General features: G+C 40.8%; 1 protein-coding gene and 1 pseudogene across 1 annotated transcript; both read left to right on the top strand.

Annotated features, from left to right (window-relative positions):
• Window positions 1-13,020: 13,020 nt before the first annotated feature.
• LOC148022111 (uncharacterized) lies at window positions 13,021-13,746 on the top strand (annotated as a pseudogene).
• A 34,604-nt stretch (window positions 13,747-48,350) lies between these two features.
• On the top strand, window positions 48,351-49,561 carry LOC148022112 (uncharacterized). The gene is made up of 3 exons (XM_087696796.1): window positions 48,351-48,565; window positions 48,654-48,904; window positions 49,455-49,561. Exons 1-3 carry the CDS (start codon window positions 48,351-48,353, stop codon window positions 49,559-49,561), a joined length of 573 nt encoding a protein of 190 aa, XP_087552922.1.
• Window positions 49,562-72,089: the final 22,528 nt, after the last annotated feature.

Below are 72,089 nucleotides of genomic sequence, written 5' to 3' on the forward strand. Positions count from 1 at the left end.
GCTTCTGTTGTGGAGTTTCAGCTATATATGTGATAATAGAAATAATAATTCAATCTCAAAAAGTGAGTTAAGTAAGCTATGAGAGGTGTGACATCTTGTCCAGCAATGTCATGCTATAAAAGAACTTTCATATCAACAGACTCTTCATATGTAATGTGATCAAGCTTATCTAAGTTGAATTGATGTATTGAGATTCTTTACTCCAAGATTTAGCCTCAAGTTGAGTGTTCTACTCCCATCTCAAAGCGTCCCTACAGCGGCGAGTGACATTCATGAGCTCTCCATGCGGAAAACCGTGCGACACTTGGTGAACTTGATGTGAAAAGCAGCTGATTGCCGAGATGGGAGATACTTCAAATACTCCACCCACTTCATCATTAAGTGCTTCTTCCTTTTCAACTGATGAAATGAAGAATTTGTTGCAAACTTTATCCTCGGCTATTATGATGCAGAATCAAGAGATGCAGTTGTCTATGCAACAATAGCAGCAGCTACATCAGCATCAATTGGATCAACAACGAAGGCTACATCGAGAACAAGATCACACACATGGAGCAACCAAAGAAATTGAGGTTGTGGTAAGTGAACGTAAATTATTTGATGGCCAGAATGTTTTAGCTTATCTTAAAACATTTGAAAGCCAGATGTGCTTCTTTGGAGTTCCTAACAATTGGAGCAATTATTTTTTGCGGCTTGTCACATCTGCTTTGCAGGTTAGAGTGATTGATTTATTTGTGCAAGATTTAAATTGGAATGTCTTCAAGAAGGCACTCCAAGATGAATATTTCCTGGAGGATTATGGAATTGCTACTCAGAAGACATTCAGAGAGTGGGTCTATTAGTCCAACAAAGGACTTATTGCTTCTGAGTTAGTGTGCGAGTTTGAAGAGCGCTACAATCAGTTGGATACACTTGAGAAAAGAGCCCTAAACTCGGATAAAGTGGAGTTATTTTTGCAGGCAATTGATCTTACACTTCAGGATGAGTTGAGAGAGCTTCTTGAAGACCGAACGCAGCCTATGGGATTGAAGACAGATTGGCAAGATGGTGTTGATATGTTGTTTCCACATTGACGAAGAGGCGGAGATGGAAGGCACACTTACAAAACGGTATGCAAACACCTCTAACAATGTCTTCTCCTATCTCCACTTCTCCCATTTCTCCTCCTGCTCCTTCCACTTCTTCAACCTCCCATCCCATGTCTATGCCTACTTCTATGCCTATGCCTATGCCTATTCTTGTGGCAGTTGTCAGGCCATCTTCCAAACCAATTGCCGAAGACATGGTGGAAGAAATTTTAAAGAACTTGAAGGATCTTCAGATAAAGATGTCCAGAAGAGATCAACATCCACTTAACCCTACTCCAATTTCTGTTCCCATTTCTTCTACTCCTATGAACTCTTCCAAAAATGATCGTGTTTGCCAATGCATATGGTGCGGTATGATAGTCCAAACCATGAGCACAAGGAATGTCAAGACTTCAAAGAGGGAAAAATATTGAAGTTAGTGGTGTGGAAGGATAGGATGATATGTTTCGGAGACTTAGAGAAACCACTCAAAATGAATTTCGGCAAGGGAGGTATGAAGAAATTATTGGAAGAAACTCTTTTACGTTCCTCTTATGTAAAGCAAGAGGCAACAAGAGAAGCTGCAGCCTATGGTCTTCAATTGGAGCAGCTACCGAAAGGTAAGTTTCCTTTATGGTCCTATGCACTGCATGTGGAAAAGAAAGGTAAAGCTTCTTCATCTGAACTTCCATTCATAGGAGATGCAATTAGAAAAGGAATAGATGGAATGATCACATAGATGGCTTCTCTATCTATGCTTATATTGCAAAATCTCAAGAATTTGAAGCACTTGTTGAGGAAAAGCGCAAAAGAGATAATGATCAAGTTGAAGGATCAAAGAAAGCAACTAGGAGGAGTGAGCCAGTTCTTTAGCCTTCTTCTTCAGGACTGGAGTAGAGCATAGCTGATGTGCAGAAGCCAAAGATGCAAGAAGACCAAAGGGCCCCAAAGTTAAAGGATTCGAAGGGGCGAATAAGCAACCTGGATTCAAACTACTATTTGACATCGAGTCTTCCACAGATTTGAAAAATGTACTTGAAGATCAAATTCTTAATTGTAAGATTGAATTTACACTTGGAGAAGTTTTAGGGATTGCCAAGAGAGATTTCCGTGATGTTATTATTGACATCATAAAAGGAAAGTGCCAAATAATTGAAGAACCATTGCAAGATATGATCCATCGAGAGGTTTTAGCTGTTGCAAAGACTATTCGCTATGGATTACAGATTGAGGAGGTTGATTCTAAAGAAGAGATCAATGAGGAATCTACAAAAGGATCTCTATGTATGCAGTCCACAAGAACTCTCTTCATCCTTTACTTCAGCTCGTGCAGTATGATGAAAGCGAAGATGCGCCTAGATTGGTACCTTCGTAGCCATTTTTCTCGAAGTCATTGGGCTCGTGCGACTACGTAAACTGTCGTCAAGCTTAGTGAGACTGAAAATCCTTGCGTTGCACTTTTGGATCATGGTTTTGAGATTAATGTAACTGTGTGAGGTTTATATGAGATTGGTAGATGGCCAGTTGATGTTGATCATGGTTGGTGCATGCGTGTAGCCAACAACAGTGTAAGGGATTTATATGCTGCTTGCCCAAATCTGAAGATTTCCATTCGAGATGTGGGTGAGTCCTATCATTTATTTGTACAAAACTCTTGTTCTTATCCTATTATTTTGGGACAGCCATTTATTGCTGAGTCCCGGATGGAGACTAAGGTTCTGGATGATGGATCTGCCTATGCACGGATCCAAAGCAAGAACAGGAGAAGAGCTATTCAGTTCATGAATATTTATATTAATCATTAGCAGAATAAATATTCCTTGAGGGATTCCCCTCTTCTAGCAAGAGAGTTGGATTTTTTCTAGGTACCATTGTCTTGCAAGACGATGGTGGTACGAGTCAGGAAAAGCTCTTGCCTCCTGACAGCTGGCAGTTTTTCCTCATGTCTTTATGGTGTATCCATTGAAAGTACTTTGTGTTTTCAGTATATTTCTAATATGCCTAGAGGTGCCAGGCAGTATGTAAAAAGAAATGAAAAAGAAAGAATGAATGCAGGTGTTTTACAGGAAGAAAACCGGATAGATAGTCTCTATGATGGACTTTCATGCTCAGATACCATGGAAGAACTTTTGGTTTTGCTAAATGCTAACAATCAAGAGATGTCATATGTCTTATAGGTTCATTCTCAGGTGATGTATTGTGAGATTGCTGATTTCATGTTTCAAAAGAAATTGAATACTGAGGATTCTCAGCAAAAAGAATTCCTTGTTGACATATTTTAGCAAAAAGATTTGGGTGTTTCTATTTATACACATCAAAATTTGTGCTTACTAGGGTTTTCTCATCATGAGATGAAATCTACAGGTTGTAGCAATGAAGCCAGAGTTTAGACAAAATATAAGATAGTTGACAAGAAGGACTGCTACCTTTGGATAGTGATGAGATGATTAGAAGAGCTGCTAAGCAACCTCCTTTGCGAGATCCTGTAGGTATTGGACATAAGATTTCAGCTGAGACATTGAAAGAGATGAAGATTGGAACTGAAGGTTTTCTACTTCCTAAAGAGGTAAGATATTTTGAAGAGATGCTATGTAGAAATGAAAAAGCTTTTGCTTTCTTTCCACATGAGATTGGATGCATTGATCCTAGGGTTGTGACACTTATGGTTATTTTTACCATTTCGTATGTCCCTTGGAATCTACATCCTATTATTGTGTCGAGGGCTCACTTGCCCAAACTGGTAGAGCCCTTAAATGAGCAAATCAAGATGGGAATTCTAGAGCCATCTTCAGCTCCATATTCCAACAGGTGGTTCACATTTCCAAAGAAGAATGGGATACTCAGATTCATACAGGACCTACAACTAGTAAACAAGGTCACTATTCGAAATGTTGGTGCTAGACCTATTGTAGATAAGTTCGCTGAAGCTTTTGCTGGATGTGCTATTTATTCACTTGGCAATCTTTATTCCGGATATGATCAGTTCCACCTTGCCCTTGAGAGCAGAGATTTGACTACGATGAAGACACCTCTAGGCCTTTTCCGAATGTGTACACTTCCACAAGGAGCTACTAATTTAGTTGCTTATATGATGAATGGGATGAACAAGGTTCTACGAGATTTTATTCTTGAGCTTACTATGCCTTACATTGATGACTTACCTATCAAGGAATGTATGGAAGAGGGTAAAGATGATTCTTTAGATAATCACGAATGCATATTCTTTGTGATTTCACGTATTAGAGATGTTGAGAAGATTCTTTGCAGATTGAAAGAAGTGAATTTGACCTTGTCACGGTTGAAGTCTAGTATTTTTGGTGGTAGAGAAGTTTTGATTGTTGGTCATATGTGTGGATATTATGACAATAAGCCTTCTCTTGCAAAGGTTGATGCCATAGAAAAGATTGTGGAAACTTGTTCCTCTACTTCAGAGGTTTGCAGGTTTCTTGGAGCTTGTGTGTTTTATCTTATTTGGATTCCTCACTTTGCCCATATTGCAGATGATCTTTATCAGCTCTTGAGAAAAGGGCAATGTTTTTCTTGGGAGATGAAACATACTAAAGCCATGCAGAAATTGAAGAAATTATTAAGAGCTGTTCTGAATCCGCTGATGATGGGGCTGATATTTCAACCATGCATGTTGATCATACTTGTCATGTGTCTGCTTTGGAAAACTTTGATGAGTCTTTGTATATAGGAGAGTATTTGCAGATTGGTCGTTATTTGAGAACAATGTCTAAACATGATGGATGGACTGATGCAGATTTAAAGAAAATTTGAAGAAAAGCTCAAGGCTTCTTCTTGCAAAGTGGGTTACTTTGGAAGCATCCACGAAAGCGAGGAGGACAGCCATTGAGAGTTGTTTGTGATAGAGCTTCATAGGTGCGTATCATGAAAGAATTCCATGAAAGTCTTTGGGCTGGAGATCGAGCTGTTTGGGCGACCTATGAGAAGATCAAAGAGCGTTATTGATGGAAAGGAATGTATAAAGATATCTCAAAGTTTGTTGAGACATGCTCTGATTGTCAGTTGTTCTCTTCAGTGAGGCATAGAGATGAGCTTCATCCTACATACCTGCTATGTATTTATTACAAGTGGGTTCTTGATTTGATTACTATGCCTGTTGGTTTATGGTAGATGCGCTATATTGTTTTGGCACGAGAATATCTCACAAATCAAGTGGAAGGAAGAGCATTACAAAAAAATTCTACTTGAGTGGTTTGTAAGTTCCTATTGGAGGATTTTTTTTGTAGGTATGGATGTATTGGGAAAGTTACTACAGATAGAGGTGAGTTGGATGCTGATGAGGCTAGAGAGTTCTCTCCTGCCTTGGCATTAAACTTGCTTTGACTTCGACATATAATCCAAAAGGCAACGGGAAGAGTGAAAGAGGCCATCTGCCAATTGTGAAAGCCTTGGCTAAATCATGCGGTGGACATTTGAGAGTGGCCTAAGTTGTTGCCTTATGATTTATGGGCTGATCATACTACTCACAGTGTGACTACAGGTTATATGCAAGCTAAGTTAATGTATGGACAAAAGCCAGTCATGCTTATAGAGACTTGCACACTTACTTGGAGTGCTTTACCATGGCAACAAGAAGAGTTGACTAGGGAAGATCTTTTGGCTCTTCATATTCGTCAGTTGGAAAGAAGACCTGAAGATATTGAGAAAGCAATTCAAAAGCTCAAAGAGGCTAGAACTCACAACAAAGATCACTTTGATAGCAGACACAGATTGAGGCCTAAAGAGATAAAAGAGGGAGATTTGGTGTTGGTCTATGATAGCAGTCTAAACAATCAGTATAGTGCTATCCGCAAGGTTTCTAGACGATGGTTTGGGCGGCCCTACTTAGTGCATCATGTCCATGACAATGCTACATATTCTTTAGCAGAGCTTGACGGTACGGCCTTGCGGATTCCAATTGTAGGGAAGAGAATCAAACTATTCAAGAGAAGAGAAGATGCAACCTGTGCATTTGAGGAGTCGGATGATGCGATTTATGATGGACTTGAGCCAAGAGATGATGGAAAATGTGGACATTGCACATGCTTTATCAAAAGATGAAGAGATTGCATTGACCATCGAGCTTGGCGGTAATGAGGATGGGTAGTTGTGGCACATCTGGAGGATGTGTAGGTTTGGAGGGGGTGGATATCGTGATGTTGCGCATCTACCACTGCAAACCTGAGGGCGGAATTTTCTGGCAAGTTTTTGAACTCTTAAGTCAGCATCTTTATGAGTTTGATTTCCGTTGTGTGTATCTTTTGTCTTTGCATCTGCATGACACACGAGCACATATAGTTAGGATAGGCATGATTTCTTCAATGCATTCATAAATTTTGCATGGAAGCAACACTTGATTGATTGCATAGTATGGATTTTAATTTTTAAACTGCATGAGTGTTTGGGCACGAAGTTCTTTTCTAAAGCACGTTCTTGATAGGGCACAATGTATGGAAAAATAGGTTCATAAGAAGATAAACATTTTGGAAGCTCAAAGACATGAAATTTGTTTGCTAAGAAGATTATACATCCTGGTATTATTTTCTTGGGAAAGTTTTATACAGTCTCAAGAAGGCCATGTAAACTGGGAAGCTATAGAAAATGCTCGTAAGTCAAAATTACTGCTACAATTTATCAACATCAAGATTGAATGATATCTCCAACTATTGAGGAAGCATGAACGTGATGACAAGTCACGACTTGTGCTGTAGCCCCGAAGTTGACCAATTGATTCATCATTAACTCTTGTTGCACTTAGAAATGATAATCTTCCAAAGGCAAAGGAGACTAAAGACCCTTCTTCCAAACCACGAAAAGTGAAATTTTCTGGCAAAGTAAAGCCGTAGGAAAAGATACTAGAGAAGAAAAGGAAAGGATTGGAGGAAGCTTGATGTATATTTAGAATCAAAATCTCTTGACAGGATGGAAAGCAAAGAAGAATTATCTCTCAAATATGGAATAGAGGTTTTGCAAGCAGAGTTGAAGGTTTACGATGGTAGCCTAATAGGGGAGCTATTCAACGGTCCTCAAAATGGCCTAAACATGATGACAATCGGTAGCATGATGATGTAATCTTTGATGTCATTCGAAGATGCTTTTCATAAGCTTTTTGGAGATAAATTGATTGATGGCGCTCTATACAAAAAGCAGTAAGACATCATGGAATGAAGCTTTTTAGAAGCTTTCCTAAAGTTATGAAGATGGTTATAAAAGTGAATGGAAGAGAGGTCGAGAAGAAGAAAGGGATGGTAATGAAGAATCGAATAGTAAAGATTTACGCAAGAACGTGTTTCATAACCATGACATGTAGAAGGTGAAGCTCGAAGCATCGGCGAGGACTGCGACTGCAATTGAAGAGTGCCAAGGATGAATTATGACGTTGGTTCTTAGAAGCTGCGACGAAGGAAATGGTGGCGGCTCTTCAAGGACGGAACGAAAGTCTTAGCTGAAGAAGACGTTGAAGACCATGTTGTAGAAAAGAGTGCTGCTGTGACACAAGGAACTTTAAACACTTTTCCATGTAGTAAAAAAAGAGAGATTTTCTAGATACTTATCAAAGTATCTAGAAAAAGTCTAAACTAGTAAAAGTGGAACACTTTACAAGTTAGTGATCTAGTAAAATATTTCTATATAGAAAATTTTTAAAATTCCTAGTTGATGATCTAGTAAAATATTCTTAGATAAGAAAACTAGTTGAAACTATAGATATAGTAAAATTTTCCTATACAAGAAAGCCAGTTGGAATCATTAATACAAGACATTATCACACTAATATATCGTGTTAAGAAAACTAATCACGATTTGTTCACAATGTTGTATTATTAGCAATAGAATTGTGATTGAATTCACTAAAAAAGTTGTCTTAAACACTACATTCTCTCTGTAATGAAGGTGGGAAAGAATAGATTTTATTTGGAAAATAGAGGGGAAAATAGTAGGGGAAATGTGGGAAATGTGGGGGACTATATAAGTCAACCCCAAAAGGATTCTAAGGTACCTATTTGATTTGACATCTAATCTCCAACTCAATCGGCTTCCTTCCTCACCTGTGCTCTCTCTCAATTCACGCTACTCCTATCTCCCCTTCCTTCTCTATCTTCCCTTGCCTTCCGTGGCTTTCCTCCATCTCCCAATTCCCCTTCATTGCATTGGTATCAAAGCCTAAAATTCTGGCACCTACAGAGCAGCTTTGCATCGATGGACAGAACTACTGTTATCTAGGTGAACCAAGCAGAATCCAGCACATGAAAGAGAGTGCAGGTCGATTGGAATCAAGGCACTCAGGGCGGCCAAACTCGCTCACGCACCGATTCCACTAGTGAGCCATTCCGTTTGCTTCCGCCAATCACGAACTCAACATTTCGTTTGGAGAAACCAACAGCCTCGCTTCAACCGTCACTTCTCTGCCTCACGTCGCCCTCACTGTTTTGTCCATTCGCTACAGTTCCATGCGTCTTTTTTTTCTGTTCACGTCACCGTTACTACCTGCCACCATCTTTGCCAGTGTTGCTCGACCAGGAGGTAGTAATACGCCATCTCCTCTGGAATACGCTATCTCCACCGGCTTGCAATCTCCACCGCCCCGCCATCGCGCCATCTCCACCAAAATACGCCATCTCCACTGGGTTCCATCTCCACCGGACTGACAATCTCTTCGCGCATGTTCGGTGCACCCCTCGTTGTCATACACTGCCGCGATTCCGTCGTTCCTCCACCACTGTTTCCGTCACCTGCCCGCGCCTTCCGCTGGCCACCGTTTCCACCACCGTTTTCATACCTTAGACTAATTTTCTAATCTATTTCCTAATGTTAGTAAGGTTAATTAACCTGAGGGGTAATTAACTCGTTAATTGTGAGTTAGTTTAGTTAGTCTAGTCCTAACAATCCTAGTTAGGCTAGGACAGTCCTAACGGTCCTAGATAGGCTAGGACAGTCCTAGCAGTCTTAGCTAGGCTAGGACAGTCCTAGGACTTCCCAAAAAAAAAAAACCCTCTTTTAGGGCACTTCTACAGCCGTGTTCTGGGCCCTTGTCAGCCACCTTTGTGGCTCATTTCGAGCATTCTCTCCATCCTCTTCACCAAGTTTTCTTCAAGCCTCTTCATCAACTCCATCGCGCACTTATGGCCCCCAAGCGTGCACCCTGATCAGATGAGACGTTTCAACATGGAGATGGTATTGCTCAGCAGGAGCAGATGCCAGTTACAGAGGGTGTACCTCCCTCACAGCTAGTTCCTACTATGCCTACAGACACATAGTTTTTGGATGCATTGGCCTTGATGCTTCAGGGGGCTTTTCAACAGATGGGTCAGTAGTTGGGACAGCAACTCACCATTGCTATGGCTATGCACGATACAGCTATCACCCAGATGGGTCAGAACATTAGGCAGCAGATCACTACTGCCATCAGTATGCATGATAAGGGTAAGCAGGACGCACCCCAGCACGCGGATCAAATCGGATAGCCAGGGTGATTTTCTTGACCCACATAGGGGATTTAGGGCTGATGGCCGTCGCACTTATGATGTTGGTTCTATGCATGCACCCCAGCATGGGGATTATGTTGATATAGGTGATGCCTTGCCTGTGCCATTGAGCACTTCTTTTTTTGATTCCAGGCCGCCATTTGGCTCGCAGATTTCATTGGCTGAGCCGTCCATTTTGGGCCGGCCTACTGGCATATTTTCGCCCACGGCAAGCATGCTTCGATTGGGTGTTGGGTTTCAGGGCAGTTGGAAGAGAGGCCAGTCCTCTTCTCAGCCTTTTTCTATGCCACCCACTCACCGAGATTGTTTAGGGTATTCCACCCACACAGATTTAGACAAGCACTCAAGTGGAGGGGCAAACAGATGGAGCAACACCCATTTCAACTGAAGACAAGAATCAGACACAGCAAGAAATGGACTGCTATGAGAATGATGGAGAGAAAGCTTAAAGACAATTTGTAAATACCATATATCAGATTCAGCAACCAGTTTCGTACATTGCTTTCGTCTACCAAACAGACGGCTACAAGAACTTAATATAGAGTACGAGACTACAGTTATGAAGACTAACTTCCATTTCACAAGACATCTTGGGTAAAATCTGATTCATCAACTTTCTAATAGAATCCGACCGAGTAGAAATATGGCTAAGCGAGATCCAACTAAGCAGCTATTTACTAGATCTAGACTGATCTTCAACACATGGCACAGCGCGGTGGTGGATTTCGAAGAAATCTGACTTGGATCCACACATCCCTTGATCAGGCAAAATGCTGGCCATAACAAAAAACTGCTGCTGCATCAGTTCTTAGGAGGAAGATCAGAAACCTGCTCAGCTTGCATAGTGGAAGTGACATCACTTTTAGGAACATCCACCCTTGCAAACTCCTCCACCTCTGCTAGATCTGTAGTTACTGGAATAGAAGCTAGCTCTACAACATCCTCATCAGGAATCTCTGGTTCTGGTGCTAATACATCCACCACTACTGTCTTCATAGTCAACTGATGCTTTAACTCCTACACCTGCTACATCCAATGCCCTGAAAATATATTCATATCTGAAGTAATACACATAAAAAAACTCTTGGTTGCATCATTTGTTCCTGCTGTAACAGTTTCAAGAACATCAGGCTATATTAGGGCTAAAGTAGGAAGATCCAAATGAGGTGGTCTCCCCTGAAATTTTTTTAACCTGAACCCATTAATAGGTTTTTCAACTCGTGTGCCAAACACATCAGCAACCACAAAGGTTCCCTGACCTAAATCTTCAATAATCTGATACGGCCCTTTATACCTCAAAGTAAGTTTACCTGGATGAGATCCCAACCTAGAATTGTACACCATCACCCAATCACCAACTTTGAAAACCTTGAACTTAACATTCATGCTGACCCAAGCTTGTCTTCTTCTTTGAATGACTTCAGTGATATAAGAACTGATAAACCTATCCTCTTCCAATTGCATCAGATGTTTGCATCTATGTTGGATAGACAACTTTGGACTCATCTTTTCAGCTGTTACCCTCAAACTAGGTACCACATATTCCATTGGTACAATAGCCTCTAACCCGTAAACCAAATGAAACAGAGTCATACCTGTTGTCACCTTAAAGGTTGTTCTAAAAGACCATAAAGCTGAATCCAATTTCTCATCCCAGTCCTTCTGATTTTCCACCACAATTCTTTTGAGGATTCTTATCAGTGTCTTATTAGTACTCTCTCCCTGACCATTCGCCTGAGGATGGTAGGCTGTAGACTTCTTGTGCATAATCATATGAGTACTAGTCAAATCAACAATCACAGCATTAAGGAAATGAGAACCTCTATCACTTACCAACTCCACCGGACATCCAAATCGTGTCATTATATTGTGGTAAAGAAATCTGGCTACACTGGCAGCCTTATTATCCTTAAGTGCTACTGCTTCAACCCATTTTGTGCAGTAATCAATAGCAACAAGAATATACATGTTCCCTCTTGGAGTGGTTGGCTTAACTGGTCCAACAAAATCCATGCCCCACTTTTGGAATGGTTCTAAGGGAAAAAACGAATGATTAGGTATTATGTCTGCATTATCTGGCTGACCACTCTTCTGACGAATTACACAACTTTTGGCAAAATCAAATGTATCCTTCAATATAGTCGACTACCATAATCCAGCGTGCAAAATTTTCTTCCCTGTAATCTCACCAGAAAAATGCCCACCTGCTGCACCATAATGTGCTTCTTGCAATATAGTTTTCTGTACAAAATCTGGCACACATCTTCTTATTACCTGATCTATGCCTTTCTTATAAAGTGCTCTAGCAATCACCAAAAAAGGCCTAGACTTCAAAGCAAACTTTCTTCTTTGATCTGGGGTGAACTTAGTTGGTATAGTTCCATCAAGCAAAAATGATAACAATTGATCATACCAAGAATCTGATTCAACAACCTAAACCTCAAAAAAAGATGCATCAGGCAATTCATCATCCACACCAATGGGTGGTTCACCTATTTCCAACCTACCAAAGTAATCTGCAATAGCATGTTGTTTCCCTAGGATATGAACTATCATAAAATCAAACTCTTGTAATAACAGCATCCACTTGGCCAACCTTCCTGTCAGCAGAGGTTTTTTAATCAAATATAACAGAGCCTGATGGTCCACATGAAAAATGACCCTGTTCCGTAGTAAATAATGTCTGAATTTATTCAGAGAATAGATCATGCCTAAAGCTTCCCGTTCAGTCACAGCATAATTCCTTTCTGTAGATGACAAAACCCTGCTAGCATAGTAAACTGGCCTATACCAGCCCTTCACCTTCTCCTGCATCAGAACTGCCCCAATTGCCATATCCGAGGCATCAACAAAAATATGACAAGGTAAAGACCATTCTGGTGATTGCAAAATAGGTGCAACAAAAACCATATTCTTCAATAACTGAAAGGACTTTTCCTGAGGCTCAGCCCACACAAAAGATACATCCTTTTTAGTTAATTGTGTCAATGGTACAGGATATTTCCTGAGGCTTTCCTTATTTGTACAGGACATTTCGGAGAAGGGGAAGTTGTTGCATTTTACACAAGGCTTAAATCCCTCTCTGGCTACTGATGTGAGAGCTCATAATCCTCAAACCATTGAGCGAGCAGCCCAACTTGCTGAGGTGTTTGAGCCAAAATATGTTGGCAAGTATAAGCATTTGTCAGGTAGCTCCTACGGTACTGTTTATGAGGCTGACAGGAAGATAAATTTTGCTGATTAGATCAATAAGAAATCAGCAGCTGCCCCCTTTCCATGATATCCAATGGTTATTGGGAGTAAAATGCCATATGCAAAGCCATAAAGGCCCATGGATGCAAAGTCAGGTGTCAAACCCAGTTCTGGTTTTGACAAATCAGAAGTTAAACAACATTGTGCAAAATGAAGAATGTCAGCTCAACCAAACTCAGCTCATGTTTCCAAAATGAAGAATGTCAGCTCATGATGCATATGAATCTCCTGACACAGAAGCCACAAAGGGGACTGCATTTCCCTTTGATCTGAGTGGGGCTATTGAGCAAACCACTTGTGTGATGCATGAGATTGATATTCAACCTACATGTGGCAGGAAAGGCCGTAAGCCAACACTCTCTGTGTTGGAGCATCAACCTACAATGCCTTTTCATGTCAGAGGTGATGCTAATGGTAATGTCCCTGTGGATGATGAGCAGATTTATTGGGATGCCCAGTCTACACTGTATACCATCTCACTTCATGCCTTGATGGGTGCCAAAAGTGCTGAAACAATCAGGTTGAAATGAATGATTAATGGCAGATCTGTTCATGTATTGGTAGACAGTGGTAGCACTCACAGTTTCATTAATTGCAGAACATTGAAAAGAGTGGGATTGGTTGCTATAGAGATAGACCATGGTCTGAAAGTGGAGATATCAAATGGACAACATATGATCAGCAGACATTGTTGCCAGGATGCTAGGATCAAGTTCTCTGATGATTATGAGTTTACAGGTGATCTTCTGGCATTGGATATGGGGCCAATAGATGTTGTCTTGGGTTGTGATTGGCTGTAATCATTGGGGAAAATCAGTATAGATTTGAATGCCTTATCTCTTGAGTTTTGCCACAAGGGTAGAATTGTTACATTGCAGGGCATTGTGAATCAAAAATTGCAGGTCATTTCAGCAAGGCAGATTATGATGATGAGATAATGATCATTGTAAGAGCAAATCATGCAGATTGTGATGATGATGATAATGAGATAATGATCATTGTCAGGTAAAATCATGCAGAGTGTGCAGAAGATTGATCATTATGGGCCAGTACCTTAAATGGGCTTGAATTTAATGATGATCTAGCAGGTGCTTGATGGGGGTGATGATCACATGCAGTACTAGCTATGGGAGGTCATTTCAGCTGCTGGGTGTATACTGCAGTGTTGCTCAGCCACATGATGATGATGATGATGAGTACTCTCATCAAAATTAGTCATAGCTGTTGTTGTGGTGATATGAGTGTTACTCTTAGCCTAATGATCCTAAAGATCTGATGCTACAACCTATACAACAGTTCACCATCACAAGGCCTCTAATATTTTCCCATGTGGGAAAAGGGGCTCTTTTCCCTTGTTTTTCCTTATAGTGTTCAATATCATGAGCTTTTTCTCAGGAGGCACCACACACCTAGCTAGGTGTTTTTGGGGGCAGGGGATTGCTGGCTTTCACCTCAGAGGCTGACTTGTGGTCCCTCCCTTGTAGAAGCTTATGATGTTGTAGTAATTCACAATGTGGGAATTATAGTGGGACTTTTTCTAAAACTCCATGTGCATCAGATAGTGTATACAATATAGAAATCCTTACTCAAAGCCAATTATTTCCATCATATATATAAACTACTACACATAGAACTAACCTTATGAGAGTTAAGGTGATGCATCGAGCCAGCAGTGATGACAGATGATCGAGAGGAGTACATGATTGTTGCTTGTGGCCTCTAGATTGCATCAATTGCACGATTTGATGTTTCCTTATCATCTGAGCTTGCTTCAAATTGTTGTTAATTGAACTTATCTGATCAACCAGCTACTGCAACTGCCTTAATGTGGCAGCAGCTAGTCCACATTGTGATGCTGATGCTGATTATGGTAGGACAATGATGCATGGAAATTCATGATACATAGATTCTACATGTGTTGCCCAACTGGCAAAGCTCCTTGATGTAAATAATTAGTAGATAAACTATTTGTCACAGCTTGCATAGAGCTCTGGTTTGAATTAATCTGGTTTTGACAGGCTAGTACACATAGCGTACGTTAGATGAGAAAACCTCACACCATCCTAGTCCTTGAAATATTATCACAAATTTTGAACATTGAGAGTGAGAAAACCTGAACACTAACTTACTCCCAGCTAGTGTTGTCCCTTTTCAGAGATAATTAATTCATATTGTGACTAACTAGGTGGTGTGCTCCTATTAATAATAGAGAGCATTGATGTTAATATGGGCTGGTAGAGGATGTTGGCTTGGTACTGCTGGCAGCTGAAGGGCTATAACCGAGCTTGGAGACGGAGTCGGAGATGAGTGTGTGTTCAAGAGTCAAGACCATTACATTAAAGCTGGCAGATTATTAGAGACAAGACTATCCTGAGCAGCTGAGCTTCTGCTGTTGCTACTGAGCCCATTAAAGCTGGCAGACTATCAGAGACAGGAGTCGAGACTATCCTGAGCTTCTGTTGTTGCTGAGCCCATATTTATTATATGTTGAGCCTTTCGCTTCTCCAAGAGTTGGCCGCACAGCACATCCAGGATCTCCCTCATTGATGGACGATCTTTTGGGATGTGGTTCACGCAGAGCAAAGCTATTTTCAGGACTCCATAAACTTCATCTAGACGTTCTGTTGATGAATGATTTTGATATCCATTGGGATGGAGCAATAAAGCTGGATCTATCACTCTCTGCCAATCTTTTGCATTATATGCCGACTGAACCCATCCTCCTAGATTCTCACTCTCATCATCATCAATCATCTTTTGCATTATATACAATTTACTGTTGTATATGGGATTCATCCCTACTAGAATTGATGTTATCCCATTGGCAATGTCATTGATTGTATTTATCTTCCTTTCATCATATGGCAGATTAGTCATGAGAACACCAAATTGCTAAAATTTGTCTAGCTATGACAGAAATTTGGTAAAATACAAGTTTCGGATCATACCTCGCCGATGCCAGATTAATCCCCGGTTATGATGACGATCTTCCCGTGCACATTATCCTTGAGGACCTCATGGAAGAAGTGCAGCAGCACACTGTGGAAGATGAGCGGGAGCCACAGGACAAAGACCCTGGAGAGGCCGCCAATGACAGGAAAGAAAAGGTTGAGGAAGCCCCACATTAAACCCTACTGCACCGCTCAAAGCCGGGAGCTTGTGTCGATTCACAATCTGTGTCTCCCCACCATCGCGCTCATAAACATCAGGCCTCTGCATTTGGGTATTGCACGCAAGTTCTTTGAAGTAGTCGAAGCTGCTTTGGCTGTGATTCGCTATCTGGGCAACATTACAATTCGTTAGTCAATAAGCTCCTCTAGTTCACTTTGCCATTTCCATTGGTGGATGCCATTTCTGTTCACTTTGCCATTTCCATTGGTGGGTGCTACAGTCCAATCCAGTCGCTACAGTCGTCTGCTACCATTTGGTGCCCTCTCCCCTTTGCCGTCTGCAGCCCAACTAGCTTCTGCCCTCATCCCTTTGCCATCTACGGCTTAGTCTGCTGTAGTCATCCCTTCCCTATCTACCGGTCGATCCAACGTAATTTGCATCTATGGCCTGTCGGAGTTGAAGCCTGAGCTATGGAGTCGCTTGCCCTCAGAGATCCTCCCGCACTCTGTCTTCCCCTGTTTGCCCTTCTTCTTCCTCTTCAAGCTGCGCATCCTGTCCCGAGCTGTCTGCGCCCATCTCTCCTCTCGCGCCTTCTGGCTACGTTTTAAATCTTAAATTAAATTAATAATTTTTCTAATCAGTTTTAACTGTACCCATTCCTATTTCACCCATTCTTATGCATAAGTGCAAAACTTGTGTTGGAATTCTATTGGCATAAGTGCATAAGTGACATGTAGTATGTACATTTCTTTGTGCAAGCTATAAGTTGTGTTGTACGACCATCTTTCAACTCACACCATAGTTTCTTGGAATCATTGTGTAGTCCACATGATACCCTTGATCTTAATGAGTTAGAAGATGAAATAGTGTTGGAATCCCAACTTGTTATGCCTAGTCCATTTCAATCTCTAGCTACGTCAACCCCACAAGCATCAAGTAATGTTCCAAGTCCTCAACCCTCTTCCAACATCCCAAACCCTCTACCCTCTTCAAATGTACATGTCAAAAACCCATCACTTGTAAGCTCTCATTGGACAGTCCTCTTCACAAAGAAATACTCCATCCTTGCAAAAAGTCTCTCCAACACCAACCCAAGCGGTGGAAGGGCCAACTGCTTGTACAAAGAAGAATGAGATTTGGTATTCTTTCCAAATTTTCACTCTTCTTGACTATTATTAGGATAAATGGATTTCTTTGAATTGAGGGAATTTGAAGACTAAGCATTGGGTTGAAATTGCTCGAGATGTGAATGCAAGTTGTGGAATGGAATTCATGAAGCCTCAATGCTAAAATAAGTGAAATAACTTAAAGAAGGCATACATGAAAGAGCATGCCAAGAGGCCATATCACGTGCAAAATAATCAAGATGGGAGTTTTATGAAAGAATGGGTGATATGCTATCAACCACCCTAAAGGTCAATGGGCTTCAAGGTGCTTTTGGTGGAAATGATTTTGCTCTCGTCTCAACATTTTATCTCTAGATGATGAGGAGGATTCCAATGTGCCAGTAGCTAAAAGTCAAGACCCAGAACAACCCTTGGAAGCACATGAGGAGGACATAGAAATGGAGGGGCATCCATTATAAAGAGGGCTATGCACAAGTGTGATGAGAACAAGACTAAAGAAAGCAATGTGGGCCCATCTATTGGAAGAGAAATCTGAGGCCAATGCAACAAAAAGTAGAAAAGAATGTCAATGGACAATGTTGGTGCAACACTCAAGTAAGGCATGAGCAACTGGGCACAAGCACTAAAAGAAGTGGAGCTTAGGCACATTCTGTTAGAAGAGAAGAGGCTAGAAACTCAATTGCAAATTGCCCAACTCCTTGCCAATACAAGGTATACAACCCCCCCATGAAATTACATTTGTATTCTATTCTTTTGATCTTAATGCAGGGTGTCATCTCATTTACAAAGTTGTGTCACTTTTGAACTAGTTTGAAAATGCCCAAAAGTACTTAGTACCTAATGTATCTAAAGAAGAAAAGTAACCAAGTATGTGCTAACAGAGATTCGTATTTGAGAGAGACAACTTGTTCTAATTGCATCAAAGTATCTAACTAAGAGCCCAAGCCATTAAAGTATCTAACAAAGTACCAAATTGATTAAGTACCAAAGTAACTAACTATCAAAGTATCTAAGTAACTAAGCATCTAACTAAGTATCTAAGTATCTAAGTATCTAAGTATCTAAGTATCTAAGTAACTAAGCATCTAACTAAGTATCTAAGTATCTAAGTCACTAACTACCAAAGTAACTAAGTAACTAAGTATCTAAGTAACTAGGCATCAATCTAAGTATTTAAATATGCACACTAACTGACCATACTAAGTATTTAACTAAGCATCTAACTACTATCTAATAAAGTACCAAACCAACTAAGTATCAAAGTATCTAAGAAACTAAGAACCAAAGTAACTAATGATCTAAGTAACTAAAGCATCTATCTCTAAGTATCTAAGTATCTAAGTATCTAAGTATGCACATTAAGTGACCACCTAACTAAGTATCTACCTAAGCATCTAAGCACTAAGTATTTAACTAAGCATCTAACTAATATCTACTAATTATTTAAGTATCTAAGTATCTAAGTACTAAGTATCTAAGTATATACATACACTAAGTAACCACCTAACTAATTAAGCATCTAACTACTAACTACTAAGTATCTAAGTATATAAGTATCTAACTAAGCCTAAAGTATTTAACTGAGCATCTAACTATGTACACTAAGGAACTAAGTATGTACACTAAGTACCCAATAAAGTATGTCTCACAAAGTATACATTAAGCACCTAAGTAAATATATCTAACTAACTAACACATTGAGTGTCACATTGGTTGAACTACATTGGCACACACATTGAATGTACACATTGATTCAACCACATTGACATGTAGACTGCTTGACGTTAATGACATAGAAGAACTTCAATTGATGGTTGATTACAAAGTACAATGGAGAAATACAAATGCTATGCACGATGGAGAAACAAAAATGCTATGCATGATGGAGAAATACAAAGCCATAGTCTTAGCGTTTCTAAGAAAGAGGCATACAAAAAACTCAAGCTAGTTGCATACACAAGGCCCACTAATTAAAGACTGCTAATCTTAGAGCTTGGCCCTCAATGCATTTTGACCTTGCGGGATGAGTTGGTACATTATCATTTTGGGATGAGGGTCAATATCATCCTCTCTTAGTTCAACCTCTAATGTATCCATGAGGAAGTTATGCATGACACAACATGCCACTAATATGTACATAGGAATGTGTTACAACTCAACATTCATGTCATGCAAAATGCACTATCTATTTTTCAACATACCAAAATCATGCTCAATGCACACTCTTCCCTTTGATAGATGTTGATTAAATAGCTTCCAATCTCCATTATGAGCATATATCCATAATGTCTTTTTTGAAATTGTTCTACATGAATTATGGTTAGGCCTATCCATTGTGATGTGTGTTACTTAATTACATAAGCATGACTATGTTAGATGTTGTGCACAAATTTGTTCTCATTTGCCATCTACAATTATTTTGCTAGTTATAGCTTGATTTTTAAATCTACTAAACATGGCTATATTAGATGTTATATAGAAAATCTTCTCACTTTACCATATAGACATGGATTTCACTAGTTATAGCTTCACTTTTATCTAGTAAAACTAAAAACCTAGTTTCAACTAAAAATTTCCTAGGTACTATCTAGAAAAATTTGTGTATCTACTAGATATGTGTGTATTTGCTATCTAGTTTCGTGTCCAAAGTTCCTTGTGTGACGGAAGCTGTTACGAGGATGAGGACGCTGAAGCGAGAAGACGAGGACGCTCAAGCAGGAGCAGCAGAAGAAGTTGAACTCAGATGACGATTCTTCAGTCCTAACTGAAGGTAGATGAAAAGAAGCACAACGCGGATGCTGCTGCATTAGAGAGCTGACAGGGGCCAATAACAAAGAAAGTCGGAAAGCTGAGGAAGGGACGTGAAGGACGAGGAAGGTAACGATACGTAACTACTCTGAAAGACTGCTTCTGCAGCATGATTGACAACCTGGATGTGGCAAAGACACTGATGGTTGCCATGCGAAGAGCTGGGCCATACGTTTACTAAGCAACACTGTAAGTTTGAAGATGAAAGAAGCGAAGTCAACAATGGCATCAGCAGGGTGTTGAGATATCGAGCTCCACTCGTGATACGCCAGGGTGACCGTTGTATATTTATGTCACCGACTTGTCAGTTGCAGACGCGGTTGGTACACCGCCCATGAATAATAGCTACATGATAGCTATCCTTATCTACTCTAGTTCGTGGCTCAGTTAGTATGCCACCTTAGTTAGTTGAGTTTGGTTTGAGACCCATATATAGGGTTCTTCTATTTCTTTGTACTAGAGTTCTTTTGGCTTACACAACTAAGAAGAGGAAAACTGTTTTCAGCCTCCACCCTTGTGTGTCTTCCCCCATTGTGCAAGCAAGAAAGCTTCAAGCGAGACTCCTTCCTTCTCTCCCACAATCTTGACATGGTATCAGAGCCTTGTTTGTGGTAAGGAGCTCAAGAAAGCAAGCCAAGCTCGCGGTGGTCTGGTAAGAGGAGCAGTGTTGCTTTCATTTCCTGTTTTGGGAGCAGATCTCTGCAGGTAGCACAGCCGGAAATTGCAGGAGTGCATTGTCTCAGGTTGAGACGCCCTTCGCGGTGAAGCAAGAGGGCAGTATATGCTGCGGGAAAGGGCTTTAGCCCTTGGCGACCTTGTTTTTTTGATTTGAGGCCATTTCGGGGCCTGTTTTGCAGACGGAAGTTTTCTGCACGCACTCAAGAAAAGGCTCAGTTTTATGCTGTGCGACCACTGTTCTACAGGTCGGTGAAAAGTTACTGTAGAAATTGCATCGTATGCTTGTGCGCAGAGACATTGGGAGTTTCAGAATCATCCTTGGTTCCTGTTTATGCAAAATCGTCACTAGGAAGTGACTGTGTGGTCAAATACCACTTTCGCCAGTTTTGCAGATTTGCCCTTGTGAGGGTGAAGCTGTGTTTTTTGCAGTGACAGAATTTCTTGCAGTATTCTGTAATGGCGTCTGATTCTCTTTCACAGATTGTCACTGAAAAGCTTGACAAGAACAACTTCCAGGCATGGAAGTTTAGAATGACGAATTTCCTTATGGGAAAAGGATATTGGGAATTTGTTGCAGGAAATGAAGAAGAACCAGTTCTTCCTGATGTTCCCAATCAACAACAAATGCAGGCATTTAAAACATGGCATGAGAGAGCCAGGAAAGTTATGTATTGGCTGTCTATCAGTATTTCAGACTCTATGATTGTGCATATTCAGGATGCAAGTACGCCAAAGGAGGCATGGGATACTTTGTCAAAAATGTATAGCACAAATACGCAAGCCAGGAAAATGCAGCTCAAGCAAGAGTTGCATAATGTGCAAAGAGAAAGTATGAGCATCAACGACTACCACATGAAGGTGAAGAAGATTGCAGATGCACTTGCTTCCATTGGGTCGCCAGTGGAAGATGATGATTTAGTTTCCGTGACCTTGAATGGTCTAGGAAAGGATTATGCACAGTTTCGGACATCCATTTCAGTTCGTGAAAGATTTCCTGATTTTGAGGAGTTGATTGCTCTTCTAATTTCTGAGGAACAGAGAAATGGTGGTGCATCTTCTTCAGGAGGAACTTCAAAAGAAGCTGTCTTCTACTCAAATGCTGGAAGAGGTAGAGGCAGAGGTAGAGGAGGCCGATTTGGAGGCCGTGGCAGAAATCAGAATATGCAGCAAACTCAAGAAAACCAGTCCTATGGAGGAGGACGTGGTAACTCTAGAGGCAGGGGGAGCCAAAGAGGTCGTGGTGGATGGCAAAGAGGCCAAAATGCAAACAGTAATGTTGAATGCTACTACTGTGGTAAAATGGGTCATATGGCTAAAGACTGCTATAAAAAGCAGAATGACATCATGAATGGAAAACTGCAACAAGGGAATTATGCATCTTCTAGTAGACAGGGTGATGACAGAAATGAGCATTTGTTCATGGTGCAGCACATGAACAATTCTATGACAAGTGCAGAAGAAAGCAATGATGTATGGTATGTTGACTCAGGTGCATCAAACCACATGACAGGTCATGCAGAATGGATGGAGGATGCAAGGAAAATGGAAAAACCAGGATTTGTGGAGACTGGTGATGATACTGCACATCCTATTGTGCAGATTGGAAAAATTCCCTTATCTATGCAGGGTGGGAAAAAGAAATACCTGTCCGATGTATTTCATGTCCCGAATATCACCAAGAATCTGGTTTCAGTTGGTCAAATGGTTGAACAGGGCTTGCAGGTCAGATTTAATCCTCATGGATGCTTTGTTGAGGATATGAAAAATAAAGGTCGCTTGATAGCAAAAGGAAAGAAGAAGGGCAGAATGTTTACATTGGATGCAGACATGTCTGAATTGAGTGCAGCAATGTTTGCACATGGGACCGGTGTAGTTGCAGATATTGATATATGGCATAAACGCATTGGTCATGTTAATGTACAGCGACTTAAATCAATGCAGGCCCAAAATATTGTTGCAGGATTGCCGAAATTCAAGGTTGCAGAAATGCATAAGGTATGTGAAGCCTGTCAGTTTGGAAAACAGGCAAGGAAACCATTTCCTAGACATGTTCAAGAGAGTGAGAAGCCATTGGAATTAATTCACTCTGATGTGTGGACAACTAAAGCTGCATCTCTTGGAGGCTGTCATTATTTTGTCAGTTTTATTGATGACTATAGCAGAAAAGTTTGGGCGTATTTTATGAAAAAGAAAAGTGAAGTTTTTGGGCATTTCAAAACTCTTAAAGCTATGGTTGAAAAAGAAACAGGCTTGCAGATAAAATGCCTAAGGTCAGATGGAGGGGGAGAGTACCTCTCAAATGAGTTTGCAAAGTTCTTGCAGGAGCACGACATAAAGCAGCAATATTCATGCAGTTATACCCCACAACAAAATGGAATTGCAGAAAGGAAAAACAGGCATATTGGAGAGGTATCTCGTGCCATGCTCAATGAAAAAGACTTGCCAGATTTTTATTGGGCTGAAGCAGTTGCTACAGCAGTCTACATAATGAACAGGACTCCCACTACAGCAATACATGGAATGACTCCAGAGGAGAGGTATACTGGTAGGAAACCAGATATTTCTCATTTGAAAATTTTTGGTTGCATTGCCTATGTACATGTGCCAGATGAGCTGAGATCCAAGTTGGATCCAAAAGCTGAGAAGTGCATCTTTATTGGTTACTCTCTGCAGCAAAAAGGGTATAGATACTATAACCCTTCTACTCGTAAGTTTACAGTGAGCAGAGATGTTGTTTTTGATGAGATGAGTAGCTGGTATAAACCAGTAAATGTGATTGATGATGAAGATGCACAAAATGGTAATGCTACACAGAATTCACAGCAGCAGTCACAAAATATTAGTGGACCTGAAGCGTCCTCTAGCAGTGGTTCACATTCTTCGCCATGGACAGGCAGATTGAGATCAGGAGAATCTTCTCAAAGCAATGCAGATAGTGGTATGCAGGTATCACGAAAAGGAAAAGAGAAGGTTGATCAGCCCATGTTTGATGTGAATGCAGGTCACTCTTATGTGGATGGTGAATCCAGTGGCTCAGAACAGAGCATTGATGATGAGTTGGGTATTCCTTCTATTGTTACACCTGGAGTAAGGAAGACCAGGGATGTTTTGAGAGCACCTGGGAGTGAACCTACTTTGCGTAGGTCTACAAGAGCTAGGTATCCTGTGGATAGGCTGAAATATGATGGATTTACAGCCATTCACTATGCATATATGGTCAAAGTGATACAGGAACCAGAACCCACATCTTTTGAGCAAGCCATGGGAAAAGAAAAATGGGAGAAAGCCATGGATGAAGAAATGGATGCCTTGGAAGCAAATGCTACATGGGAGTTAGTACCTTTGCCTAAAGGTAAGAATGCAATTGGCTGTAAGTGGGTTTATAAGGTGAAGCACAATGCTGATGGTTCTGTGAACAGATACAAGGCAAGATTAGTAGTCAAGGGGTATGCACAAACATATGGCATTGACTATGAAGAAACATTTAGTCCGGTTGCAAGGATGGCAACTGTAAGAGCAGTCATTGCTATGGCTGCATCAAAGGGATGGTCTTTACATCAGATGGATGTAAAGAATGCCTTCTTGCATGGTGATTTGCAAGAAGAGGTCTATATGGAGCAGCCACCAGGTTATGTGCATGCTGTTCATCCTGAGTTTGTTTGCAGGTTGAAGAAAGCCTTGTATGGCTTGAAGCAAGCACCTAGAGCATGGTCTGACAAGATAGGACAGTATCTTGTCACTATTGGCTTTCAGATTTCCAAGGCAGATTTCTCACTTTATGTGAGAAAAACAGAGAAAGGTATTATGCTGCTTGTCATTTATGTTGATGATTTGATTATGACAGGTGACAGTGATGAAGATATCCTTCATGTGAAAATGCTATTGAAGCAGAAGTTTGAGATGAAGGATTTGGGAGAGCTGCGTTATTTCTTGGGCATTGAGGTGATTAGATCACCAAGTGGGATACAGCTCTTGCAGAGACAGTATGGATTGGACATGCTGTCCAAATATGGGATGACAGGCTGTAAGCCTATTTCAGTTCCTTTGGAGCAAAATGTGAAGCTGAGCACAGATGCAGGTGAGCTTCTAGAAGACCCTACTATGTACAGACGCATAGTAGGAAGTTTGATTTATATGACTATTACCAGGCCAGATTTGAGCTATGCTGTTGGATTGGTAAGTCAGTTTATGCAGGCTCCAAGGAAACCACATTTGGATGCGGCTAGACGCATACTTAGGTATGTGAAGTCCACATTGCAGTATGGACTATTTTATGAGACTGGGGTTCAGATACAGTTGCATGGATACACTGATGCTGATTGGGCTGGTAGTATTTCTGATAGATGATCTACCAGTGGATATGTATTCTCTTTTGGGAGTGCTGCAGTCACTTGGAGCAGCAAGAAACAGCCTACAGTTGCCTTGTCGAGCACAGAGGCTGAGTACAGGGGTGCAGCAATGGCTGCATGTGAGGTAGCTTGGTTGCATAAGCTACTTTATGATATGCATCAGTCTACAGATGGGCCAGTTGTCATTTATTGTGACAACATGAGTAGTATACACTTGGCAAATAACCCAGTCTATCATGCTAGAACAAAGCACATTGAGGTGCATTATCACTATGTGCGAGAGAGGGTTTTACTAGGTCTTATTGATCTAGTTTATGTCAGCACAGAGGATCAGGTAGCTGACATATTCACGAAGGCATTGGGCGCAGAGAAGCTGCGCAAGTTCAGAGACCTGCTTGGTGTGCAGGAATTGGGATTGAGCTCGAGGGGGAGTGTTGAGATATCGAGCTCCACTCGTGATACGCCAGGGTGACCGTTGTATATTTATGTCACCGACTTGTCAGTTGCAGACGCGGTTGGTACACCGCCCATGAATAATAGCTACATGATAGCTATCCTTATCTACTCTAGTTCGTGGCTCAGTTAGTATGCCACCTTAGTTAGTTGAGTTTGGTTTGAGACCCATATATAGGGTTCTTCTATTTCTTTGTACTAGAGTTCTTTTGGCTTACACAACTAAGAAGAGGAAAACTGTTTTCAGCCTCCACCCTTGTGTGTCTTCCCCCATTGTGCAAGCAAGAAAGCTTCAAGCGAGACTCCTTCCTTCTCTCCCACAATCTTGACACAGGGAAAAATGGTGCCCTGAGGGGAGCTTTGCTACTATGAAGAGTGAAATCAGCAGACTTGAATTTCTTAAACTATCGCATGTAATTCAATGAAGTTTAAATGAAGGCTATGGTCATTCGATGGACAGTGTCTGCCCATCAAAAACGGAAATTTAGAAAGCACGCATACTTAATTTCTTCAGTCGAATATAGTACAGCTCCATGAAAACAACAACATGCTTAACCTCAAAAGGTTAAAAAAGAAAACGATGACTATATAGGCATCATCAATTGAAGTGGGAGTAGTGTGTCTATGGTAGCACTCAAGGCTGATTGCCGTATCACAGAAAGTATCACAGATTCAGGTCCTGAAGTTCGTAGCTTGTGGGAGCGCTTCTGTTGTGGAGTTTCAGCTATATACATGATGACAGAAATAATAATTCAATCTCAAAAAGTGAGTTAAGTAAACTATGGGAGGTGTGACATCTTGTCCAGCAATATCATGTTATAAAAGAACTTTCAAGTGTATGCCAAAAAGTGATAAAGCACTTGTCTCTTGAGAAGCTCTTCTGTCTTGTGGAAGTTTTTTAATATAAGCTTATGTACGTCAATAGAACAATAGCAAGATTTTTGACATGTGAAGTTATTTGTACACACGTTGAACTCTTCATGTCTAACATGATCAAGCTTATCCAAGTTGAATTGATGTATTGAGATTATTTACTTCAAGATTTAACCTCAAGTTGAGTGTTCCACTCCCATCTCAAAGCGTCCTTGCGGCAAGCGACATTTAGAACTCTCCACATAGAAAACCATGCGACAATGGCCTCGCGAGCCAAGAGTATCTGTAATACACCGATGTACACTAGATAGGCTTAATTATGCATTTGTAGTTGATATGTAGTCCAATGTTTACCTTCCCTTCTCCTTAGAGGGAGATCCCATAACATGTAGGCATAGTGCCTCGTAAGACAAATATCAGGAAGCTCCCCTTGGCTGATTGTCGTGGCTCCACTACGACTCTCCTACATCTTGAGGATTGACCCTAAGATGCGTCGCTGCAACATATAAGATATAACACACAAACTCGACTCTTTTCTTGTTTTGTACGATCAAGGAATATATAGATCCTCACCAAATAGTCCCAAGGAAAGTGTACAATTGCCCTACAGCAAAGACTCCTTTCCACTCAACATATAAGTCATATCCTAGGAAGACAATTGCTATACAATCCAAGATTGATATCATGTCATGTGCCATGCATAGTACATATGATCCTAGTGCACAAACAATATTCAACAAATCAGCATTTTGTGATGTGAAAAAAGCAGGCCTTTCATGATTTTCACTGAACGTATGCTTCGATGTATGGAGACTAGCACATATTCCTCATGCTACTAGCCCCTTAAACTGGAATATCGCAATTCTAAATGAAATGCACAATCAAATATTTCAAAGATTCGCACCCTCTCAGCCCTCTTACTCTCTTAACCTCACCCTTTCCCTCTAACGTTTAGGTTACGTTGTGTTGCATAGGTGTAGAGTATTATTTTTGTATGTATTTTTTGCATAAAATAGAAAAAACATGAACTATGTCGCATAAAAAAAGCCAAATTGAAGCCAAAATTCATGCCTCAATTTGTTATACAACCACAACCATGAATCATAATTTTCTAGATTTTTATAACGCAAAAATCCTATTTTTTCTCATTTTTGGCTATTTTTCTCTATTTATTTGTGCATAAAAATAGATAATTTTCTGATTTATGATTAGTGACTGATTATGACAAATGAAAGTTGTTTTGTCTCAGAATTTTATCCCATGCGCATCTCTTTTTCCCACCCGAAACCAATAAAACCTTGATATTTACATTAAAAAGGCGCTTTTCGGGCTATAATTTATTTATTACGACCATTTATTATTACATATTTGCATTTTTTTAATGCAAAGCCCTCAATCATTAAAAAAAAAGATTCAAAAAATATTTTTTTCCATATGAATTCCATTTTGACTATCAAACATTAAAAAAAACAAATTTCCATTGTAAAAATGAGGCATACCGCTTATTTGCGTGTTGTGGGTTTCTTGAATTATTTTTTCGGGTCTCCAACAGACCGACCAGCAGGAAATCTTCAATGCTGAGCATCTCCCCTCAGCCTCCTCTTGATATTGGAGCAATCTGGTTCATGCCGAGCAAACATCCTTCAATCAGTCTTCATTCTTCCTCTTGTGCATGAACTACGCCTTAAGGGGAGAGAGGAGGATAGAGAAAGAATAAAATTGTATCTCCTCATATGGGCAGCCATTGAACACATGAGAGATGGTGATATGGAGTGAATAAATACACAAGATCACTGATGCAGTCGGTTGGGGGGGTTGCTTTCAGTCTCCATAGCCCCCCTCTCCCAAAATCGTCGCCCTGTTGCAGAATGCCTTCGTGCGTTTTTTTCGGCTGCTAAAAAATGCCCCCCCCACACACACACACACACACACATGAAATCAAATTTTTGGGTGGTGGCCCCCAAGGGTCACCCCTTTTCACTTCTCCTTTGGGCCCCTTCTCACCAAGTTTGGCCAATTGCCTAGTCGTTGGCCATCTGGCATCCAATTTGAGGTCCGAAAAATCCTACGCATCCGTCTCGAAGTCCTCCAATGCCAGGCATATCCCACAGTCTCATACAATAGTCGAATAAATTATGAAAATTTTCCAACCGTCACTTGGTGGGTCTTTAAAGCACTTTTGGGGCTTGCCGCTTAAAATCATAATGATTGCAGCTGCCGCCTTCAATGAAGTCTATTGTTCCCTTGAAATTTGGATTTTTTGGCTATTTTTAAGCACTTCTCGGTGTCAAAAATCATCTCTCAAAGCACTAAATGATAGCTTGGCCTCCCAGCAAATCAGATAACACAGAAGTTAAGGACACACTGAATATTAGTGACCGTCACAATGTCATGTACTTGCACTACCATTCTATTTGGTTGCATTAGGCTATCATAAGCCATTTTTAAAATCGTCATGACAAATACATAATCATAATGTTTAGGGATGAGTCGGGGTCCATCATTGCATTTGCTATAAGGATTCCATTGACATATGCATGCACCCTAGGGTAGTGCTTCTCTACATGATCCCACCATTTACTATCCACTTAATGGTGGACACCAAAAGATTCTATGACATAATCCGTTCGTAGTATTTTCTTAAACTCCTTACAAATGTTCAATTGCAATTGGATTAGTTGTAGCAGATTCACATCAAGTTTGACTTCACATATCGTGTTTGCTAGGTCAAACTCACAAAAGTTTACAACTACTCTCTTTTGTTTCCATACTACTCACTCTTTTGGCTTCTTAATAATCTTAGTACTCTCATTTTCTCTCGATTTATGTTTTTAAAACCACTGGATTCTCCAAAATACCATCATTTTAAAGAGGATTTGTTCTAGGCATCCAAAACCTTCTTATCATCCCTGCTAGATTTAGGATTAACTTTTCTTGTACTAGGGTCATCTTTTTGAGCATCTTTCAGTTTCTATCCCCTAGTCAGTGTTACAACTATATATATCATCTCTCACTTGACTTGGGTATCACCTATATATACTAACTCTACATCAATATGAATCATTCTTTGGGAGCATGTCTTGTGTATCTCTCTCGTACTCTCTCTCTCTCTCAACATGGTATCAGAGCTATGGATGCGTAGCAACAACAAGGAAAATAAGTTGTTTCACTGTTTATACTTGATTGAATTCTTTGCACAAGTGATGATTTGATACATGAACTTGTTCAAATTAGAAGTATTAGTTAATTTTGTCTTTAAAAACAAAACCAGGTCTAGGTGCGTAGCTCTGGTCGTGCTCTCAAATCCTGTCAATCGGAGTTCTGGATCAAAAGTTATGACAGTTCAGGATTCAAGACAACAATTCTTCTCGAATCTGTGATTCTTTATTTAAAACTATAATTATAATTATAGTTCGTTAATCCCCAATTACAGTTTGTTAATCGCTCGTCTTCGTTAATGATGTTGATTACTACAAGCAAACATCTTGCTATTTTTAGCGATGTTTTATTATCGTTCACGTTCTTTACTCGACCGAAATAGCACTTTTCTTATATGTGACATCTCGTCTTGCACATTACGCCTCTCTATTTCGGGCCTTCTTTTTAGTCACTCAATACTTTTCGTCGTTCTTACGTGCATCTCCCTATTTTGATTGTCATGCGTCTCAACTACGCTCATCTTGATCATGGTTTGCAGATTCTGGGATCTCATCTTATTTTTTTTCTCTCGACATACAGGCATTGCCAATTGCATAATTGTTAACGGATATCCGTCTGGCCAACGTTCGGTTCCCTTCTTCCAAGGACAAGGCTTTCCTGGGTGGAAAGAAAAGATGATGCTAATTCTTGAAGGTGACGAATTATTTGATATTGATTTGGGCGACCTGTCTTGCCCAGTTCAATCTATTGATGTGATGAATAACAATTCTGTGATTATTGATGGTCCATTATTTGAACAATGGAACATTGATCATACTGATTGGATTCATCGTGACAAAGCGGCTCCTCGTTATATATTGTTTCCACTTCCTGACTCACTTATGTTGGATGTTTTTCATTTGGAAACCTCTCATGCTGTTTGGAAGTATCTTATCTCAACGTTTGAGAAGAAATCGGTCACACTGAAATTTTATATCTCCAAACTTGTTTGAAGAATCTTCAATATAAGGTTGGTACTTCTATGCACTCTCATATCGAGGATTTTAAAGACATTATCAATTAGCTTGGTGCTGCCGGCACTCCTGTTGCTAAAAATCAGATTGTTACTCAACTTCTTCATATCATCAAAGATCCTTTGTATGATAATATCATCACTATTTTGTCTAACAAGGATGATATCCACTTTGACAAAGCATGTATATCTCTTATTGAATATTCTCAATGTCATGAGCATCATTTGGAAAAATCTGATGCTGTTTTGGTCACTCATGAACAAAGGGATTTTGATGCTGCTTTTGTTGCTCGCAAGCGTCCCGCTTCACGTGTTCAATAGGGTGGACGCCCTAATCGAGGTAATAAATCTTCTCATCTTTCTTATCCTAACAAACATTGTTCTTATTGTGATAAGAAAGGCCATGTGGCTTCTGATTGCTGGGCACATCAATATGATGAGGAGCATGGAGTTACTATAAAGCAACCTCGCTTGTCCAAAAGTTTTCCTCCTTGTGATTATTGTGCACATACAGATCATCCATCTCGTCGTTGTTATAAACGTAGATATGATGAAGAACGTTCTCGAGATTATATTATTCAACAAACTACAACTGATGATGATGATCATACTCATCAGGAGCTCAATTTCATCCATCATGATATCTCTCCAGAAAAGGTACTTCATGTTCATGATGGTTCTCTATTTATCGTTGATTTAGGTGCCATTGGAAACATGGCATACCAATCGCAGTGGCTTCACAATTATCATTCTCTTCCTGTCAAGAAGTTTGTTTACCTTGCAGATGATAGGACTTGTCAAGTCAAAGGAGTGGGTGATTTATATCTGGGGACTGTTTCATCCACTAGAATACTAAGAGGAGTTCTTCATGTTCCAGATTTGCAAAGAAATCTTCTTTCTGTTGCTTGTCTAGTTGATCTTGGTTTGTTTGTTGGCTTTGATCATAATCAATGTCGTATAGAGAAAGATGGGCATACTATAGCAGTGGCTCCTCGACATGGTAATCTATTTGAGCTATTATTGAACGATACAGTTGCAAATGTTGTTATTGCCCCTGGAGATGCAGATTGCAAATTATGGCATCAATGATTTGCACACTTCGATTTTGCCAAAATTCTTGATCTTCATCGTCATGGCCTTGTGCAAGGTATGGATCTTAAATCTCATCCACGTATGGGAATATGTGAGTACTGTGCACTTGGAAAACACCATCGTTCGCCTTTCTACACTTCTACTTCATCACATTCCTGTGCTCTCTTGGATTTGGTTCATACCGATATTTGCGGTCCTTTTCCTGCCTCAAAGTCTCAATATCGATATTTTATAACTTTCATTGATGATTTCTCACGGTACACACATGTCTATCTTCTTCGACATAAGTCTGAGGCTTTATCTATATTTAAACAATACAAGATAAGTGTGGAGCTTCAAACTGGATTCTCTATAAAGATGCTTCGCAGTGACAATGGCGGTGAATATGTATCCAATCTATTTGATGAATTCTGTAAGGATCAAGGTATTCATCATGAGTTTACAGTTCCTTATTCTCCTCAGCAAAATGGTGTTGTTGAGTGCAAAAATCGCACTATTCTTAATGCTATATGTTGCATGCTTATACACTCTGGTTTGTCTCGAAAGTTTTGGACTGAAGCACTTCTAACAGCTATTTTTATTCAAAATCATCTTCCAACTACTGCACCTGCTGGTAAAATTCCTATAACAATCTGGACAGGGAAGACACCTTCAGTCTCTCACTTTCGAACATTTGGCTGCATTGCTTATATTCATGTGCCCAAGGACACTCGACATAAGTTGGACCCTCCAGGTTTGAAGGTTATTTTTCTTGGTTATTCAGATCATTCCAAAGGTTACAAATTTTATGATCCTTCTATTCAAAAGGTTATCATTAGTCGTGATGCTATATTTGATGAGAAGACTATGGGTGGCACATGGTCGTCAGATGTTTCAGATAATACACAGTCTTTTCTTAGTGCATTTCCTTACTTGCTTTGTGATTCTACTAATTCTGATGATCATAAACCTCCTTCACCTCCAAAGAAGATTGATGAAAATTTGGAGATCTATGTCGATCTTCCTATTGAGATAGAGCATGGATTCTATTCTATTGAATATGATGCCTTTGATGATGCTATGTCTATCCAAGAGGATCCAATATCATATATGGAAGGTATCAATTCGTCTCAAAGGGATCAATGGCAAGAAGCTATGCAAGTTGAGTACGATTCTTTAATCTCCAAAGGTACATGGATTCTTACTGAACTCCCCCCAAATCGTGTTCCTATCAAATGTAAATGGGTTTATAAAACCAAGACCAAAGCTGATGACTCGTTTGATAAGTTCAAAGCACGACTTGTTGCAAAAGGTTACCAACAGATTGCAGGAGTAGATTATTAAGAAACATTTTCTCCCGTTGTGCGCTCCACAACTGTTCGTATGATTTTGGCTTTTGCAATACTATTTGATCTAGAAATTCACCAAATGGATGTTAAAACGGCTTTTCTCAATGGAGATCTTGAAGAAGAAATCTATATGGAGCAACCTGAAGGTTTTATGATTGCAGGAAAGGAGCATCTTGTATGCCAGCTTCATCGTGCATTATATGGATTGAAGCAAGCCTCTCGTGCTTGGTATATTAAGATTGATCAGTTCCTCACATCTAAAGGTTTTGTTGCATGTTTTGCTGACCCAAATCTTTACATCAAAAGGGAGGACACACATTTTATTATTCTTGCTCTATATGTTGATGATACTATTCTTGTGTCAAATAATATTGCTTTCTTGGATGCTATGAAGAAGCTTTTATCGACTGCATTTGAAATGGTGGATCTTGGTGAGATACATTCTTGTTTGGGTATTCAAGTTCAATGACATCGAAAATAAGGAATTCTTCTTCTTCGCCAAACAAAGTTTATTAATGATATTGTTAAGAAGTTTGGGTTGACAAATGCAAACTCTGCCAACACTCCCATTCTTTCAAGCTCTACCAAGGGTACATCTACAACACGCAACGAAGAATCAGCCATTCATAAACCTTTTGCTAATCTTGTTGGTTGTCTTCAATTTATTGGTTTAAGCACAAGACCATATATTTTATTTGTAGCTAACTTTTTGGGACAGTATCTTTCTTCCCCTTCCACTATTCATTGGAGTGCTGCAAAACGTATTCTTAAGTACCTCAAGGGTACTAAGGAATTTGGTCTTATTTATCGTCATCGAGAGGATTCTTCTTTATCTTCTTCAACTTCTCTTGACCTTATTGGATATATAGATGCTGATTGGGCAAGTTCACACTTATCCATGCGATCTACAAGTGGGAATTGTTTCTTTGTAAATGGTTGTTTTGTTTCTTTGTAAATGCGTTAACCAAAGTGCTATTAGTCTTACCAAAGACTATATACAACATACTAAATCAAAACATATTGCTATTCATTATCATTACGTTCGACATGAAGTCAAGAAAGGTTCCATTATGGTGGAGCATTGTCCCAGTGATCAAATGGTTGCAGACATCTTCACAAAAGCTCTTAGTGAAGCTCACTTTAGTTCATTAAGACATGCACTTGGTATTGTTCCAAGTTCTTGTCTCACTGATTGAGGCATGTATCATTGTATTCAAGAAAACTTTATAGTAAATCATTTTTGTATGGTAGGTATGTGTAGGGGCTCGGGTTTTTCCCTTGTTCTCCCCAAGGGTTTTTTCACTCGCAGCCAGAGACCTTTGTTTGAGTGGGGATGTTACAACTATATATATCATCTCTCACTTGACTTGGGTATCACCTATATATACTAACTCTACATCAATATGAATCATTCTTTGGGAGCATGTCTTGTGTATCTCTCTCGTATTCTCTCTCTCTCTCACCCTAACATTGTTAGGAGATAAACTCTAACAGATTGGCAAAGTTTTAACTAGATTTACTCAATTGGGAATTTTCTCAAGTGTGGCTTTATCCCTTTGCAAAATTTGCTTAGGGCTGTCAAGATTGTGGGAGAGAAGGAAGGAGTCTCACTTGAAGCTTTCTTGCTTGCTTAATGGGGGAATACACACAAGGGTGGAGGCTGAAAACAGTTTTCCTCTTCTTAGTTGTGTAAGCCAAAAGAACTCAAGTACAAAGAAATAGAAGAACCCTCTATATGGGTCTCAAACCAAACTCAACTAACTAAGGTGGCATACTAACTGAGCCACGAACTAGAGTAGATAAGGATAGCTATCATGTAGCTATTATTCATGGGTGGTGTACCAACCGCGTCTGCAACTGACAAGTCGGTGACATAAATACACAACGGTCACCCTGGCGTATCACGAGTGGAGCTCGATATCTCAACACTCCCCCTCGAGCTCAATCCCAATTCCTGCACACCAAGCAGGTCTCTGAACTTGCGCAGCTTCTCTGCGCCCAATGCCTTCGTAAATATGTCAGCTACCTGATCCTCTGTGCTGACATAAACTAGATCAATAAGACCTAATAAAACCCTCTCTCGCACATAGTGATAATGCACCTCAATGTGCTTTGTTCTAGCATGATAGACTGGGTTATTTGCCAAGTGTATACTACTCATGTTGTCACAATAAATGACAATTGGTCCATCTGTAGACTGATGCATATCATAAAGTAGCTTATGCAACCAAGCTACCTCACATGCAGCCATTGCTGCACCCCTGTACTCAGCCTCTGTGCTCGACAAGGCAACTGTAGGCTGTTTCTTGCTGCTCCAAGTGACTGCAGCACTCCCAAAAGAGAACACATATCCACTGGTAGATCGTCTATCAAAAATGCTACCAGCCCAATCAGCATCAGTGTATCCATGCAACTGTATCTGAACCCCAGTCTCATAAAATAGTCCATACTGCAATGTGGACTTCACATACCTGAGTATGCGTCTAGCCGCATCCAAATGTGGTTTCCTTGGAGCCTGCATAAACTGACTTACCAATCCAACAGCATAGCTCAAATCTGGCCTGGTAATAGTCATATAAATCAAACTTCCTACTATGCGTCTGTACATAATAGGGTCTTCTAGAAGCTCACCTGCATCTGTGCTCAGCTTCACATTCTACTCCAAAGGAACTGAAATAGGCTTATAGCCTGTCATCCCATATTTGGACAGCATGTCCAATCCATACTGCCTCTGCAAGAGCTGCATCCCACTTGGTGATCTAATCACCTCAATGCCCAAGAAATAACGCAGCTCTCCCAAATCCTTCATCTCAAACTTCTGCTTCAATAGCATTTTTGCAAAGAGAGCTCGCCAAATCGAATTCATGATAGTTCAGTAGAGTTCACTTTTCACGCCAAACCATCCGCTCTTTAGGTCACTGAATCGACTTTATTGCCTCTTTTTTAACTTTCACCTTCTTTCTCGATGGTTCCTTATCCTTCTTAGCATTGGCTTTACTCTCCATGGGCTTCAGAGGTCCCCCTTCCATGGCAGGATCCAGAACTTGCATTCCTTTGTCGCCCTGTTTAGGGTTTCTGTCGACAGGCTTATCCTTGTCGGCCGCTCTACCCTTTTGACCTCTTGTAAGGACAGCTCGCAGATTAGAGGTTTCAGCGTCATTAATGAGCACAGCCTCAATCAAACTAACCCCACTACCACTAGGCAGCTCCTCCACTGTAGTCTTTGGTTGTTGGAGGATTTGTTTAGGCCCGTCTTCTCGCTGGGAATCATTTCCTTGCGCACGATGATTAATAGGCCCTGGTTGCTGACTACCTCACTGGAGAGAACTAATCTTACTCCAGCAAGTGGCTGCTAAATGGCCGGATTTTCCATAAATTTTGCACTTGACATTTGGGCAATTTCGTGGATAATGTTGCCCACCACACCATTTGCAGCTAAACCTCAAAGGTACACCCTCATCTGGGTGTCTACTTCCTATCAGATTCTGTTGTTTTTTAAGAAAGTTCACATCAACGGCTATTTGTCGATACTGCTCCGTAATCATGTTGGTATAATGCTTCATCATGTCCTTAACCTCGCCAAGAACATTGGAAGCACTCGACTCGTAGCCTTGATCATTACCCTGTCGTTCCATCGGCCTAACAATTTGATTAGGCACTGGTTGTTGAGCCACAGGCACGGTGTTAAGATTAACTGCCTAGCCTCCACCATTTGGAGCCATTTGACTGCCCATATGCATCGACATGCTAGGCGGAATCGGTAATGAAGGCACATTTTGCATCATGTTCCCTCTCCCATTAGGGTTAGCCATCGCTATCCCTTGGCTACCACTGCCATTGGCCATCACCATATTATTTCCCAATGCTAGACCTATATTCGGATTGGCACGAGAGGCATAGGCTGCTTGTAGTCGGGATTCCACTTCTTGTGCTCGTGTAATGGCAGTATCTATATCCCCCAAAGGGACACTACTCAACTACAAGTGAATATTGAAGTCCAAACCATGCAGAAAATATTGCAATTGGGCAGCTGCGGGATAGGAATAGAGGCTTCCAACTTATGGAAAACCTCTTTTAATTTCTTCGCATAAGCACGAATATCCTCGTGTGGTTCTTGGTAGGTCATGTTGAGTACACGCAACCAATATTGCCCACCCCTTTCAGGGGAAAACTCCCTTCGAAAAGCTCCATAAAATGAATCAATATTCAATATGGTTCCGGCTTCTAAGCCATGATACCATATGGCACCTCTTCCTTTGAGAGTCATGTTGAAGATCATTAAATGTCCTTCTTCTTGGATGTGACAGTTAAACATCAGCTTTTGAAACTCCCTGATGTGGAGCTCCGCATCTTCCTCAACTAGCCCATTAAAAATGGGTAGCCGGTAACCTAAAGCCGGCAAATCCGTCGTTCCTGTAGGAATTGCAATGGGATGCGCCATGACGGGAATTGGATTTGCACTAGGAATAGGGGACGGTGGGGTTACACCTCCTGCACTTGATGTAGACTGCCTTATGGAAGAGGTGGGAGCACTAGAGCTTCCACCTTCTCCTAACTTACTGCTTGTGGCACCAAGACCACTAGATCCACTCCCTTGTGAGGGTTTAGCACCACTACGCTTAGAAGAATACCTCCTAATAATTTTGGCACATCGCCTAGCTCTTTCGTCTCTCTCTTGCTTTTGGATTTTGGCTACACGATGCTTATCGATGAATAACGGGTCAATCTCAGTATCCTTTGGCAGAAACTGCTAAAAACTGGTCCCTAGACAACCAGGATTTGAGGTCCGCCACTTCTATGCAGCTCCCGGCAAACACACCACTGATAGGACTTGAAATGGGCCGTGGCACTGGCTATGGCACTAGCCGGACCTCATGCTTATGATACACAAACACCCTCACGGCCTCGCGGACCAGGAGCATCAATCTAATGCTGAAGGACAAACTGCCCCAAAGCTTAATTCATGCGTTTATAGTTCATAGTCCAACGTTTCCCTAAAACTCCTCAAAGGGAGAATCCTTATACATTGGCAATGCCACGATCACACACATATAGGAGGCACTCCACCAACTAATAGTCGGAGCCCCACTGCAGCTCTCCTACATCTCAGGGATTGGCCCTTTGATGCACTGCTAAACATATAACAGAATCGAACACAAACTCCTTTCTTTTATATTTCTCGTATTTCCAGGAGATATACCATGCTTTCTCACTTCACAATCCCTTAGGAAACCGGCCTTCTACCCTACGGCAAGGGATAACCTCACACTCTCAATCATGGGTCAAAGTCCTAAGAAAACAATTGCTATGCAGTCCAGGAGATTTTTCCTTCGATACCATGAACCATGCATAGTGCATAATGTGAATGGTTTAGTGCACAAACAAAAGAAAATCAACATTGTGCATCATGTGCAACGAATCTTTCCATTATTTTCATAATAATGTTTATGTATTGAAATAAGGAGAGACATCGAGCCTTACGCTCATGCTGCCTTTTCCTTTATTTTAAAACAACATCCTATAGCCATGATGCAACACATAAATCAGGTTTAAGATTGTATTTTGATGCTCAAACTCCCCTCTCCCCCTACTGCTTAATGTTTTGCAATCGTTGATAGGTGTAAGAGTCATTTTATGTGTATCTCTTTGTAGAGAAAGCAATAAATATAGACCAAACCATAGAAATGAGGGTAAATCGAGGCCAACCTCATGCTCTACCTTCATTATACATTGCACAAACACTTATGTAATTTTCTAGAATTTCCCTTTTATCGTTTCCTAATTTTCTCCCATTTAAAACCCATTTTTCACCATTTTTTGGTATTTTTCCTTTATTTTCTTCAATAAAAATGACTAGAAATTAAAATTCATTATGGGCTATGGCCCTTAGGTTCTTTGACAGCAAAATTTTAGGTTTTATTGATCTTCTCAGCATCAAAATTCCGCTGTCAATTATCTCTCGCTTAGAGATCACCTCGCTGTGGAACTTGGCCCCATGCTCATGTTTGGACCTGAAGGTGAGATTTATTTCTCCTTGGTGTCAAGATTGGCCCTGTGCTCATGTGTGATCTTCAGGGTGAGATAGTTTCCTCTCTTCAATGCACTCAAGCCCTATACTAGGGGAAAGATGTTCCAAGTCTTGTTGAATATCTCTAGCATGGCACTTAGTGCAAGATAGTCTAGAGAACACCAATACAAATTAAGAACATGGGAGTTCCCTTGTGCAAGATAGTTATCTCTCTCTTGGAGATCTACTTAGTGTAAAGCTTGGCCTAATGCTCATGCCTAGTCCTAAGGGTGAGATTGTTTCCTCTCTTTGATGCACTCAAGCCTTGCATTAGGGGCAAGATGTTCCAACTCTTGTCGGATATCTCTAGCCTATCATTGAGTTCAAGTTAGTTTAAAGAAGACCGATACAAATTGAGGACATAGGAGCTCATGTGAGATTGTTTCCTCTCTTTGATGCATGAACTTGGTCCTACTCTCATACTTGAACTTGAGGATGATATTTTTCCCCTCTTAGATACACTTGAGCATGGCATTAGAGGCAATATGTTCCAAGTCTTGTTGGATATCTCTAGCTTGGCACTGAGTGCAAGATAGTATTGAGATCCTTGTGCAAGATGTCTCTCTCATTGGAGATATGCTTGGTGGTGTAGAGCTTGGACCTACACTCATGCCAAGGCATGAGGGAAATATTTTTTTCTCTCTTTCATGCAAAATATTAGCCCTCCACTCATGCCTAGATTTGATGGTGATATTTCTTTTTGTCTTTGATGTACTCAAGCCTAGCACTTAGGGAAAAGATGTTCCAAGTCTTGTTGGATATCTCTAGCCTAGCACTAACTGCAAGATAGTCTAGAGAATCTTGATATATTATGAAGTAGAGCTTGGCCTTGTGCCAACACCTAGTGCTCAAAGCATGATCTTGTTGAGGTAGGCCTCTTTCTACTCATTGGGAGTAGAGCTTGGCCCTATGCTCAAGCCAAGCATTGAGAGTTTTGACTCACACATGAAGATAGTTTACATTCTCTAATGAGGATGGTTCGCGCTCTATCTCAGAGCTCTCTTTTAGAGAAGATATTTTCCCTCTCCTCATGCCTCTCAAGTTTGGCTCTAGGGACAAGATGTTCCAAGTCATATTGGGTATCTCTAGCCTAGAACTCCGTTTAGGATAGTTTAGAAAACACTGGCACAAATTCAGGACATGGGAGTTCTCCTTGTACAAGATAGTTATCTCTCTCTTAGAGATCTTCTTCATGTAGATCTTGGCCATGTACTCATGTTTGGACCTAAGGGTGAGGTTTTTCGCTCTCTTTGATGCACTCAAACATGCCACTAGGGGCACGATATTCTTGATCTTGTTGGATATCTCTAGCTTGGCACTAAGTGCAAATAGTTTACAAAACAACAATATAGTTCCCCTTGTGCAAGATGGTTATCTCTCTCTTGGAGATCTCTTTGTGTGGAGCTTGGGCCCACCTTCATGCTTCAACTAGAGGGTGAGATTGTTTCCTCTCTTTGATGCACTCAAGCCTGGCACTAGGGGCAAGATGTTCCATCTATTGTTGGATATCTCTAGCCTAGAATTAACTACAAGATAGTTTAGAGAAGAATGATACAAATTTAGAACATGGAAGTTCTCCTTGTGTAAGTTAATTATCGCTCTCTTCGATATCTCCTTCATGTAGATCTTGGCCCAATGCTCATGTGTGGATTTCAGGGTGAGATTTTTTCCTCTCTTTCATCCACTCAAGTGTTGAAATAGGGGCAAGATTTTCCAAGTGTTGTTGGATATCTCTAGCCTTGCACTAAGTGCAAGGTAGTTTAGAGAATATCGACACAAATTCATGACATGGGAGTTTCCCTTGTGCAAGATAGTTATCTCTGTCAGAATGAGTAGGATTTGGGAGATGGCAGTGAGTTATGGTGGATGGAAGGAGAAGTGTGGACTCATGATGGAGAGGAAAAAGACACTGTTTGTTACACAAGTGAATTAGGTTCCAAGATTGAGACTTGGACTCATAAACACAATCTTGTGTATGTGGACAATGACATTGACACTTCATTGAAAAGAAAAGAGTACTATCATTGCATTAAGAAAAGGAAGTAAGTACAATGCTTTATAGGAAAGTAGGAAACTGTAGTAGGCACCACTGTGCATATGGGATAGGTTAGCCTGCATGTCCTTGGCCCTAAAGCTCCATACAAAGAGGCTGTTTAGTGAGTGTGATTGCTGAATCTCAACAATCTCTCTCTTAGATATGTTCTTAGTGTAGAGCTTGGCCCTAGCTCATGCCTACACTTGAATGTGAAATTATTTGCTCTCTTCAATGCATGATATTGGCTTTCCATTCATGCATGGAGCTGAGGTTAACATTGTTTCATGCATGTGATGCACTCAATCCTGGCACTAGGGGCAAGATGTTCCAAGTCTTGTTGGATATCTCTAGCCTAGCATTGAGTGCAACATAGTCTAGAAAATATTGATATCTTTGGGAGTAGAGCTTGGCAATTGCCACAGCCTAGTGCTCAAAGCATGATCTCATTGAGATAGACCTCTTTCTAGTTTTTGGGAGTAGATCTTAGCCCTACACTCAAGCCAAGCATCAAGAGTTTTGACTCACACATGACGATAGTTTACATTCTCTAATGAGGATGGCTCTTTCTCTATCTTAGAGCTCTTCTTTGGAGTAGAACATTGCCTTTTGCTCATGCCTCTCAAGATTGGCACTAGGGACAAGATATTCCAAGTCATATTGGATGTCTCTAGCGTGACACTAAGTGCAAGGATAGTTTAGAGAACACTGGTACAAATTCAAGGCATGGGAGCTCTTCATGTATATGAAGGATATCTTCATCACTGTCACCTGTCATAATCAAATCATCAACATAAATGACAAGTAGCATAATACCTTTCTCTGTTTTTCTCACATAAAGTGAGAAATCTGCCTTGGAAATCTGAAAGCCAATAGTGACAAGATACTGTCCTATCTTGTCAGACCATGCTCTAGGTGCTTGCTTCAAGCCATACAAGGCTTTCTTCAACCTGCAAACAAACTCAGGATGAACAGCATGCACATAACCTGGTGGCTGCTCCATATAGACCTCTTCTTGCAAATCACCATGCAAGAAGGCATTCTTTACATCCATCTGATGTAAAGACCATCCCTTTGATGCAGCCATAGCAATGACTGCTCTTACGGTTGCCATCCTTGCAACCGGACTGAATGTTTCTTCATAGTCAATGCCATATTTTTGTGCATACCCCTTGACTACTAATCTTGCCTTGTATCTGTTCACAGAACCATCTGCATTGTGCTTCACCTTATAAACCCACTTACAGCCAATTGCATTTTTACCTTTAGGCAAAGGTACCAATTTCCATGTAGCATTTGCTTCCAAGGCATCCATTTCTTCATCCATGGCTTTCTCCCATTTTTCTTTTCCCATGGCTTGCTCAAAAGAAGTGGGTTCTGGTTCCTGTATCACTTTGACCATATATGCATAGTGAATGGCTGTAAATCCATCATATTTCAGCCTATCCACAGGATATCTAGCTCTCGTAGACCTGCGTAAAGTAGGTTCACTCCCAGGTGCTCTCAAAACATCCCTGGTCTTCCTTACTCCAGGTGTAACAATAGAAGGAATACCCAACTCATCATCAATGCTCTGTTCTGAGCCACTGGATTCACCATCCACATAAGAGTGACCTGCATTCACATCAAACATGGGCTGATCAACCTTCTCTTTTCCTTTTCGTGATACCTGCATACCACTATCTGCATTGCTTTGAGAAGATTCTCTTGATCTCAATCTGCCTGTCCATGGCGAAGAATGTGAACCACTGCTAGAGGACGCTCCAGGTCCACTAATATTTTGTGACTGCTGCTGTGAATTCTGTGCAGCATTACCATTTTGTGCATCTACATCATCAATCACATTTACTGGTTTATACCAGCTACTCATCTCATCAAAAACAACATCTCTGCTCACTGTAAACTTACGAGTAGAAGGGTTATAGCATCTATACCCTTTTTGCTGCAGAGAGTAACCAATAAAGATACACTTCTCAGCTTTTGGATCCAACTTGGATCTCAGCTTATCTGGCACATGTACATAGGCAATGCAACCAAAAATTTTCAAATGAGAAATATCTGGTTTCCTACCAGTATACCTCTCCTCTGGAGTCATTCCATGTATTGCTGCAGTGGGAGTCCTGTTCATTATGTAGACTGCTGTAGCAACTGCTTCAGCCCAATAAAAATCTGGCAAGTCTTTTTCATTGAGCATGGCACGAGATACCTCTCCAATATGCCTGTTTTTCCTTTCTGCAATTCCATTTTGTTGTGGGGTATAACTGCATGAATATTGCTGCTTTATGCCATGCTCCTGCAAGAACTTTGCAAACTCATTTGAGAGGTACTCTCCCCCTCCATCTGAACTTAGGCATTTTATTTGCAGACCTGTTTCTTTTTCAGCCATAGCTTTAAGGGTTTTGAAATGCCCAAAAACTTCACTTTTCTTTTTCATAAAATACACCCAAACTTTTCTGCTATAGTCATCAATAAAAGTGACAAAATAATGACAGCCTCCAAGAGATGCAGCTTTAGTAGTCCACACATCAGAGTGGATTAATTCCAATGGCTTTTCACTCTCTTGAACATGTCTAGGAAATGGTTTCCTTGCCTGTTTTCCAAACTGACAGGCTTCACATACCTTATGCATTTCTGCAACCTTGAATTTCGGCAATCCTGCAACAATATTTTGGGCCTGCATTGATTTAAGTCGCTGTACATTAACATGACCAATGAGTTTATGCCAGATATCAATATCTGCAACTACACCGGTTCCATATGCAAACATTGCTGCACTCAATTCAGACATGTCTGCATCCAACGTAAACATTCTGCCCTTCTTCTTTCCTTTTGCTATCAAGCGACCTTTATTTTTCATATCCTCAACAAAGCATCCATGAGGATTAAATCTGACCTGCAAGCCCTGCTCAACCATTTGACCGACAGAAACCAGATTCTTGGTGATATTCGGGACATGAAATACATCGGACAGGTATTTCTTTTTCCCATCCTGCATAGACAAGGGAATTTTTCCAATCTGCACAATAGGATGTGCAGTATCATCACCAGTCTCCACAAATCCTGGTTTTTCCATTTTCCTTGCATCCTCCATCCATTCTGCATGACCTGTCATGTGGTTTGATGCACCTGAGTCAACATACTATACATCATTGCTTTCTTCTGCACTTGTCACAGAATTGTTCATGTGCTGCACCATGAACAAATGCTCATTTCTGTCATCACCCTGTCTGCTAGAAGATGCATAATTCCCTTGTTGAAGTTTTCCATTCATGATGTCATTCTGCTTTTTATAGCAGTCTTTAGCCATATGACCCATTTTACCACAGTAGTAGCATTCAACATTACTGTTTGCATTTTGACCTCTTTGCCATCCACCACGACCTCTTTGGCTCCCCCTGCCTCTAGAGTTACCACGTCCTCCTCCATAGGACTGGTTTTCTTGAGTTTGCTGCATATTCTGATTTCTGCCACGGCCTCCAAATCGGCCTCCTCTACCTCTGCCTCTACCTCTTCCAGCATTTGAGTAGAAGACAGCTTCTTTTGAAGTTCCTCCTAAAGAAGATGCACCACCATTTCTCTGTTCCTCAGAAATTAGAAGAGCAATCAACTCCTCAAAATCAGGAAATCTTTCACGGACGGAAATGGATGTCCGAAACTGCGCATAATCCTTTCCTAGACCATTCAAGGTCACAGAAACTAAATCATCATCTTCCACTGGCGACCCAATGGAAGCAAGTGCATCTGCAATCTTCTTCACCTTCATGTGGTAGTCGTTGATGCTCATATTTTCTCTTTGCACATTGTGCAACTCTTGCTTGAGCTGCATTTTCCTGGCTTGCGTATTTGTGCTATACATTTTTGACAAAGTATCCCATGCCTCCTTTGGCGTACTTGCATCCTGAATATGCACAATCATAGAGTCTGAAATGCTGATAGACAGCCAATACATAACTTTCCTGGCTCTCTCATGCCATGCTTTGAATGCCTGCATTTGCTGTTGATTGGGAACATCAGGAAGAACTAGGCCTTGGATCTTAAGAACAGACTGTCAAGTTGATATACCCGCCGGTTGAGTGGTTTTAGGTAGACGTGCTAATCGAGTAATAGTCGATGCTTATCCTGAGTCTCCTCAAAGTGAGAGAGCTTCTTTATCTTCTACTGAATTGGAAACAACAGATGATCCATCTAGTACTGAGATATCATCCAGTGATGAATCTAAAGAGGGGTCCAGTACAGAGGATATTTACCAGATAACTCTAAATGAGCTGATAGAGTTGCAAGATAGGATAAGAGACGCTGATGTGATTGAGTTACACCTTGGCACGCCGAATGATTCGCGGCCAATTAAATTTGGTTCCATGCTCAGTTCAACAGAAAGGGAGAACTATGTGTCCTTGATTCAAGAATTCCGTGACGTCTTTGCGTAAATATTTCCCTCTTCGAAGAATCTGAGAACCTAAAGGTCTCATTATTCCTTCTCGTAGTCAATCATTTAAACGGTTCCTTGCCTTGAAAGAGAGACGGTGGAAATTCAAAAGAAAGAGTAAAAGCTGCCTTCACGTTTGAGCTGCGATGCCGCCTAAGAAAGTCCAAGGAGTAGTTGTGGGAGGGTCATCTCCCGGTATCCATGTGGATATCTCACCCCAAAACTAGGTTTTTCCTTCTTGGTTTTATATGGAAGAGGTCATAGTAATGTAAAGGCTCCATTGAGTGATTCGGTGGTATGCAGATCTAGCAAGGTTAGATACTGTGTTAAAAGATTTGGTTTTGAAGGCAATGCAGCTCACCATTATGCGTATATGGCGAAACTAGTTGAGGACGTTGAGCCCACTTGTTTTGAGGATGCTGTTGGTTATGCTCATTGGGATGTAGCAATGGATGAGGAGATGGCTGCATTAGAAGCCAATAAGACTTGGGATTTGGTACCCTTACCTATGGGTAAGAAATTTATTGGTTGTAAGTGGGTTTACAAAGTCAAGCATAATGCAGATAGACCAGTTAGCAGGTAGAAGGCTAGGGTGGTTGCAAAAGGCTATGCTCAAACATATGGCATAGATTATGAAGAGACATTCAGTCCAGTTGCTAGGATGGCAACTGTTAGGTGTGTGATTGCCTTGGCAGCAGCCAAAGGTTGGATTTTGCAACAAATGGATGTTAAGAATGCCTTGTTGCATGATGAATTGCAAGAAGAAGTGTATATGGAGCAACCAACAGGTTATGAGGATTTAGAGCATCCCACATATGTGTGCAAGTTAAAGAAGGCGCTCTATGGGATGAAACAAGCACCTAGAGCATGGTCTGACAAGATTGGAGAGTATCTTGTCAATATTGGATTTTGTATTTCTAATGCTGATCACTCACTTTATGTATTAAAGGGAGATGCAGGTTTGGTCATCATAGTCATCTATGTGGATGACTTGATTATTATAGGTGACAGTGACAATGGGATTGCTGAAGTTAAGGACTTCTTGAAGAAGAAGTTTGAGATGAAAGATTTGGGTGAGCCGAGATACTTTCTTGGTATTGAGGTGATCAGATGTGATGATGGTATATGGCTATCCCAAAGGCAGTATGGCTTGGATATGTTATCCAAGTATGGTATGACAACATGTAAGCCTCTTTCAGTACCGTTGGAGCAAATGTGAAGTTGAGTACTGATGTTGGAGATGAGATAGAAGACCCTACTATGTTCAGGAGGATAGTAGGGAGTTTGACTTACATGACTATCACAAGGCTAGACTTGAGCTATTCTGTTGGTCTTGTTACTCAGTTTATGCATATACCTAGAAAGCCTCATTTGGATATAGTTAGACGTATATTGAGGTACGTGAAGTCCACTTTACATTATGGACTTTTTTATGTTGTAGGTAAGGAGGCACATGTCTTTGGATATACAGATGTAGATTGGGCTGGTAGCATGTCAGACAGAAAATCTACAAGTGGATTCATGTTTTCCCTTGGTAGTGCAACAATTACATGGAGCAGCAAAAAGCAACCTACAGTTGCTTTATCGAGTACAGAGGCTGAGTATAGAGGTGCTGCTATGACAGCATGTGAGGTGGTATGGTTGCAAAAGTTATTAGGTGATTTGGATGTGCAGGGAGATGGTTCAATTGTCATTCATTGTGACAACATGAGCATCATAGAGCTAGCTAGGAATCCAGTGTTCCATGCTAGAATAAAACACATTGAGGTGCACTATCACTTTGTGAGAGAGAAGGTACTTGCAGGAGAGATTGACTTGATATATGTCAGCACACAGGATTAGATAGCTGACATTTTCACAAAGCACTACAAGGGTACACACATATAGGGACGTTTTTTTTCGGCATTGGTATTAGCCTCGCTATTAGCATCGGTATCTATGTCTTTAAAAACGTCGATATTTAGCGACGCAAATACCAATGTTTTTAGAGATGTAGATATCGACGCTAATAGCGATGACTTATTGCAGTAACATTTCGCAAAAACCCGAATGTTTCTCTCATATGAGCATGCGAAGGTGGAGAGAAAGAGAAAGGGAGGTGAGCAAGAGAGGGAGGTGAGCAAGGAAGCAAGCCACGAGCCGCACGCGAGGAGAGGAGCGTCGCCCGCACGAAGAGGTCGTGGAGGAAGAAGAGAACACGACGGTATGCCCTATTTTGGTTTTTTTACAATCTTTGTTTTGCTTTGCAATGTAGGTTAGAAAGTGTTGGTTTGTCTTCGATCTTTGTGTTGCTTTGTGTTGCTTTGCAAAGTAGGTTAGGAAGTACTGAAAGTGAGAGAAATGGAAGCGAGTGTTTTCAAATTTTTACTTGTGTTGGTTTTTATTCTTTGCAATGTAGGTACGAAAATGTATGTGTGTGAGCATAGTTTAGAGCTGACCTCAAAGATAGATAAGTTTAGAGCCGAACTCAAAGAGATAGGTATGAAAATTTAAAAAAAAAGACTTGAAATATATATAGTGGAGTGGTCCCAATATACAATATAGAATTGTTATTAAATTATCATTCCATTACATCGCAGTCAAGATGCCTAGCACTCACGACCAACATGGTGGTGATCGTGAGGCTTGGCTCAATCAATGTGTCCCCTATCCATGCACGCAATGCAAATTGGCCATTCGTCGGAAACGTCGTTTGTCCATAGAGCATGTGCAATGGTATGGAGAGTTTCAAGTTGAGATAATTGACCAAGCAGTCTTGAATTACGAGATTGCGGTAAGTTCTCTCTCATTACGTACTAAATGACATGTAATTGATTTAAGTATAATAGTTTGGGGTTATCTAAGAAGTTAGCTCCTTAACGTCCTTTACAAGGTCAGGGCCATGTCGATACATTGCAGTTCGCAGATCTCTTGCGTCCAGTAAGACGGGTTCATCCGTGCTCTATACAAATGCCATCCGAGATAACTAACTGTCTCATAGAAGGTGATAACTCTCAACCCCCTTCTATGGGTGAGAATGCTGGAGACATGGACGATCCTCCTGATTTTTTCAAGCCTGAGTTGGAGGACATGATTGAATCATTGCTTCTAACGGACTCGGAATCCCAAGATCCTTTAATTGCAAAGGCTGCCATTCCATTGTATGATGGGAGTCGGGTATCCCGTTTGAAGACACTTCTTGCATTGTTGAGCATACAAACAAAGTATGGATGGAGAGATGCGAGTGTGACAGAGCTATTCAGGTATATTATGATGTGTATGATTCTTTATTGAAAGCCATTAAAATGTGCTATGTAGTATTCTAATAACGTGCTTCATTGCAATTTGTAGACCATTGAAATCTTACATTTTTCCTACCCAAAACACGATGCCTGAGTCTCGTGACGATGCAAGACAAGTGTTGCGAAAGCTAGGCATGGATTATAATTGCATTCATGCTTGCCCCAATGATTGTATTCTCTTCCGGGGAGAGTTTGAATTGTTGGCCACATGTCCCAAGTGCGGTGCGGATAGGTATCGAAATGACTTGCAAGGACAGACTGTTCTACAGAAGGTTTTGAGTCACTTTCCACTGATACCGCGTGTTGGTCATATTTTTCGGACCAAGAGTTTTGCAAATTTGACTACATGGCATGCGGAAAATCGATCCACTGATGGTGTATAGCATACACCAGCTGACTCAGAAGCATGGCATCACATTGACGAGACTTTCCCTGACTTTGCAAAGGAGGCGAGGAATCTACAATTACTGAAGAAGAGTGGGACTTCTCACGTGGATGCAATGCCAAGGTATGGATGCAATCCCAAGGTATGCAATCCCAAGAAATTACAATCTATACTGCAAATCACAACTAATATACTTGTTCTTCTCCCAGTATAAGGTCCATAGTGTAGCATGGTCACATGGACGACATTTCAGAGAAGAGCACATCGACAAGTTACGCTTGACAATTGACTGTGGAGTGATGGCAATGTTTGAGTAGGAAAGCCGATGATGTGCCATAGATCCAAATCGTGTAGTTGCAAAGATGGAGTATTTCAGATGTTTACAGAGTATCCTTGCAGTGGACTATCGAAGTTTCTCCGTGACCATATTTGATGTGCAATGGTTCAAGGTTACTCTCGAAGGAGCAGGTGCAACTGTTCGGCGAGGGCCGAGTGGCTTTGTTGAGATTGACTCAACGAAGAAGTGGACCGATTTGAGTAATACATTTGTTTTTCCAAATCTTTGTGAGTAGGTAAGCGTCCCTAATACTTAATGCGCTTTAGCAATCTCAAAGTGGACTTTTATACTAATCGTAATATGGATCATGTCATCTTTTTCCCTAATCTGAAACAACCTCAATGGTGGTATGTCATTCCCATGACATCTAGGAGTATCCATGTGTTTGTCAGAACCCCCATACCGATCATAGAAGAGACACCTTTAATAGTGGCAATGACAGAAGGCATGCAAGAAACTAGGATGAACTGCCTGGAGGACCAAGACATCTCACCTATGGAGATAAAGGAGATAGAGGATGGGTTTTTTGAAAATGAAGCAGAGTCCTCATTTTGTGGAGAATTTTGTATAGATCTCCCGGTATACTGAGCTATGTCAAGATGAGATTGTGGAACCCTAAACAAAAGTGACTCGATCAAAACGTTCCTCCCACTACAGCAATGCCACTTTTTGCAGATTGGTTAGGACAGTTTGTATGTTTTTGGAGTATGGTGTTTTGTATTATCTAATTATTATTATTATTTTAAAATGAATTCTTGCAAATTAAGTCTTAGTTTTATTATGTCTTGCAATTTATTATCTAATTGACTTATTTTTCCTTGTATGTGCAGGTTTAGGATTTGGGCACGGATGGCAGGATGAGTCGGGATTTTACAGATGACGACATTGACGCGATGCTAGCGCGTTTCTCACCAGAGCAGCTAGCACGGGTCAGAGATAGAGCCGATGCATAGCTCTCCCATTTCATTTCAGCACGATCAGCAGACTCTAAACGGTCCGATGCTTCGGCAGACTCTAGACGGCGGTCCGATGCTTCGGTCTCGAGTAGACGCAATCGCAGGTCTCGCTTTGCTTCAGAGTCACGTGGTCGAGGAGGAGGTAGCTCATGTTTTGGGGATGCGGATGCAGTCTCTCCCACTCGCACTGCCACTAGGGAGTCGACACCGTCTTTCACTGGCGGTGGCAGGCAGACGTCTACTACTCCCACTCCTTCACGCACCCCACCGGCGATCACTCCCAGGGCCGACAAGTACACGAAACCCACTCCTCCAGGTATGTATTTTCGCATGAATATTTTTGCACTAACACTTATCAATTCAAACTTTGTTTGACACATTTGTATTAATGTCATGAAAGTACCCGTTTGAAAAATCTTGCAGGTTACTTGTATCTCATAGATAAGGCCTCTGGCAAAAAAGCTGTCATCTCTAGGATGCATGAGTTGTGCCAACAAGTATTTCGGCATAACAGACAAGTGGAAGGAGATCCCAGATGCCAGCAAGGAGTACATAATCGATACATTGTATCGAGAGTTCCCTCAGCCCTCTAACAATGATAGATTTTTGAGAGGGTGGATGATGACGCGTATGCGTGACTATCAGTCGCATAGGCGGTTTGATGCACGCAAAGCAGTCAAGCAGGGAAAATCGAAGCCAGAGTGGCTAGATACAGAGGACTGGAGTAATCTCCAAGATGAGGCGACATCCACTCTAGACAAGTGGAAGCAACAGAAGAACGTAGCAAAGGCGCGCTTGGACGCAGGATCGGTGCATCACCTTGGTAGCGGCGGCCATGCAACATTCGTGGTAGATTTCATAAGTATTAATAGGGTAGAGTACACTAATTTAATGACATCCATGTTGATGTATGTATTTCAAACATGAATCTTAAGTACGTTTTTTTTCAATGTTTGTGTGCCATAGCAAGGTTTAACAAATCGCGACCCAACTGCACTAGAGGTGACATACCAGGAGAAGCATGGCTTGAGTGCCCTGATCGAGAAGCTCTATGCTCGTGGAGGACCGGCAAGTAGTAATAAATATCATTCCTAATTTGAGAAATCTATCATTATATGTCAGTTTGTATTTGGTACTCACAATTATATATGTATTTGCTGTTGCAGACTCCCTTGATATGCCACTATAGCGAGAGGAGTTTTCTGATGCGGATGAGTCGTAGAGAGCAGATTAGGCTACATAGGATTACTCTTTATCTTGTATTATGTAAGGCCTTATGGCATCTATCCTCCATATGTAATAGCAAAGTATATATAATTCAGAATTCTATGTTGTAGCATGACTCCATATTTGCTTTGTCACAGTAGCACTTTGTTAGAATATCAAGCTCTTACATGTGTGTTGGACACAGCTAGTCTGGCTAGATCAGTTAGGTACATTAAATAAGTCGGTTCTACTTCTGGTGTGAATGGTCTTTATGACCTTAGGTTGTATATGCAGAAAGAGTGTGTTGAATGAATAATGAGAAGAATAGAGAGAGAAAGCATGTTGCTTCACTCTGTGTCTTGCTCACTACCTGCATCCCTGAAAGTTAACATGGTATCAGAGCCATGAATGGGCTCAGTGGTGGAATGCACTGGAAAAGAAGACTTGAAGCTTGAAGACATGGTGTATCTATGAAGTAACAAGTCTGCCATTGTTACTCTATCAAGGTATGTGTCAGGGTCAATGCATTCTATCTATGCAAGAGCTTGTTATAGCTTGTTGGGCAGTCTCTCAGGGCATCATTAAGCACTAGAGTGTGCTCTATGGTCATCATTGTCATCAAATGTTGCTGCTGCACGCTCCAGACTAGTCTGCGTGTTTGCGCCTGCTGTGGTTGAAGGCATATCTCACTGCAACACAAGGCATTTGGAGCTCCTCAGGCAATTTACAGCTTGCTTATACACCTTGGATGGTGGTTGAAGGTCTTGGCAAGCTATTACTTGGATGTGTGCTCAGTTATGAGCTATAGATCTGATCTACAGATCTGAAATAATAGAAGTTCAGTTGTAAATAGTGATAGGGCAGCTTGTATCTGATCTTGGTTGGAGCTTGAAGCTCTCTGACATGATTTATGGACCTCATTGGAGCTCTGGAAGACATATGTATCAGTTCTCATGTCTTTGAGCTGAAATTTCTTGAAGGAAGTACTCAAATCTGGAAGTGTAAATAGGCTGGAAACCTATCTCAAAATAGTGGGCAGTAAGCATTAGCTTCCATTGAAGCATTATACAACACTTGGCTGGCATTTATCATATGTATGACATGGGATATGTCTATTGGAGGTTTATGGATTGAGTTGAGCATTAAGTGATCATGGAAGTTGAAGTCTAAGGCTGGTTATTACTGCAATGATATTGTCTCAGTGATTGCAAGCAGTAAATGCAATCTATGAATTGGATCCATGAAGACAAGATGCCTATAGTTACCCGAATGCTCATGTATTGAACCTAACACTTCAAAGTGAATGTCTAACATGAGTTGAGGCTATTTTGGAGCTGGATAGACTTTGGTTTACTGAGAAATTGTTGATTGCAATCTGTAAGCAGAAGGTTTGATACTTATACCTGCTATCTATGCACTGACTTGTGCCCCATTGGTTATGCTCGGATTGCTACATGTACTAGCATATGTCTATGAAGGTTTGGGACATGTATGACATGTATATCACTCAGCTTTGGGCTTCAAATCACTGCTGGTCATTCAAGAATTACAATTTTTAGACTACATGTATTTATCCTGGCAGTGAGGTTGGAAGAGGTTCAACTGAAGTAAATACATTGCATCTGTACTGATTGTTTTGCCTACAAGTTAGGCCACTTGGTTGTGGGCTGTTTTGGATTGTCAGTGGGCTGAAATACCCTAGTTTTTTACTGCAATTAATTGCAGAAAATTGTCATAAATAGTTTCGGGCTGAAGTTGAACTGTTAAGAAGATCTTGGTTTGCAAGTAGTCAGGCAAGGTCTACAACATGGCAAATGCTGATAGAACTGATAATGTAACCCAGATTGTGGGAGAAAAGCTTGATAGCAACAATTATGCAATATGGAAGTTTCGCATGGAGAACTTTCTGATAGGCAAAGGATACTGGGACTTAGTGACAGGTGTTGAGGCTGAACCTGAAGTTCCAGAAAGGAATCCTACAGCTGATCAAAGACGAGCGCATCGAGCCTGGATGGAAAGAGCTCGCAGGTGTTACATTGGTTGTCATTATGTATCTGAGATGCTATGGTGATGCAGATCATGAACTATAAATCCCCAGCAGATGAATGGAATATATTAGTCAAATACTATGGCACAACCACAAGTGCCAGGAAGATACAATTGAAGCATAAATTCAATAACATGGAGAGGAAGAACAAATCCATACAAGATTATGTCACAGAAGTTAAGACCATAGCAGATCAGTTGGCATCTGTTGGTTCACAGGTTGAAGATGAAGATATAGTTGCAGTGACTTTGAATGGCTTGGGTCATGAGTATAAGTCTTTTGACACTTCAGTGTCTGTGCGGGCTAAAATGCCTGACTTTAATGAGCTGGTTGCATTATTGATTCATGAAGAGGTGAAGCTTGGCTTAGCTACAGGGTCAAGCAGTTCAAAGAGTAAGGATGCAGTCTTTTACTCGAATCAGCGTGGTCGTGGTAGCCGTGGCAGGGGTTATGGATCTAGTAGAGGAGGCCAGCAGAATGCATCCTATGGTAATAGCAATCAGCAGTCATCAAATGCAAGAGGTGGCAGAAATTTTTGAGGTAGGGGGAGATCTAACTCCCGTGGCAGAGGTTCATGGCAGCAACAGTGTCAGTCAGACAATCCAAATAAAGATAAGGATTTTCATTACTACGGAAAGTATGGGCATATTGCAAAGGACTACTAGAAGAAGCAGGGAAACCAAAAGCGCAAGTAGCATGGACATTATGCTACGTCCAGTCAGGCAGATGACTCTGGTGATAGATTGTTTGCCATGCAATATGTCAAAGATAAGGCTACTGAAAAATCATCTAATGATGCAGTGTGGTACATCGACTCAGGGGCATCGAACCACATAACCCCTCACGATGACTGGTTCATTGATATGGTGGCTGAAAAGCATGGCTATGTATGCACAGGTGATGACATGCAGCATAGCATTGAACATAAAGGCAAAGTGCCTCTTGTGGTTCATGATGGCAGGAAGAAAAATTTGCATGATGTCTTGCATCTTCCTTCAATTATGAAGAACTTATTGTTTGTCAGATGACGGAGCAGAACTTGCAAGTTAGATTCAATAAACATGGCTGCTTTATTGAAGAGTTTGGCAATGGATGCAAGTTGATAGCTCGTGGTCACAGGAATGGCGGAATGTTTACTCTTGATGCTTCTTTGCTAGAGCTGAATTCAGCTATGTTTGCCCATGGTTCTGGCACTGTTAAGGATTTGGAAATATGGCACAAGAGAGTGGGGCATGTCAATTTGCAAAGGCTACAAATTATGCAAAAGAAACAGCTGGTTATAGGTTTTACCCAAGTTCCAATATTCAGATATTGGTCATGTATGCGAGGCTTGCCAGTTCGGTAAGCAGTCACGATTGCCGTTTGTCAGGCATGTAAGACAGAGTACACGTCCATTGCAGTTAGTGCACTCTGATGTTTGGGGGCCAGCTCATAATGTATCTATGGGAGGTTCGAGGTATTATGTATCTTTCATTGACGACTACAGTCGCTATACCTAGCTTTACATATTGAAAACAAAAGATGAGGTCTTTGCTGTTTTTCAGCAATTTAAAGCACATGTTGAGAAGGAGTTTGAATTCTACATCTCTTATTTGAGATCTAATGGTGGTGGGGAGTATGTATCAAATGAATTTGATGATTTCTTGGCTGAAAATGGCATTCGTAGGCAGCTCACCTGCAGCTACACTCCGCAGCAGAACGGAGTAGCCGAAAGGAAGAATAGGGTTCTAATGGAAGCTGCTAGGGCCATGATGAATGTAAAGCATATGCCGCTTTACTATTGGGCAGAGGCTGTTATGACAGCCGTATACATTTTGAACATGACTCCCACTGCAGGTATTCATGAGATGGCACTATTTGAGAAGCTGTATGGCTATAAGCCGGATGTAAGTCACATGAAATTCTTTGGTTGTCTTGCTTATGTGCATATTCCAGATGAGAAAAGGAAGAAGCTGGATCCAAAAGTGTATGTGTGTTTTCATTGGATATTCCTAGTAGAAGAAGGCATACAAATGCTATGATCCCTCTACCAGGGAGACTTTGGTAAGCATGGATGTTATCTTTGATGAGATGGGCTCTTGGTATGTATCACTAGTTGCAGTGCCAGCGGATATGCCTCCCACTCATGTCTCTATAGTTGATTTACAGCAGAGCACTGATATGACAGGACCTCGTAGTCAGACAGTATCCCCATGGACAGGAAGATTGAGGAGCTCGCCGTCCACTGACACCAGTATGTCAGTGAGGGGGAGACATGATGTCTTGGGCAGCAAAGGAAAAGAGAAAGTTATTGAGGATGCATCTGGTATGATGACACCTGGCAGAATGACTTCTCGCTATTAGTCTAGTGATACTCTAGACAGCAAACTTGGTATTCCGACTATCTATACGCCTGGCACAAAGCAGAGCAGGTATATTCCGCCTCATGAGAGAGGGGAATCGAGTAGTACACCACAGCTTAGATGCTCACAGAGGGTCAGATACCCTGTTGACAGGTTGACATACAGTGGCTACTCTGCAAAGCATTATGCTTACATGACAAAAGTGATGGAGGTCAAAGAACCAGGTACATATGCCTTGGCTGAAAATAAGACATGGGATTTAGTGCCACTACCTGAAGGGAAAAAGACCATTGGCTGCAAATGGGTCTACAAAATCAAATGCAAGTCAAATGGCAGTGTGGAGAGATACAAAGCTTGGCTGGTTGCAAAGGGGTATGCCCAAGAATATGGACTTGATTATGAGGAAACATTCAGCCTTGTTGCCAAGATGGCAACCATTTGCACTGTGATTGCCTTGGCTGCTGCTAAAGCCTAGAAATTGCAATAGATGGATGTTAAGAATGCATTTCTTAATGGTGACCTAGCAAAGGATGTTTATATGGTTCAGCCGGAAGGGTATGTTCACCCTGATTTTCAGCATTATGTATGAAGGCTAAAAAAGGCATTGTACGGGCTGAAGCAGGCTCCGAGAGCTTGGCATGCTAGGATCAGTATCTACTTGCAGAGATTGGGTTTTGCTGTTGGTAGGGCTGATCATAGCCTATTTACAAAGAAGATTGATAGTGGTTTAGTAGTGCTGGTCATATATGTTGATGATTTGATAATCACTGGTGATGATGACTTGGGCATACAGCATGTAATAAAGATGCTTAAATCTGAATTTGACATGAAAGACCTGGGAGAACTGAAGTATTTCTTAGGCATTGAGGTAGTTCTAGCTGACAATGGGTTATGGCTGATGCAGAAGCACTATGCCATAGAGATGCTGAAGAAGTATGGCATGGCTGAATGCAAACCACTGGATACACCTCTTGATCAAAATGTCAAGCTAGACATGAACATTGGGGCTGAAGTAGAGGATGTGACTATGTACAGGCAGATAGTTGGTAGCTTGATTTACTTGACCATCACTAGGCCTGACTTGAGCTATGATGTAGGGCTCATAAGCCAGTTTATGCAGAAGCCTAGAAAGCCGCACTTGGATGCAGTTAGATGTATTATGAGATATGTTAAGTCCACTGTAGAGTATGGGATTTTCTGTGTTAGAGATAAGCCCTTGATATTGACTGGATACACGGATGCAGATTGGGCAGGTTGCTCATATGATCGTAGATCTACTAGTGGATATACATTTGGATTTGGTAGCGGCATGATTAGCTAGAGTAGCAAGAAGCAGCCTACGGTTGCTTTGTCGAGTACTGAGGCAGTGTACAGGGGTGCTGCATTGGCAGCATGCGAGATTTCATGGCTGCTCAAGCTTATGGATGATTTGGACATATAGGTAGATGCTCCAGTGAAGTTACTATGTGATAATCTGAGTAGTGTACTCCTAGCTATGAATCCATTCTACCATGCCAGGACGAAACACATAGAGGTACACTACCATTTCATCAGAGAGATGGTTCTTGCAGGACGAGTTGATCTTATGCATGTAAAGACAGATGAACAGGTTGCGGATATCTTTACCAAGTCCTTGGGTAAAGATAAGTTCTGTGGATTTAGACAGCTGCTTGGAGTATAGATGCTGTCTTGAGATTGAGGGGGAGTGTTAGAATATCAAGCTCTTACATGTGTGTTTGACCCCGACATGAGCTGGACACAGCTAGTCTGGCTAGATCAGTTAGGTACATTAAATAAGTCGGTTCTACTTCTAGTGTGAATGGTCTTTATGACCTTAGGTTATATATGCACAAAGAGTGTGTTGAATGAATAATGAGAAGAATAGAGAGAACAAGCATGTTGCTTCACTCTGTGTCTTGCTCACTACCTTCATCCCTGAAAGTTAACACACTTCTCAATTTAAGTTCTGTTATTTTCTTTATCAATGCAGTGCACATTTCTGTTAATTAGTGTCATGAAAGTACTTGTTTGAAAAGTCTTGTAATTATTTGGGATCTATTGTCTAACTTCTTTGACAATAGGAATTGTCTCTTAGCCTGACTGTGTGGCAGGGCTGCATCTGTAGCTCTACCACAAAAAAATTTTATTCTCTGCAACCGTTAGTATCAGCGTCGGAAAATAATTCTACAATCATTGGTATTAGCGTTGTAAATTCCTTTGTCCATCGCTATTTTTGTCGGTATTAGCGTCGCTAAATAGCGAGTAAAATAGCAGCGGTTTTGTAGCGACGCTAATACCGACGACGGGGATATTTTTTATATATAAAGAAAATGTCATTATAAATGTCGTTATAGCATGTATATGTTGTAGTGATTGTTTCATACCTGTGATGCACTCAAGCTTGGCACTAGGGGCAAGATGTTGGATATCTCTAGCCTAGCATTGAATGAAACATAGTCTAGAAAATATTGATATCTTTGGGAGTAGAGCTTGGCAATGTGCCACAGCCTAGTGCTCAAAGCATGATCTCATTGAGATAGACCTCTTTCTAGTTTTTGGGAGTAGATCTTAGCTCTACACTCAAGCCAAGCATCAAGAGTTTTGACTTACACATGACGATAGTTTACATTCTCTAATGAGGATGGCTCTTTCTCTATCTCAAAGTTCTTTTTTGGAGTAGAACATTGCCCTTTGCTCATGCCTCTCAACATTGGCACTGGGGACAAGATATTCCAAGTCATATTGTATGTCTCTAGCCTGACACTAAGTGCAAGGATAGTTTAGAGAACACTGGTACAAATTCAACGCATGGGAGCTCTTCTTGTATAAGATAGTTATCTTTCTTTTTAGAGATCTCCTTCATGCAGAGCTTGGTGTCACGTTGATATCGAGATTTGAGGGTGAGATATTTTCCTCACTTTGATACACTGAATCATGGAGCTAAGGGCAAGATGTTCCAAGTCTAATTGGATATCTCTAGCTTGGTAGTGAGTGCGAGATAGTTTAGAGAATATTGATATAAATTCCAGACATGGGAGGTCTCTTAATGCAAGATAGTTATCTCTTTTTAATGCATAATCTTGGACTTGTGCTACAGTAGGATGTAAGGGAGGTTGTTTCCTCTATTTGATATGCTCAAGCCTTGCACTAGGGAGAAGATGTTCCAAGTCTTGTTGAATATCTCTAGCATGGCATTCAATACAATATACTTTAGAGAACACCCATAAAGGTTCAGGAAATGGAGTTCACATCATGCAAGATTATTATCTCTCTCTTGGAGATCTCCTTGTGTAGAGCTTGGCCCTGTGCTCATGTCTTGACTCGAGGATGAGATTGTTTCATCTCTTTGATGCACTCAAGCTATGCACTATGGGCAAGATATTCCATGTCTTTTTTGATATCTCTAGGCTAACATTAATTGTAGAATACTCTAGGGTTTAGGGTTGATAAAAATTTAGGGCATGGGAGTTCTCCTTGTGCAAGATGGTTATCTCTGTCTTGGAGATCCTCTTGGTGTAGAGCTTATCATAGTGCCCATGCATGGACTTGAGGGTGAGATTGTTTCCTCTCTATCATCTAGTCATGCGTGGCACTAGGGGCAAGATGTTCCAAGTGATGTTGGATATAGCTAGCCTTGCACTAAGTGCAAGATAGTTTAGAGAATATTGACATGAATTCAAGACATGGAAGATCCTCTTGTAAAAGATAGTTATCTCTCTCATGGATATTTTCTTGGTGTAGAGCTTGGCCCTATGCTATTGTCTAGACATGAGGGTGAGATTATTTGCTCTTTTTCATGCATGATCTTAGCCCTCCACTCATGCCTTGACCTCATGGTGAGAATCTTGTTGCTTGTCTTAGATGCACTCGAGCGTGGTACTAGGGAAAATATGTTCTAATTATTATTCAATATCTCCAGCCTAGCATTGAGTGAAAGATAATCTAGAGAATACTAACATCTTTGGAAGTAGAGCTTGGCCATGTGCCAACACCTAGTACTTAAAGCACGATCTCATTGAGGTAGATCTCTGTCTACTCTTTGGGAGTAGAGCTTGTCCCTATGCTCAAGCCAAGCATTGAGAGTTTTAACTTACACATGAAGATAATTTACATTCTCTGATGAGGATGGTCCATGCTCTATCTCAGAGCTCTATTTTTGAGTAAAAATTTTCTCTTTGCTCATGCTTCTCAAGCTTAGCACTAGGAAAAATATGTTCCAAGTCATATTGGATATCTCTAGCTTGGCACTTGTTAGGTATGCTCAATGCCCCACCCTCATAAGGTGCCACCAATGATCCATGGTGCTCAAAGTTGCAAGGCCCCCATTATGAGGAGAAGCCAAATGTGAGCCACGACATTGGTTGAGTCATGACTTGTATATCAGATGAGGTCTATGTGACTGGATGGCAAAAAGGTGATCATTGTGGATCTAATATTTGGGTTGGACTAAGTAGTTAAGCTGGTAGAAACATGAGGCATATTGCATCAAGTTGTGGGGTAAGGGGGTTCAAAGGGGCCCCTATTTTGGGCTCTGAAGAATATTCTATGTCCCTAGAATATTCCCTAGCCGACTAGTGGAGGCCCATATGGTAGGTCAGTAAGGTCGGCTAAGTGCCTTACTGACCTACCATATCTTACAATCATCGATAATCTATCTTTCACCCAGTCAGAGTTGTTCCAGCTAGCCTTAAGCTCTTCACCTATCTTCTGTCTAGATCCCCATCTAAGCTTCACTGTGGAAGTGCATGGGTGGAAAAAGCCATCTCTGAATCAGTTGTTTGGAGCCAAATAATTTTTCTAATTCTCCTTTGATCTATTGTGTACTCTCTATTTATATCTCTTTATCAGATTTTGTTTGCTGTGTCGTGTAATTTTTACAACTTAGTATAGGATAGTTTAGAGAACACTGATAAAAATTTAGGATATGGGAGTTCTTCTTCTACAAGATAGGTATCTCATTCTTAGAGATCTCCTTCATGTAGAGCTTCGCCATGTGCTCATGCCTAAACCTAAGGGTAAGGTCATTTGCTCTCTTTAATACACTCAAGCATGCCACTAGAGGAAATAAAATTTTGATATTGTTGAACATTAGGGCCAAAAATACTTCAAAAAATACACTTTTTTAAATCATGGGATTAAGAAAAGGGCCAAAGAGAGTTTTCCACATGTGCAAGAATATGGTATTCTTGTCACCTCCTTTTTGGAGATAGTAGAGTCCACTTCATGATTCTCTCCTCCTTTTTAGCAAAAAATCTCCAAAGTATGACATGTTTTGGCAGTCTTGAAGTCCTTAATTATTTATAAAATCTAACAAAGGACATGATAAAGATGTCATGAAGTTAATAGTGAATTTTTTAAAAAATGAGAGATTTTTGACGCCTAATATATTTTCATTAGTCTTCGTAATATTCATGTTTAGTTCATTCACCTTTCTCTTTCTCGGTGAGCTTCTTTCTCTATGAACTCAATCTAAGTATGACATCTAGAAGGCACCCTTCTCATTTAGTAAACTCCTGCACTGTCTATAGACAAGAAGCTAAGAGAAATTGGGAGCCAAAAACCTTTTGCATAAATGATGAGGTTATCATCCTACCCTCTTGCAAGGGCTTTCACAAGGAGAAAAGAAGAACACAAGATGATATAAAACATCACTAGAAGGGACATATTATTTCTTTCAAAATTATGCATGAAGGGTGGTTTGTCAAAGTGCAACATGTTTACATGGCCAAGGATATGCACTTGCCTCCAAATGAACGTGTTTCCTAGTAGACACATTGTAAGTCTTGAGTTGATAACATATGTGATATTTTTTTCATTTAAGCAAATACTAATACAAAATTCTTGGTTGTAGATATATTTTTGTCAACAAGTATTGAAACGAGGACTGTGGAGAGCTTTAGTGGAACTTTTCATAGAATTTATAAGGATGAGACCATGGGTTCTTTTAGTGAGAGAAGGGTTTTTATATATTATGCATAGTATGTGGTTCTCTCTAGAGAAGATAAATATATATATATAAAGGATTTTCCATTGCTAAGTCTTTCATCTGTAAATTGGGAGATTCTTGATAAGGCAATGATGCACGATTATAAATTAAAAATATGTTAAGATATTCAAAAGTCCATGATGGTTGTAAGGATCTCAAGAAGAATAAGCATATCATGGTTTATACCCTTGCATATCTTTGTGGCCTACTTCAAAATACCAAATTTACAGAGGACAAAGGTATCTTGACAAAGTAGAAATTTTGCAGAAGAGGAACTAGACAACATTATAGGACAGCTTTGGAAATTTGGAGTATGACCATAAGGGCGACATCATGAGGTGTATTGTATGCCGTCAATCCTTATCTTTGTGTTATAACATTGCATGATAAACTCCTGCTTTGGGCATTGATTTTAGGAGATATAAACTTAGGCTACACATTTGTATTCCCTTGGATCCTAATATAGATTGTATGCCTTTCAAACTTAAGGTGCAAGTTATAGCACATAAAGAAGAAAATGAGGCAAGTGTTACCTCCAATTGGAGTCTTAAGGATGTAAGGGATACCTTGAAGCTAATAAATAGTAAATCCCTTGGATATAAGCTCAAATTCAATGATAAAATAATTGGAAAAAGAGTTAAATTCTCTTTCTCTTGTATGACCTTCTTGCCTCCCAGCAATTGTTAGTTTTGAGCCATAAGTATAAAAATATTTATTACATTTACATAGGATAAAAAACTTTTCATTGAATCAAGAGTTACAAAATTGAAGTCAAAATATAAAACGATGCCAAATAACAATGAAGATCCTCCTAGTATATGTTTGCATCTATTTATCTTCTTTTGGCATTGTAACTTCATTGTCGCTTTCTAAAAAGGTCTCTAGTCTCCTTACATTGGTTTTATTCTTTAGTCACTGGAAAATTTTGACTTTGATAGGGGCCCTCTTCTCTTCAACTAAAGAGAAGATGGATGAGAACTCCATATAGGGGAAGTGTTGGCATTATTTTCTTTTTGGATTTCACCTTACTAGTCTTTTCGGATGACTTGCCCTTGCCCTTACTCTTAGTTGAAGATTTTTCTGGAGGGGAGTCAGGAGATCGATTGGTGTGATTGCCCTATCCAAAATCAACTCAATACATTGCTCCATTATCCACCACATATATGAATCGAGGTAATCTTGACACTATGAGAAAAGATATAACAAGTTGGAAAACTCAAAAAAGAGTTCCTCAAAAAATAAAAAATATGAAAAATACTTATATTCACCCCATCTATCTTGAGTATCTTTGAATCTATTGTCCTGTAGGCATTTGAAATCACTCTCCATTCACAAGTATGTGTATCACTTTGCAAGGTACTTCTTGTTCAAATTCAAAGAGGCAGATAGATGTCAGACAGAGTGAAGTAGCTAGCTTCCTCTCTCACACTTCATTATTCATACCACACTCCATAGTGAAAATAGAACCTAAGGTCATAAGACCATTCAAACCAAAAGCACCGACTTATTTAATGTATCTAACTACTATGGCTAGACTAGCTGTGTCCAGCTCATGTCGGTCAACACACACAAATGAGCTTGATATTCTAACACTCCCCCTCAAGCTCAAGACAACATATGTACTCCAAGTAGCTGTCTAAAACCACAGAACTTATCTTTACCCAGAGACTTGGTAAAGATATCTGCTACCTGCTCATCAGTCCTCACATGCATAAGATCAACCTTTCCTGCAAGGACCATCTCACGAATAAAGTGGTAGTGTACCTCTATGTGTTTTGTCTTGGCATGGTAAACTAGATTCATGGCCAGGAGTACACTACTCAGATTATCACATAACAGTTTCACTGGAGCATCAACCTGAATATCCAAGTCAGCCATAAGCTTGAGCAACCAAGCAATCTCACATGCTGCCAATGTAGCCCCCCTGTACTCTGCCTCAGTACTAGATAAAGCAACCGTAGGCTGCTTCTTGCTACTCCAACTGATCATGCCGCTACCAAAGCCAAAGGCATAGCCACTCGTAGATCGTCTGTCAGTTGAGCATCGTGCCCAATCTGCATCTGTGTATCCAATCAGTATCAATGGCTTATCTCTGACATAGAACAGCCCATAGTCTACAGTGGACTTAACATACCTCATGATGCATCTAACTGCATCCAAGTGCGGCTTTCTCGGCTTCTGCATAAACTGGCTTATCAGCCCTACTGCATAGCTCAAGTCAAGCCTAGTGATACTCAAGTAAATCAGACTGCCGACCATCTGCCTGTACATAGTCACATCTTCTACTTCAGCCCCAGTGTTCATGTCTAGCTTTACATTCTGGTCCAGAGGTGTATCTAGTGGTTTGCATTTAGTCATGCCATACTTCTTAAGCATTTCCATGGCATAGTGCTTCTGCATCAGCCATAAGCCATTTTCAACTGGTACAACCTCAATACCCAAGAAATACTTCAGATCTCCCAGATCTTTCATGTCAAATTCAGATTTCAGCATCTTCAAAGCATCCTGAATTCCCATGTCATCATCTCTAGTGATTATCAGGTCATCAACATATATGACCAGCACTACCAAGCCACTGTCAGTCTTCTTTGTAAACAGGCTGTGATCAACCCCAACAACAAATCCAAGACTCTGCAAGTAACTGCTGATCCTAGCATGCCAGGCTCTCGGAGCCTGTTTCAGCCCATATAATGCCTTTTTCAGCCTGCATACATAATGCTGAAAATCAGGGTGCACATACCCTTCCGGCTGAACCATATAGACATCCTCTGCTAGGTCACCGTTAAGCAATGCATTCTTAACATCCATCTGCTGTAATTTCCAGCCTTTAGCAGCAGCCAAGGCAATAACAGTTCGTATGGCTGCCATTTTTGTAACCGGGCTGAATGTTTCATCATAATCCAAGCCATACTGCTGAGCATATCCTTTAGCGACCAGCCTTGCTTTGTACCTTTCCACACTGCCATCAGACTTACATTTGATTTTATAAACCCATTTGCAGCCAACAGGCTTTTTCCCTTCAGGCAGTGGTACCAAATCCCAAGTCTGATTTTCAGCCAAGGCTTTCATCTCTTCGTCCATAGCCATGCACCAATTTTCATCCTTTGCTGCTTCAGCATAAGTACCTGGTTCTTTGATCTCCATCACTTTTGTCATGTACGCATAATGCTTTGCAGAGTAGCCACTGTATGTCAACCTGTCAACAGGGTATCTGACCCTCTGCGAGCGTCTAAGCTGTGGTGCACTACTCGATTCACCTCTCTCATGAGGCGGAATGTACCTGTTCTGCCTTGTGCCTAGACAGTCGGAATACCAAGTTCGCTATCTAAAGTATCACTAGACTCATAGCCCGAAGTCATTCTGCCACGTGTCATCATACCATCCTCAATAACTTTCTCTTTTCCTTTGCTGTCCAAGACATCATGTCTCCCCCTCACTGACATACCCGTGTCAGTGGACGGTGAGCCCCTCAATCTCCCTGTCCATGGGGATACTGTCTGACTGATAGGTCCTATCATAGCAGTGCTCTACTACATATCAACTTTAGAGACATGAGTGGAAGGCATATCGGATGGCACTGCAACTGGTGATACATACCAAGAGCCCAACTCATCAAAGATGACATCCCTGCTTACCAAAGTCTCCTTGGTAGAGGGATCATAACATTTGTATGCCTTCTTCTCCTGCGAGTATCCAATGAACACACTCTTATGCGCTTTGGGATCCAGCTTTTTCCTTTTCTCATCTGGAATGTGCACATAAGCAAGACAGCCAAAGACCTTCATGTGTCATACATCCGGCTTATAGCCATAGAGCCTCTCAAAAGGTGTCATGTCATGAATGCCTGCAGTGGGAGTGCTGTTCAGAATATATGCGGCTGTCACAACAGCCTCTGCCCAATAGTAAAGCGGCATATGCTTCTCATTCATCATGGCCCTAGCAGCTTCCATCAGAACCCTGTTCTTCCTTTCAGCTACTCCGTTTTTCTGCGGAGTGTAGCTGCAGGTTAGCTGCCTACGAATGCCATTTTCAGCCAAAAAATCAGCAAATTCATTGGAGACATACTCCCCACCGCTATCAGATCTCAAGCAAGAGATGTAACACTCAAATTCCTTCTCAACCTGTGCTTTAAATTTCTGAAAAACAGCAAAGACCTCATCTTTTGTTTTCAATATGTAAAGCCAGGTATATCGATTGTAGTCATCAATGAAAGATACATAGTATCTGGAACCCCCCATAGATGCATTATGATCTGGTCCCCAAACATCAGAGTGCACTAATTGAAGTGGTCGTGTACTCTGTCTTACATGCCTGACAAACGGCAATCGTGACTGCTTACCAAACTGGCAAGCCTCGCATACATGACCAATATCTGAATATTGGAATCTAGGTAACCCTGTTACCAGCTGCTTCTTCTGCATGGTCTGCAACCTCTGCAAATTTACATGCCCCACTCTCTTGTGCCAAATCTCTAAGTCCCTGATAGTGCCAGAACCCTGGACAAACATAGCGGAATTCAGCTCTGGCAGTGTAGCATCAAGAGTGAACATTCTTCCATTTCTGTGGCCTTTCGCGATCAACTTGCATCCATTGCCAAACTCTTCAATAAAGCAGCCATGCTTATTGAAGCGAACCTGCAAGTTCTGCTTTGTCATTTGGCCCACAGACAATAGGTTCTTCGTAATCGAAGGGACATGCAAAACATCATGAAGATTCTTCTTCCTGCCATCATGTACAACCAGAGGCACTTTGCCTTTATGCTCAATGCTATGCTGCGTGTCATCACCTGTGCATACATAGCCATGCTTTTCAGCCACCATATCCGTGGACCAATCACCATGAGGGGTCATGTGATTCGACGCCCCCGAGTCAATGTAAAACAATGCATCATCAGATGATTTTTCAGCAGCCTTATCTTTGACATATTGCATGGCAAACAGTCTATCACCAGAGTCATCTACCTGACTGGACGTAGCATAATGTCCATGCTGCTTGCCCTTCTAATTTCCCTGCTTCTTCCAGCAATCCTTTGCAATATGCCCATACTTTCCGCAGTAGTGACAATCCTTATCTTTATTTGGATTGTCTGACTGACGCTGCTGCTGCCATGAGCCTCTGCCGACGGGAGTTAGATCTCCCCCTGCCTCGAAAGTTGCCACTACCTCTTGCATTTGATGACTGCTGATTACTATTACTATAGGATGCATTCTGCTAGCCTCCTCTACCAGATCCATAGCCTCTACCACGGCTACCATGACCACGCTGATTCGAATAAAAAACTGCATCCTTATTCTTTGAGCTGCTTGACCTTGTAGCTAAGCCAAGCTTCACCTCTTCATGAATCAATAATGCAACCAGCTCATTAAAATCAGGCATCTCAGCCCGCACAGATACTGAAGTGTCAAAAGACTTGTACTCCGGACCCAAGCCATTTAAGGTCACTGCAACCATATCCTCATCTTCTACCTGTGAGCCAACAGATGCGAGCTGATCTGCTAAGGTTTTAATCTCCGTGACATAGTCCTGTATGGATCTCTTCTTCCTCTCTATGTTGTTGAATTTTTGCTTCAGTTGTATCTTCCTGGCACTCGTAGTTGTGCCATAGTACCTGACCAATATGTTCCATGCATCTGCTGGGGATTTACAGTTCATGATCTGCATCACCATAACATCCAAGATACATAATGACAGCCAATGTAACACTCTGCGAGCTCTTTCCATCCAGGCTCGATGCGCTCGTCTTTGATCAGCTGTAGGATTCCTATCTGGAACTTCAGGTTCAGCCTCAACACCTGTCACTAAGTCCCAGTATCCTTTGCCTATCAGAAAGTTCTCCATGCGGAACTTCCATATTGCATAATTGTTGCTATCAAGCTTTTCTCCCACAATCTGGGTTACATTATCAGTTCTATCAGCATTTGCCATGTTGCAGACCTTGCCTGGCTACCTGCAAACCAAGATCTTCTTAACAGTTCAACTTCAGCCCGGAACTGTTTATGACAGTTTTCTGCAATTAATTGCAAAAAAAAACCAGTAAATTTTAGTCAAATATCAGCCCAAAAAAGTCACAATCGGTTGATCCAACTCATAAAGACAACTGCCAATACATATGCCTGATGTTCGGTTCAGATTTAACTCCTGCAGATCCACTGCCAGGGTCCAAAAGCATGCAGTCCAAACCTGTAAACTGCAATTACAGCAGCCTTTCCAAAGTCAAACTCCACCTGGATACACGTAATGCATGTTCCAAAACTGCTTAGTTGACTGCTGGTACATGTGTCAAGCCATGAATAGGCATAGAACCTCAAAACAGTATATAACCAGCATATATGAATACTGTAAATAAATTTCCAGATTTCAAATAGCCAATGCACTGGCAACAGGGATTAATTTCAGTCCCAAAAATCCATAAACCATTTGCATTACTTTCGTTTCCAATGCTCAAGCATTCAACTGTCATAGACCAAGTCTTCAAGTACTTGTGGAACAAACCCAGCCAACTAGTTCTTCAGAAATAACCAATTTTATGTCTGCAATTTTTTTTTCAGTTTTTCAGCCTATCACAGGCTCTCAGATCAGGCCATTTCAAGCTCCAAGTTTATGTCAAAAATACCCAAGAAGTATGATATGTCTTCTACCAAGCATCAAGTGCTACATCCAAGTTCAATGTACATGCCAAAGAGCATCCAAATATGCAGACTTCCCAAGTGTACAATGTCACTGTGAGTTCACTGACAGTTCAGCCCTGTGTATTCAGATCTGTACACCTCTATTACAGCTCCCACATGAGCTCCCACAAGAGCAATAGTAAGGTATACCCTCCAAGAACCTTCCTTGGTATGCATCCAAGCTCTATGCCACCTGACAAGTGCTATACTCCTTGAATCTCAGCCAATGAGAGCAGCCTGTTCATAGGCACAGTCCACACAGACTGTTCAGAGTATATTCAGATCAGATTTTCCAACTTGTTGATGCTCAACGGAGCTTTGGTGAATCTCTAGACAAGCCACACTCCTGGTGATGCTCAATAGAGCCTTGGTAAGCAGTCCATGTGTTGAATCTCAGCCATGGAGTTCAGCCTGAAAACAGGCGCAAACATGCTGGCTGGGCAGATCTGTGCTGCTGCACATCTTGCTCATTACTGTAGTAATAATGCACTCACTGGTGCTCAATCAGTCCTTGGAAGACTCCTCAGCAAGCCACAGCTCCTGCTTCAAGCAACGAAACTCCAATGCTCTGTGTGACCATTGATGGAAATGACAGTCAGTCCTCTTCTTTTTCCAGCTCTTTAGTTCACTCTTCAAGTCTTCTTCTTGAGTGCATTCCACCAGTGAGCCCATTCATGGCTCTGATGCCATGTTCAAATTCAAAGAGGCAGATAGATGTCAGACAAAGTGAAGCAGCTAGCTTCCTCTCTCACACTTCATTATTCATACCACACTCCATAGTGAAAATACAACCTAAGGTCATAAGACCATTCAAAAAAAAAGCACCGACTTATTTAATGTATCTAACTACTATGGCTAGACTAGCTGTGTCCAGCTCATGTCGGTCAACACACACCAATGAGCTTGATATTCTAACACTTCTTGCTGTGGAGAAAGTTATATGGTTTTTGAGGATCAACAATATCAGTTAGCTATATATAGTCTATCTATATATAGCACCACAGTTCCCCTCTATATATTCCTATCATGTGTGCTCAGTTGACACACTTCTAGGGTTCCACTTCTGGTGTCTCATATCTCTCTTCTCTCGTCTCTTCCTTTTGTCTCTCGTCTTCCTCACAGTTTCCAACATGGTATCAGAGCTTGCACCTATGTACTCCTCAAAAAACACCTTCACATCATATCTGCCGTGCTTCCATATCCAAGTTCCTATTTTAGGCTTTGGGACCTCTATCTCAACAATCGCGGCCTGCGCACGGACCCCCATCGATCTAGCCACCCTCAATTGTCTCTGATTTTTGGAAGGGAGGCCTTGTATGAGCAATTGCAAGTGCATGCCGGTGTTGTCAGCTGCTAGCAAAGACACGCGAGTAGAGAGGCGCGAGAAGCTGATTGTTGCAGTTGGCTCAGCTTCTTCTGCTTCCCTTGCTTTGCAGATGCAACAGCCGCTATGGGATTGCAGGTGAGGAAAGAAGCCATGGTTGAGAGGGATTTCGATGGGATCGGATGGAAGATGTCGCAAGCCTCTGTCCCACTATAAACTTTGTAATTTTATATTTTGAATATTAATATAATGGTAGGCCTATATAGAGATGTGGGTTTTTCCCTTGAGCCCCCAAGGGTTTTTTAATCCATAGTAAGGGACCTTTATTTGAGTGGGGGTGTTAGCTTTATATAGTTTGTCTATATATAGCGCCCCGGGTCCCCTCTATATATTCCTATCATGTGTGCTCAGTTGACAAACTTTTAGGGTTTCACTTCTGGTGTCTCATATCTCTCTTCTCTCCTCTCTTCCTTTCGTCTCTCGTCTTCCTCGCATTTTCCAACAATATCCTCATATATGGTGTCCAAGAAGGTAGCCATGAGCCTACCAACATTACAAATGAAAATATGTTACTAAAATAGACAATAAAAAACAATAAAAATTGACAAAAAATTAAGTAGTAATCCATTCAATGCATATTTTTCCTTGGCCATGGATACCACTTAGTGAATTTAATTTATCTAGTGAGTATATCAATATATATGAGACTCCAATATCCTCTACAAAGTGAAATGTTAGTACGTAATAAATGCAACAAAGAAATATACGTTAACCCTTTTGGAAAATTGCATACCATTTGATGTAAGGAAAAAAAATATGGTCGTTTGTGATGGAATCAAATGTTTTGAAAAATATTTCTATGTTTGAACCAGATCTTGAAAACAATTCCACTGATAATAGTGAATCAACAATAAACATACTTTTAGAGATTTTTTGGTTGAGAGAAGCAATCAAAGCCATAAAATCAATAGAAAAAACAAAGGAATGCTATTTGCAATGAACAACACTATCATTCCATATATTAAATAATTTGAGAGTCAAAATGCCTTACCTTATACAACAATAGACTAGAGAATTCGACAATTGAATATATATTTTAACAAGCATGGACTTATCCTCAGGAGATATACTAAGATATTCCTCTTCCTTAGAAGTGCAAGAAACATTGAAAACCATTTGTCCATACACCTCACCCACTCTCTTATAATTGACAAGGGCAAGCACAATGATTTTTCTCTTGCAAGCTTCATCCTCACTTTCTATGACCTCTTGTGGTTTTTCTTGTTTGACTTGTTGGGACACGGTCTTTGTTGGGTATAGATGTGTCACTTTCACTTTCCTTGACAATTTTAGCAGATACTTATGGATCTCAAAGGATTTTTTATTAGTAGTGGGCAAGGGTCTTAATACCTTGTTAAACCCATACCTGATTCGGGTGACCATACTAAAATCTTTGTTGATCAAGATCACCTTATGAGCATGAGTAGTAGCAATGTAAGCATAATTCATAAAGTAAATAACAAAGTCTTTAGCTATCTCTTAATAAAGACAAATAATGGCTGCAAGCTACCATTTATTTTGCATGCCAGTTTTAGTGGGGACACTCTTTATAATTGATCAAAAATGTCATTGAAAGCTCAAATAAAAGTAGTCTTTGAAATGACATGTTGTGTAGCTCTTTGAATCTTTCTTATCTCACTAAAAAACTTCTAAATATAGAAAAGACTAGACCTTCTCTATCTCTTGGGCTTGGAAGACTCTCCTTAGAAGAGGACTTTGCTAAATAGGTGCTCTACGGGATGTTGGAAACTTGGCAGTTATAGGAGAGGACTCTCTAGCAAGATCAGAGGGTTGGTTATATTAACCACACAATCTCTACACTTGATTGCTTTTATTGCATGGCAAGAGACTGAGAAAAACAAGGGGTAGGAGGGATCTTAGGATAGAAAGCTTGTGGAACCTCTGATTGCCTTGCCTCTTTCTCACTATCCCTGCTATTTATATAGATATTCCTTGCTATCTACTTTGTCCTTGCCCCATCATCTATACTAGAAAATGACAAGAAGACCAAATCAAAAAATACAGACCACACAGGGCAAGATATGGGCACAAGAGGAGGGAAGTGTGATCTCATGGAGGGACTATTCATGTTGTATCATGGAGCTGTAGATACGATGTGAGAGGACAGAACAATGATCTCCTAAAGGACACATTCACACCATATGGTGGAGTTT

This window comes from Lygodium microphyllum, chromosome 17 (assembly GCF_053477565.2).
Source record: "Lygodium microphyllum isolate KBCC chromosome 17, Lygodium_microphyllum_v1.1.10, whole genome shotgun sequence".
Lineage (NCBI taxonomy): Eukaryota > Viridiplantae > Streptophyta > Polypodiopsida > Schizaeales > Lygodiaceae > Lygodium > Lygodium microphyllum.

Excerpts from the sequence above, each read along its gene's own strand:
- LOC148022112 (XM_087696796.1), top strand. The coding sequence starts at position 48,351 with ATGGACGATCCTCCTGATTTTTTCAAGCCTGAGTTGGAGGACATGATT. Across the intron at positions 48,566-48,653 it reads AGTGTGACAGAGCTATTCAG|ACCATTGAAATCTTACATTT; the intron begins GTATATTATGAT and ends TGCAATTTGTAG. Across the intron at positions 48,905-49,454 it reads TCACTTTCCACTGATACCGC|CAGGTGCAACTGTTCGGCGA; the intron begins GTGTTGGTCATA and ends CTCTCGAAGGAG.